Genomic DNA, 72,089 nt, shown 5'->3' on the forward strand with positions numbered 1-72,089 from the left:
ATATTTGACATAAGCTCCAAAAAAGTAGGGATTCTGCTTTTTAAATTCACTGTTTTTGCCCCCTATTTCCTAGAACAGTGCCTGGCAGTACTATGTGCAAAAAGTGTTTATTGAATAAATGTAGGAAACAAAAAGAACAACTCACCTTCCTAAGGGAAGATAGTAATATCATAAACCCAAAATGAGGAAAACAAACATATCTCTTCACCAGAAGAAGAAAAATAGTGTCAATATTTCTGCGGCTTTTACTATCTCTGTCACTTCCACAGGTCAGACTAATGAGGGCTTTAGAGACTACTAATATCTCTGGGTTTGTGAGTGAGTTCATCCTCCTGGGCTTTCCCTGTCGCAGAGACATCCAGATCCTCCTCTTTGTGCTCTTCTCCTTCATTTACCTTCTGATCCTCCTGGGGAACATATCCATCATCTGAGTGGTATGGGCAAGCCAAAACTCCACACGCCCATGTACATCCTCCTGGCCAACTTCTCCTTCCTGGAGATCTGCTATGTCAGTTCTGATGTACCCAAAATGCTGACCAACATGATCTCTCAGAACAAGAGCATCTCCTACACTGGCTGCCTGCTCCAGTTCTACTTCTTCTTCTCCATGTGTGCTGCTGAATGCTTATTTCTGTCAGTGATGTCTTTTGATCGATTTCTTGCCATTTGTAGACCTTTGTACTATTCCACCATCATGACTCATCACCTATGTGCTCAGTTAGTGGTCTTCTGCTGGGCGGGTGGCTTTCTCTTGTTACTGACTCCTTTGATTCTAATATCTCAGGTGCCCTTCTGTGGTCCAAACACCATTGACCATTTTCTCTGTGATCTGGCACCTTTGTTGGCATTGTCCTATGCTCCAGTATCTGGAGTTTCTGATTTGTAGTATCATTAGCTCTCTCATCATCTTTCTCACTTTTCTGTATATCGTTGGCACTTACGTCTATGTGCTAAGTGTGGTGCTACAGGTACCCTCAGGCTCAGGAAGGCAGAAGGCTTTCTCTACTTGTGCCTCCCACCTTGTCGTGGTGTCTCTGTTCTATGGCTCAGTCATGGTGATGTATGTCAACCCAGGTTCTGGAGATTATCCTGGTATGCAGAAATTTGTAACGTTGTTCTATGCTTTGGCAACTCCATTTTAAATCCTCTTATCTACAACTTCTGGAACAAAGATATGAAGGATGCACTAAAAAAAATTCTGAATGTGTTATTGTAAGAAATCTCTAAAAGATTCAAGTCAAATTTAATATAATACATCATTAATATTTAAAAAGAAAAATATGGAAGATCATGAGATAAATAGAATGATGGTATTTTCCCCCTTGCATTTATTTTATTTTCATATATTAGAAAGATGATTTTAAAAATTTATTAGACTCAAGATTTTAGTCTTAGGACGTTATTACTCTTATGTTCTATATATGTCTATACTTAGATAGACTTCTTTAAAACATTTTTTTTTCTTTATTGCTTTTAGAGGGAGAGGAAGGGAGAGGGAGAGAGAGATAGAAACATCGATGAGAGAGAACATTGACTGGTTGCCTTTTGCATGACCCTCACTAGGAATTGGGCCCACAACCTAGGCATGTGCCCTGACCAGAAATCAAACTGGTGACCTCTTGGTGTATGGGTTGATGTTCATACCAGCCGGGCTAGATAGACTTCTTTATTTTGAAATACAACTTAATAAGATTTTCATATATTTCTCTATAATTGAGTTTCTAGTTTTTCTTTTGGTTTCTTTTACATGCTTCTTGATGTACTTCAACATTGTCAAATTCTACCTTTATCAAAGCTAGTTGTTCTTTGTTAGAGCATAGCAAATGTTGAATTATTGCAAACATACAAATGGTTAACTAACAATCCTTTAGATAACCAGATTTTTAAAATATCTTCAATATCAGGGACTATATTAAAACACTACTTTAAAAATATTTTAAAATTCTACATGTAGTTTTGAGAACCAACAAAGATCCTCAGTAGGGTTACTATACATATATTGAACAAGCAAATGCCCAAAATAACAAAAGCTAATATTAATAAAATGTAAATAATTCTTTTAAATCAATAAAAGTGAACACATCAATATAAAAATAAATAATTTTATTATGTAAGCTTATTTCACACTCTTTATCTTCATGTTTTATACTTTGATTTTATATTTAGGCCTCTCTCCACACCTTGAGATTATATATTTATGACATGTAAGATATAGAATTGAAAATATCTCTATTTGTGAATAGAAAATGTATACATTTATTGAAAGGGAAGGACAACCTGTCTTCAGAATAAATGGCAATTTCAGAATGGATAACTTATCACTTCTCCACAGAGGAAGGTGGTTGATGGAATTAACTTGCCACCAGCTGTCTTTCTCAATGAATGGTACCATACTGATGGTTCAGCATCAGTCTCTGCTGCTGACTGGCCTGTCACTTGTTAGTTACAATAACTAGATTAGCCTCTTGCTAAGAGGCCCAAGTTTTGGGTGTCATGCATGGCTCAAGCTACCATAGTGGTTCCTCCATCTGGGAACATATTGTGCAAGCATCTGGATGACATGAGAGAAGCTGCCTGGCATGTAGTATAAACCATTCTATTCACTTGGGGTTCAAGTTTACCCACTGTGGTGGGCATTGATACGAAGCATCAAGATTTGCACATTTTGTGTCCAATCCCACAGTTCCACCCACATGCCTCCTTCCTACCTCTAATTTTTCAATTTTGCTTTTTCCAGATCCCTGACTGACTAGAAAAGCCATTTATTAAAGCCCAAGAGCCAATTTATATCCTTACCTCAGGCCCCTTTTCTCTATGAACAACTGAGTTTACTATTTTCATCTGCATTTCAGAAGAACTTGGCCTCACCATCATCATTTAGAGTCAGCCACTGAGTTCAGCTGAACGCAGCAGCCATCTATTGTTGGCTCACATGAATATTGAGTCAACTCATACATGAACTAGGCCTGGGCCTCTTCCATTATTTACTGGTAGTTGGAAACCCCTGATGAGGCCACAGGTGTAAGCTAAGGAAGATGTGTTGGTACAGCAGAGGCAGGCGAAGTGTCCTCTGAATGTGCCTGGGCACATTCACTAACTGACCATTTCTAATGCATCATGACTTTGGCTATTCTTAACTGAATTTATGTGACAATATCCAGCTCATTCTGGGCAGCTCTGCTTGCATAGCCACTTCATTTCCCAGGGTGAGATGTTCAGTATTTTTCAACCAATGGAAATCAGGATATCCTTTGCAAACAATGAGTAGTTCTATGCAATAAAAAGCATGGCCTTGTTCTAAGACTCTAGGGAAGTACTCTACAAGTCTAATGATGCTTATCACATCCTATTCTTATCTATACAGCCTGAGCAGCAGGGTAACATGAACAGCAGCCTGAACCTATTGCAGAGATTTCTTTTTGCACCGGGTGTATTCAAAAATCAGCGGTCTTCCAAGTCAATCACTTGATTAATGTGTCAGAGCCCTATTAAACAAATTTGGTTTTATCTGCCTCTTAAATATCATGAGTCCCACCAAGTTCTGTGCCTCTTAGTAGCAGAGGTTGCAAAATATAAAAACGTATCTTTTATTTTAGAGGCGACATACTGACTTAATAATGGTTGCCCTGAGTTTGTCATTCTTTCTTAAATATGTCAAGGAAATAAAAATCACCCAATTCTAAGGCTTTTATAATTACCATTATCTCCATCCATTCAAATGCTAGAGCCATTTCATAGATAGTGCTTTCCCTTCTACCTGCGCCTGCTCCCAATTTACCACAGGTCAATGTCTTAGCAAGTACAATGTTCTTCTATGCTAGGGGTGATCTCCACCTGACTTATGCACTGGGGTCTTTGCTGCCATCTTCCCAGTATCTCATACTGAGGGTTCAGTTTCTAGGGCCACTTACATTATTAGTTGTGTTCATATGGGCTCTCTGGAAAGAAGAGCCTGAGACAAGGACTTGGATGCCAATGCTACATATGAGAGGTGACCTTAGAAAAATATAGAAGTAACAGAGAGAGTAAGAGGAGGAGGAAGAAAAGTCATTGTAGAAGGAGACTTGATTCTAAGGTCTCTGAAATGCAGAGGAAATGTCTCTCAGAAAGAAAATGTTCGACGCATTTATCCATCTGTTCTGACCCATACACTTCAGGGCTTCCCCTACATAACAGCTGTGGGGGAATCGGTAGCTTCTGAGAACCTCTGAGACAGAAATTTGAAAGATAAATGCTACTTTTCATGGGGGACACTGTTAGTATGAGTCAAAATTCATATGGTACTGTTCAGTATAGCTGTTGAGAAAAAGAGAAGCTCACTAATTGCACCTGCTACGGTAACCTTCTGGTTTCACAATAACTTACTAGTTGTGCGACATCAGGGAAATTGCTAAATCTCACTAAAACTGTTAGCTTTCTAATTTATTAACATGGCATTGATAATAACCTGCTCCAGAAGTTTGTTGTATATAATAAATACAGTGACTGTCCTCAAAACATATTTAGTAGAATAAGAGTCCCATGAGGTGATTTGGGGGAAAGGAAGTTATCCTGTCAAAACTGGATAAAGGTCCATTCTAATATCTATTTTGGGGAATCATAATGCTTATATTTTTGAAGTCTTCATGAACACAATGTACTTCATTACTTGCTTTATTTAAATATAGGACTTTAGCATGGCCAGTGTGGCTCAGTGGTTGAGCATTGACCCATGTACCAAGAAGTCGCTGGTTTGATTTCTGGTCAGAGCACATGCCCAGGTTGTGGGCCCCATCCCCAGTGGAGGGCATGCAAGAGGTGACCAATTGATGTTCTCTCTCATCGATGTTTCTATCTCTCTCTCTTTCTCCCTTCCTCTCTCTCTAAAATCAACAAAGGGAGAAAAAGAAAAGATTAAAATAAATAAATAAATATAGGACTTAAAAAAAATTGAGCAGACTAATTTTTTTTCTTTCCTGTTAGCTCCATATGGATTATTCCTAGAAAAACATGTTGGAACACTTGGAGATAGTTTATATAAGGGATTTATCTCAGTGACTATCAGGTGATAAATGCTCAAACAGTAGTGCATATATTAAAATAAATTAAGTAAGCTGCAAGGCTGTCTTCTATGTGTGGGGGTAAGAATTTGTTATATGGTTTGGTCCTTACCGGTGTGGCTCAGAGGTTAGAGCATCGGCCTGTGGACCTGAGGGACCCAGGTTCAGCTTCTGCTAAGGGCACGTACCTTGGTTGCAGTTTGTCCCCAGGCCTGGTTGGGGTTGTGTGGGTGGTGACCAGTCGATGTGTCTTTCTCACATTGATGTTTCTCTCTCTCTCTTCCTCCCTCTTTCCCTCCCGCTCTATCTGAAGATAAATGCAAAAATGTCCTCAGGTGAGAATTAGAAAAAAAGAATTTATTATACGATTTGAAAAAATTATAACTTTTTTACTCTATTTTGATTGTTGACACTATTACAGATACCCCCATTTCTCTCACTTTGCCCTTCTCCCACCTGCCTTCACCCCACCTTCCCTCTGGCCGTCACTCCACTGTTGTCTGGTTGAGGGGAGTGTGTGAGAGAAATTATGACGACAACAATCATCTATTGAGTAAGGCAGACTTTTGTTTGTATCCTTAAATAGCTCATCTCCTAAAATGAATTAGACAAATTTGAAGTTCAAATTTTGTTATCACTCTATTCTTCATTTATAAAGTCCTGAATTCACCAACTTAAGTTGGATTTCATTCCATTAAGTGTCAGCAACCTGAAATATGAGGTGGTCCCTCTGGAATATGGAAAGCCTGAGATGTAAGGAGCCTAGTTAATTATTATCTCAGTGCTGGCTACAGGTGCAGAAACCACACTGTCAGAAACAATCAACAGTATATTTTATTAATCATCATACATTTTCATCTCTTTTCCAAATCTGCTCAAAAAAATCAATGACTATTGAATGAATGAATCATAAGCTTCAAGGAACAGCATAATGAAAACAATCAGGAAAAGAGCATCTTATGCTTATATTAAAGATATTTTGGATGAAGTTTTGCTCCTGTAAATAATTTGTCCAAGCAATTGTTTGTCCATTCAGTTTGCTTTACTTCTCTGAAATAGAATATACTTCTCTTTTGTCATGAAATTCCCAGAAATCCGCCTTTTTAAAGTCCAAACAACCTCAAATCCTTGATTCTTCCCTAAAAGACGTTTAATTACATTGCACTTCACTTTGTGGAATTAATGACTTCCTGAAGACAGTAAATGTAGCTCTGTGAACTGCATCTTATTTCCCTATTGCCTTTCATTACATTTTAGAGAGTTATCCCAAACAAACAGATGGCCAATAGTGAAAGTAAAATGTATACTCAAACTAACAATTGTGATTATATATTTTAAAGAATAGAAGATCTTGCCCTGGCCGGTTTGGCTCAGCGGTTGGAGTGTCGGCCTGCGGTACAGAGAGACCCGGGTTCGGTTCCCGCTAAGGGCACGTACCTCGGTTGCAGTTTGTCCCCGGCCCTGGTTGGTCGTGCGGGTGGCAGCCACTCGATGTGTCCCTTCACATCGATGTTTCTCTCTCTCTCTCTCTTCCTCTCTCTCCCTCCCGCTCTATCTGAACAAAAAATAGAAAAATGTCCTCGGGTGAGGATTAAAAAAAAAAAATAATAATAAAGAACAGAAGATCTTTAGAAACATTTTATGAAAAATTTTTTAAATATGTTTTTTAAATTTTTTTATTAATTTATTTTTGTTACATATGTTTCCCTCCCCCCCATTGACATCCTCGTCCCCCCACCCCCCACCTGTCCCAGCTTTGTTGTCTATGTCCATCGGTGAGAAAGACAAATATCACATGATCTCACTTAAAAAATGTATTTATTGATTTTTTTTTAGAAAGAGAGGAAGGGAGAGAGAGAGACAGAGGAACATCGATGTGAGAGAGAAACATTGATCAGCTGCCTCCTGCGTGCCCCCTAGTGGGGATTAAGCTTGAAATCCGGGCATGTGCCTTGACCAGGAATCAAACTGGGATCTCTCAGTCCATGGGACAACACTCAATCAACTGATACACAGTGGCCAGGCTAGAGACATTTTAAATAATAAAATATGTCATACTGCAAAAATACTGAAACAAAGTATGGTCCTAAGACCTTCATTTAACACTGGAGTTGCAGCAATGGAGTTAGGTCCTGACTAATGCCTGACCCTTTACATTTAGCATCTATCTTTATCCTATTTTAGGTAAACAATAGCCATTAAATTCCTAATTTTTATTTTGGGTGCGCTCTAATCTACTGAAGTCAGTCCTCTGTATCCACAGGTTCCACATCTATGGATTCAATCAACTGCAGATTGAAAATAATCAGGAAAAAGTTACATTATTGCTGAGGTGTATTATGTAGTTAGGCCTATGATGGTTGCATCTGTACTGAAGGTGTATAGACTTTTTTTTCTTATTATTTCCTAAACAATACAGTATAACAACTATTTACATAACATTTACATTGTATTAGGTATTTCAGATATGCACTACTGAACGACAGGATACATTCTGAGATATGTCATTAGGCAATTTTGTTGTGCAAACATCATAGAGTGCACTCACATGAACCTACACAGTGTAACCTATTACATACATATACTATATGGTCTAGCCTATTGCTCTAGGCTTCAAGCCTGTACAGCATGTACAAAACAACATGAGAGTAAATCAAGCACAAGAGAAAATGGTTCAATCAAGAGACATGGTAAACAGATGTAGGCTGCTGCTGGCGCAACGCAACTTACTGTTTACAGTGAACTTTTTCTAAGCAGAAATGGTACATCCTAAAGCAATGTTAAGTACAATATAGTAAGTACATAAACCAGTAGCATAGTCATTTAATATCTTTATCAAGTATTATGTACTGTACATAATTGCATGTGCTGTACTTTTATATGACTGGCAGTGCAGTAGGTCTGTTTACACTACATCACCAAAACATGTGAGTAATGCATTTTGCTATGACACTGCATTAGCTATGATGACACTAGGTAATAGGTATTTTTCAGCTCATTATAGTTTTATGGGACCACCATCATATATGCAATCCATTATTGACTAAAATGTTGTTATGTGGCATATGACTATATAGGTAATCTAGAGCTTATTTAAAGTATATGAGAGGATATACATAGGTTATATGAAAATACTACACTGTTTTATATAAGGGACTTGAACGTCCATGGATTTTGGGAGGAGGTGGGAAAGATGGGTCCTAGAACCAATTCTCCTCAGATACTGAAGGACGACTGTACTCAATATCCAGCTAGAGCTATTAATTTGTTTCTTAAAATCCTTAGAGTGAAAATATATATCATTCTTTGCAAGGTTGGACTTATTTCATACAGAAATCCTTTCTTTTAGTCAGTAACTCTCAGTGGAAGAGAATTTGCTTACAGTGTGGATCCCAAAACAAGTTTATAACCTACGCTGCATCCTTATTTGTTGCTCCAATTTTTAAATACAAAGCTTATTTATACTTCCTTTAAAAAACTCAGTTATATATAAAGAATTTAATTTTCCTAAGACAATTTTATTTCTTAAATAAGACTAACCCATTATGTAGTGAGTGATATTTAAAATGACAATGGGCTTTATTGTTCCCTAACCGAAATTATTGAATTCTCTAGGAAATGATCTTGCTTATATCTTATTAAATCAGGTTGTGATATAACTTGCTTTACTATTACTTCTGATTTATGTTTTATGAACAGAAATTTCAGTCCCAAAGACTTTCCTCAGGGCAGCCTTCATCTCCTTGTTCCTGAGGCTATAAATCAGAGGATTGCAGAGAGGTGTTATCACAGAGTAAAATAAGCTCACAATTTTCTGCACTTTCACTGGGTGTCCAGATCCAGGACTAACATACATCACCATAACAGAGCCAAAAAACAGGACCACCACAGCCAGATGAGAAGCACAAGTGGAGAAAGCCTTGTGTTTACTTGCTGCTGAGGGCATTCTTAGCACAGCCAGAATCACCAGAGCATAGGAGCAGAGGATAAAGAGGAATGTACCAATCATGAAAACAGCATTGAAAGTAGAGTAAATGGACTGTGTTGTGGTGTCTTCTGAACAGGACAGCATCATCAATGGGACAGGATCACAGATGAAATGATTGATGGTATTTGGGCCACAATAGGGCAACTGTGAAATGAGAAGAACTGGGGTTAGGAAGAGAACGAACCCACAGGACCATCCAAAGATGATGAGACTGGTGTATAGCTGTTTAGTCATGATGAGTGGGTAATGCAGAGGACGGCAGATGGCTAGGTACCTGTCAAAAGCCATGATGCAGAGGAAGAAGCCCTCATCACACCCTAAAGAGAAGAAGAAGTAGAACTGTGCAAAACAACTCACAAAGGAGATGGACTTGCTTGTGGAGAGGAAGTTGGCCAACATGTTAGGGGTGGTTGTGGTAACGTAACATATTTCCAGGAAAGAAAAATTCCCCAAGAGGATGTACATGGGGGTGTGAAGGTGCTGGTCCCACCACACGGCACCGGCAATGGCAGCATTCCCCATCAGGGTCAAGGTATAGGCTACTGAGAAGAGTCCAAAATAGAGGAGCTGCATTTCTGGGCTCGAGGGAAAGCCCAAGAGGATAAAGTGACTCACAGAGTTGGTGGTTTCTCTGCCGGACACATTCATTAGTCTGGAAGACATGGAGATGACATTGTTATTGTACTTTAATGAAGTATGCTGGTTCTTCCTGAAAACACCAAATTTCTTTTATAAACAATGAGGTTTATGTTAAAACAACAAAACTGTGATCATCACAACTTATTCCCAAGAGTATGAATTCATTTTGATAAGATACCAATAAGTAAAAACATGGCTTGGTGCAATCATTAAACCAGGTCAGGATACTGGATTACACATGAGTACTAAACTTGTAATTTTGAGTATGTCACTTATCTTCTATTTGTCTATTTCCTCATTTCTTTACCATATAGATTATAGTACATTCAAATCTATGTATACTAAATTTCTCTCTAAAACATTATACAAAAGTAATTTATTATAATTAGTAATATTTATAATACTATCAAATAAAATGCTACTTATCTTAAGACATTTCAAAAGGTTCGGTCTCACTGAGATACAGTAAAAGGGCATAGAGAATACTCCTTTTTGTGCTTGTTAATGTTATTGTAAAGTGATAACCCAAAGGCCCTCTCTGGGTCCAGCATAGATGGTATATTATATATTGGGTATACGTGACATGCTTTCTCTGTATTTAGCTGTTGGATTCAGCTCCACATCATGAGGAAGAGCCCTCCACTTTGGCACCTAAATTTGCTGGTTGAAAATTTTGAAGCAGTCTCTTGTGAATGTGAGAACTGGGGCATCTGGTTTAGGGATAGCACTGCTCTGAGTGACTGGAATACTGAATGTGACTTGAGGTAGCCAATGTTTCAAAAAATGTTGTGAAGTTGAGAAAAACTTTTTAATTTGTGTGCATGGCATTTCTGTCTTACTTTCATAGCTGCTTTCAATGTTTGGTCTTTTTTTCTCTTTTTTACATATACCACTGGTACATTTTTACATCCATTCTAGGCATTTTCTTCTGAGACAACCTTGAAACATGAAACGTCTTGCTTCACTCTTTCCTGCTCTGCCCTTGCTCCCAGTTTGTTGTTACTCAATCAAAGCTTTTGTACATCTTGTTTCCTCAGAAGCCTACTCTTGGCTATCATGTTTGGGAGGAACTGCTGTTTATGTATTGTCATTACTCTTGTAACTATGTAGATTGTAGCAAATCTGAATGCAACATAGTAGTCAGTCTATTTGTTTCTCGTAGCAATGACATCATATCAGGTGGCAATATAGAGCAGGCACCAGAATTTCATAGGAGGTGTGTGTGTGTGTGTGTGTGTGTGTATTTTGTCCTGGAAGACATAGATTCCCCCTTGATCTGTTGTGATGGTGGAGTAAGATTTAAAAAATTATTGAGGATTTTTTTTTTTTATCCTCACCCGAGGACATTTTTCCATTTTCTTTTTTGTTCAGACAGAGTGGGAGGGAGATAGAGAAAGAGAGAGAAACATCGACGTGAAAGGGACACATCGAGTGGCTGCCACCCGCACGACCAACCAGGGCCGGGGACAAACTGCAACCGAAGTACGTGCCCTTAGCGGGAACCGAACCCGGGTCTATCAGGACCGCAGGCCGACACTCCAACCGCTGAGCCAAACCGGCCAGGGCGAGGATGTTTTTTATTGTGAATAATTGTATGATTTTTCTCAGCTGAGGTTATTGTAAGTATCTGAAAAAGAATAAACGTCATCTTGTCCAGAGACAGCAAGCTATGGAGCTAGTGAATCTTGGCCATTTGCTAGGTTTGAAAAGTGGAGTGCCTTTAACTTAAGAACATATAAATTGTGTTTAAATACACATAGTGAGTACAAAATATACAGAAGCAAAGAGAAAAAGCATAATATTAATATTAATATAAGAGACAATTGATATGTTTTAAAAATACCTTAACTGATGGGATGCCCACAAATTATTCTGCTGCTTTGATTGAAGAAAAAGCCCACTTAGTTGCCACACAGGTTTTAGTTGTTATCTTCATAACTCATTTGATTGGATTTTTAAACTCATTTAATTTTTGTCTTTCACACTCTGATCCATGTTCTGATACCTTGTTGTACCCTACTCTAAGCATTCTTAGTCATTTTCACTGATAATTGAACCCTATCAGCTGTATATCAAAATAGTGTCAATACTCACCCTGCTTTGGTCTCTTGTTACAGTATTTCTTGGGAGTACAAACTGTATAAAGTCACAATCCAGAGAAGATCCTGTAAATGTAAAAAACAAAAAGCATACAGATACTGAATAGTCTTGCCATTTAAGGAAGAGCTACTTCACATAACACCAAGACACATGAAATTAGTGCTACATTTAATTAAGAGCAATATATGTGTTGGAGAGGTATGATATAAAAGTGGCAGCAAAAATTTGTCATATTTTTTATTTAACAAGTAACAAAATTGATTATAATATTGATAATAAATCCACCTCCAGAAATTTATCAGTTACACATTTCCACACAAAATCCCCAGACCTCTTTGTAAACAATATTCATTAATATGCAATAATCTCAACATTAAAAAGTTTTAATTAAAAAATAAAAAGGATAAGAAAGCTATATAAATGTATTAAACCAAGATTTGGAGAAACAAGAGAAAAACTAATATTTTCAAATTTTTCTGTCTGAATTTGATCTTAACCCAGATATTTACATTTTCAGAGCAAGAAGAAAGCACTTTCCAGTAAATCCATTTATGCAGAAAAGTCAGTTTTTGTAATAGGGTATGCAAAGTTTTAACTTACTCCTTGGATATGTGCTGAGAAGAAAAGTCAGAGACAGGAAATAAAATGTTACCCAACAGAGTGAAAAGCATGTGAGAGACTTCTGGAGAATTGAATGATCTAGTTTGTAACCTTCCATGAGTTGCAAAGAGTAAATGAAAAAAATTTTTCTCCCCATATTGAAAACTCATATTTATGGTAAAGACGAAAGACCAGATGAAGGTATCATCTAAATGTATTTCCTCATTATGGCCTTTTGAGACTCGGGACCCTCTCCACTGATATTTTTAAAGTAATTGTTCAACAGATAAGATAGTTTTAAAATTTTATTTAATTACAATGAAATCTCAGCCCTGCTATTCCTTGAGGAATAATGCATGTACACAACTAGGCTCTTCTCTTCTCTTGTGCTTCTACTAACCAGGCATTGCCAAAGGTTTCTAGGGAATAATTAAATAGGAATAGTTTGTTTTAGTAGTTACAATAAAAAGATGTACAATTAGATTTCCTGTTTTTATTTTGAAGAAAGAGAAACAATTCTTTACCAATTAATATGACCAGATATGTTATTTAGAGACATTTCATTTGCAATTTTATGATAACCGTTAGAAAAATGATATTTTAAGTGCTCAGACTGCTGTAGGTTTTTTCAATGTTTATAGAGTGCTTAACAGACACTAAGGACAGAGCAGAGCAAACAAAATAGAAAAAAAATCCTGTTTACCTAGAACAATTCAATCAGGGGTGAGGAGCAACAGAAAATAAATACAATCAGCAAATGAATACATGAATTATATGTGTTTTTTCTTTGAGGAAAATGAAGCATAGCAGTGGGATGGACTGGAAATGGGCAGGACTTGGACTTTTAAATAACCTAACAGATAGTAACGTTTGAGCAGAGTCTTGAAAAGATAAGGGAACAAACCAAGAGGATTTCAAGAGGGGTCAAAGGCAGAAGGAACAGCTAATGCTAGGAGCAAGAGGTAGGAGGGTGTCTGTCGTGGCAGGAGGAGAAAAGGGAGGCCGTTGTGCTGGGGTAGTGTAAACCAGGAGAATGCCCCCGTCTGGTACTCAGTCCATCATTCACATTTCTTCTTTGTATAACATATGTACTTCATCGTACTCTTTTTTTATTTAAAAGTTTTTTAAAAAAGATTTATTGAGATATAATAGACATATAACAATTTGTACAATGTATTTGATACAAATTAATATGTACAATGTATTTGATACAAATATATATCGCAAAATAATTACCACCATAACATTAGCTAACACCTCCATCACCTCACAGAATTACCATTTCTCTTTTGTGGTGAGATATTTAAGAGGTACTCTTTTAGCAACTTTAAGTATATAATATAGTGTTGATAATAATCACCATGATATAATTATATGCCCCAAACATTCATTTTATAACTGAAAGTTTGTATGTTTTGACAAACATTGCCCCATTTCTCATACCCCACACCTCCTGGCAACCACAAATCTGTTCTCTTTCTATTAATTCTATTTTTTTAGATTCTACAAACAAAAGTAGTATCATTCAATATTTGTCTCTCTCTGACTTATTTTACTTAGCATAATGCCTGCAAGGTTCATCTGTGTTGTCACAAATGGCAGGATTTCCTTCTTATGGCTGAATAATATTCTGTTCTATGTATATAGAACATTTTTATCCACTCATCTGTAGATAGACACAGGTTATTTCCACATCATGGCCATTGTGAATACTGCTGCAATGAAGGGATGCATATATTTTTAGACTCTGTTTTGTTTATTTCTGCTCTTATCTTTATTCTTTCTTTCTTTCTATTCACTTTGGGCTTTGTTTATTGTTTTTGTTTGTTTGTTTGTTTTTGTTTTTTTTTGGTGTAAGGTAAGATTATTTATTTGAGATTTTTCCTGTTTCTTGAGGTAAGCATGTAATGCTATGAATTTCCCTCTAAGGACTGCTTTTGCTGTGTCTATAGAGTTTTGATCATTGTGTTTGCATTTTCAGTCGTCTCAACATGTTATGTAACTTCCATGTGTTGTGAGATTTTCAGTTTTTTTCTTGCGCTTGATTTCTAATTTCTTACCATTGTGGTTGGAGAAGATGCTTGATATGTTTTCCATCTTATTTAATTTTTTGAGACTTGCTTTGTGTTCTAACATGTGGTTTGTCCTGGAAAATACGCCATTTGCACTTTAAAAATGTATATTCTGCTGCTTTGGAGTGAAATGCTCTAAAAATATTAATTAAATCCATCTGATCTGTTGCAGTGAGGGTCTGCGAAATGAACAAAAGACACAAACACACACAAAGACAGACAAGACTGCAGCAGCCCCGAAGTCCTGCAGCTGTTTATTTTTATAGCCAAAGAGGTTGCCATGGTCCCAGTTCCTTTCAAGATAACTAATCTAACTATTTCCCCTGCTAGTTCTTCTTGCACAAACCAACCCCTGCTCAAAGGTCAGTGCTGCCCTTAAGAATATTTCATCCTTCCTGTTTGCAGGCAAGGAGGAGCGTGCCTGTGTGCAGGCAAGGAGGAGCGTGCCTGTGTGCAGGACACGCTCTGAATTGTTCTTAAGGACTGAGCAGCACTCCAAGGCATCTGTGTGCAGAATATCGTTGTTAACCTTTGGGTGAGTCCATCCATGTGCGGAATAAACTCACATACATTCTACACTGGTCCTGTATGTAATTTAAGGCCTCTGTTTTCTTGTCAATTTTCTGACTGGAAGATATGTCTATTGTTGTCAGTGGGGTGTTAAAATCTCCTATTATGGCTGTATTACTGTCGATCTCTCCCTTTATATTCATCAAGATTTGCTTTATATATTTGTGTGCTCCTATATTGGGTGCATAAATGTTTACAAGGGTGATATCCTCACATAGGGTGGATCTTTTATCATTATGTAATGTCCCTTTTTTCTTTTACTATAGCCTTTTTTTTTTTTTTTAACTTATCTTTATTGTTGAATGTACTACAAATGTTCCTCCTTTTTTACCCCCATTTACCCCCTTCTTTCTGCTCCCACCCTCCTCCTGCCTTCCCCACACTATTGTCTGTGTCCACTGGTTATGTATATATACATATAAGTTCTTTGGTTTATCTCTTCTTGCCCTCCTCCCCCCTTCCCTTTGAGGTTCATCAGTCTAACAACAAATTTGTACTTCTTAATTCCTTCATCTTTTTCACCCATCTCCCCAGCCTCCTCCCATCTGGCAAGCAACAAAAAGTTCTCTGTATCTATGAGTCTGTTTCTGTTCTGCTTGCTCATTTAGTTCGTAGATTCAATTGTTGATAGATATATATTAAATGCCATTTTATTGTTCATATTTTTGTTCTTCTCCTTCAAGAAAATCCTTCAACATTTCATATAATACTGGATAGGTGGTGATGAAATCCTTTAGCTTTTTCTCATCTGGGAAACTCTTTATATTACCATTGACTCTAAATGATAGTTTTGTAGGGTAGAGTAATCTTGGTTGTAGGTCCTTGCTTTTCATCACTTCAAATATTTCTTGCCACTCCCTTTTGGCCTGCAAAGTTTCTTTTGATAAATCAGCTGACAGTCTAATGGGAACTCCCTTGTAGGCAACAAACTGCTTTTCTTCTGCTGCTTTTAAGATTCTCTCTTTATCTTTAACCTTTGGTATTTTGATGATGATGTGTCTTAGTGTGGACCTCTTTGGGTTCATCTTGTTCAGAATTTTCTGTGATTCCTGGACTTGTATGTCTGTTTCTGTCACCAAGTTAGAGAAGTTTTGTCATTATTTTTCAAGTAGATTTTCAATTTCTTGCTTTCTCTCTTCTTTTTGTACCCCCATGTTGCGAATGTTGATACGCTTGATGTTGGATCAGAGGCTCTTTACACTATCCTCATTTTTTTGGGATTCTTTTTTTTTTCCTGCTCTTATTGGGTGTTTTTAGCTTCCTTATATTCCAAGTGTTATAACCAGTACTTCTTAATTCCTTATAAGCAGTGTTTTGAACTCTGCATCTGATTGATTGTTTATCTCCATTTTGTTTAGTTCCTTGGCTTTACCTACTCTACTATTGATTACCTGTAAATTATTTGTCATTTCAGTCAGTGCATCTTTCATTTCTGACTGGTTCTCACTAAATTCCTTGGCGTTCTCCTTAACTTCCTTGAAGTTCTCACTAAGTTCCTTGAGCATCCTTATAACCAGTGTTTTGAACTCTGCATCTGATTGATTGTTTATCTCCATTTTGTTTAGTTCCTTTCCTGGAGTTTTGTTCTTTTCTTTCTTTTGGGACATGTTTCTTTTTGTCCTCATTTTGGCTGCTTCCCTGTGTTTGTTTCTATGTATTAGGTAGAGTTGCTATATTACCTAGGCTTCATAGGGTGACCTATTATTGCAGGTATCCTGTAGGATCCAGTGGCACAGCCTCCACGATCACCTCAGCTGGGCCCTCAAAGTGCAACCCTCATTTGGACTGTACACCCTTCTGTTGTAATTGAGTCTTGATTGCTGTTGGCACATCAGTGGGAGGGATTTACTCAGGCTGATCAGTTGCAAGGACTGGCTGTGCCCATTGACCACTGGCCTTTGACTACCTCAGAGGATCAGTGTGTAGGGGCCCAGCACACAGAGCAAGACATATTTCAGCAGGCTCTGGTACCCACTGAGAGCACTCGTTGAATGTGTCACTTATGGAGGTGGTTGCTTGGCAGTGTTTCAGTGTGATCTGAAGCTGTCCACTAGGTGTGCTGGCTCTGAGGCAAGGTCAGTCACTGCCTGTGTTCTGTCTGGGGCCACCTAGCATAAGCTACAAAGTGATCTGCTGGTGGTTGCTTCTTGTGCTGGGCTTGGAGGTGCCCAGGAAAGGCCGAGTTGTGAACCTAGGTTGGCTGCTTCTAGTGCCAGGCCCAGGGCCACTTCATAAAGATATGGGGCTTGCTGAGACCAGATACTTCTTGTTAGAGATTTTAGGAAAATCTGAAGCAGGATCCAAGACAGGCCAATTCTATGGTAAGGCTATTGGAACCAGATTGGGTGGGCCCAAAAATTGGTTGGGGCAGGGCCTCAGGGAATCACCAGGGAAGGGCAAACAGTTTAAGCCAGATTGCTGGAGTCCCAGATATGGGGGCCATCTGCTCCCACAGAGAAGGGCTTACGAAAGGGACAATGGTCTCCACCAGCACATCTCTCCAGGAGAAAGCTGCCCCTCCAGCTCTTGCCCCAATACCAAACAACTCAGTTCTTCCCTGTATGTCTCTGGTGCCTTTCAAGCTGCCTCCCTCATGCTGGAGCCTGGAGGGTGCGAGTCCAAATAAGTCTGTGCACAGGCCCTTTAAGAGAAGCTGCCTGGGCCTCTAGAAGCTTCAGCCTCCCTCAACCTCAGTTCCTGCTGGTTTTTACCTCCAGAAGTTATGGGACTTTTCTTCCTGGCACTGGAACCCTGAGCTGGGCGCCTGGTGGGGGATGGGGACCCCCTCACTTCTCAGGGAGGACCTTCACAGCTGAGTATCCCTCCTCATTTTTATCCACCACACGTAGGTATGGGACCAGCCTATCCACCTCCGCCCCTCATACCTGTCTCCATGTGGCTGCTTCTTTAATTTTGTAGTTGTAGGACTTCCATTCAGCTCGATTTCAAGTGGTTCTGAATAATGGCATGCTGTAGTTTAGTTGTAATTTTGATATGGTTGTGGAAGAAGGTGATACTGCATTTACCTATGCTGCCATCTTGACCAGATGTTATAGTCTTTGTTTTATTTTTTATTATTATTTTTTTTTACCCTCACCTGAGGACATTTTTTCTATTTTTTGTTCAGATAGAGTGGGAGGGAGGGAGGGAGGGAGGGAGGGGGAGAGAGAGAGAGAGAAAGAGAGAGAGAGAGAGAGAGAGAGAGAGATCGACGTGAAAGGGACACGTCGAGTGGTTGCCACCCACATGACCCAAGCAGGGCCGGGGACAAACTGCAACCGAGGTACATGCCCTTAGTGGGAACCGAACCCAGGTCTCTCAGGACCGCAGGTCAACGCTCTAACTGCTGAGCCAAACCGGCCAGGGCATAGCCTTTGTTTTAAAGTCTATTTTGTCTAAGTATTGCTACCCCAGCTTTTTTTTTTTTTCATTTACTTTTTCATAAATATATTTTTCCATCCGTTTACTTTCAGTCTGTGTGTGTCTTTTCTTCTGAGCTGGGTATCTTGTGAACAGCATAGGTATGGATCTTGTTTCCTTATTATTTCAGCAACCCTCTGTTTGTTTTTTCTATTGAATATATTAGGGTGACACTGATTAAGAAAATTATACAGTTCCAGGTGCACAATTTCACATCATCTGCATACTGTATTGTGTGTACACTACACCAAGTCAAGTCTTCTTTCATCACCATTTATTCCCCCATACCCTCCTTCACTTTTCCCCAGCCACCCTCCCCTGGCAATCATCACTCTGCTGTCCATGTCTAAGAGTTTTTCTCTTCCACTGTTTTTTTTTTTTTTTTCTCCCTCCCTCCATTCCCCAACCCAGTTCCCCACACTACCTCTCCAACAGCTGTCAGCCTACTCTTTACCCTATGTCACAGAATTTTATTTTACTTTTTCCATCACCATTTATCCCTTCTATGCCCTCTTCCACCTCCACCAACCTCCCTACCCCTACCACAATCACCACACTATTGTCAATGAGTTCTCATGTCCTCTTTTTTTCCTTTTTGCTCAATCAGTCCCTTCACCCCTCACCCCCACCACCTCCTGAGCTATGTGCCTGCTCTCTATGAATCTGTTTCTATTTTGCTTGGTTGTTCAGTTTGTTTATTAAGTTCCACATATGAGTGAAATCATATGGTATTTGTCTTTCTCTGACTGGCTTATTTCACTTAGCATAATGTTCTCCAGGTCCATCCATACTGTCACATAAGGTAAAATTTTCTTCCTTTTTATAGCTGCATAGTATTCCATTGTGTAAATGTACCACAGCTTTCTTAATCACTCATCTACTGATGGACACTTGGGCTGCTTTCTAATTTTGGCTATTGTAAATAATGCTGCAATGAACATAGGGGTACATATGTTCTTTCAAATTAGTGTTTTGGGGTGATTTTTTCTTTTTTCTTTTGGATAAATTTCCAGATGTGGAATTGCTGGGTCATAAGGCAGTTCCATTTTTTTTTTTTTTTTTTTTTATTTTGAGGTAACTCCATACTGTTTTTCACAGAGGCTGTACTAATCTGCAGTCCCACAAACAGTGCACAAGAATTCTCTTTTCTCCACATTCTTGCCAAGACTTGTTTATTGATTTATTGATGATAGTCATTCTGTCAGGTGTGAGATGATATCTCATTGTGGTTTTAATTTTCATTTCTCTGATGATTAGTGCTGTTGAGCATCTTTTCATATGTCTATTGGCCATCTGTATGTCCTCTTTGGAAAAGTGTTTATTCAGGTCTTTTGCCCATTTTTCAATTGGATTGTTTGTTTTTATTGGTGTTGAGTTTTACAAATTCTTTATAAATTTTGGATATTAATCCCTTATCAGATGCATCATTGGTGAATATGTTCCCCCATTTAGTGAGTTGTCTTTTAATTTTATTGATGGTTTCCTTTGCTGTGCAAAAACTCTTTAGTTTGATATAATCATTATTGTTTATTTTTTCTTTTGTTTTCCTTGCCTGGGGAGATATATCAGAAAAATATTGCTATGAGAAATGTCTGAGATTTTACTGTCTATGTTGTCTTCTAGGATGTTTATGGTTTTGAATCTAACATTTAAGTCATTAATCTATTTTGAGTTTATTCTTGTGTGTGGTGTAAAACAGTGGTCTACTTTCATTTTTTTTTTTTTTGCACATATCTGTCCAATTTTCCCAACATCATTCATTTATTTATTTATTTATTTATTTTTTTATCCTCATCCGAGGATATTTTTCCTTTTTTTTTTTTTTTGTACAGATAGAGTGGGAGGGAGAGAGAGGAAGAGAGAGAGAGAGAGAGAGAGAGAGAGAGAGAGAGAGAGAGAAACATCGATGTGAAGGGACACATCGAGTGGCTGCCACCCGCACGACCAACCAGGGCCGGGGACAAACTGCAACCGAAGTACGTGCCCTTAGGGGGAACTGAACCTGGGTCTCTCTGGACCACAGGCCAACACTCTAACCGCTGAGCCAAACCAGCCAGAGCCCAACATCATTTATTAAATAGACTTTCTTTAGTCCATTGTATGCTTTTGCCTTCTTTGTCAAATATTAATTGACTATAAGGTGTAGATTTATTTATGTGCTCACTATTCTGTTCCATTGATCTATATGTTTGTTTTTATGCCAGTACCACACTGTTTTGATTACTAGGGCCTTGTAGTATAGTTGGATATCAAGTAGGGGAAGTCCTCCAAGTTTGTTTTACTTTCTCAAGATTGTTGTTGCTATTTGGGGTCTTTTGTGGTTTTATACAAATTTTTGAAACATTTGTTCTAGCTCTGTGAAATACTCCATTGGTATCTTGACAGGAATTGCACTGAATGTGTAGATTGCTTTGGGTAGTGTGAACATTGCAATAATATTAATTTTTTTCTATCCATGAACATGGTATATGCTCCCACTTATTTGTATCTTTCTCAATATTTTTCTTCAGTGTCTTGTGTTTTTCTGAGTACAGGTCTTTTACATTCTTGGTTAAATTTATTCCTAGGCATTTTATTCTTTCTGAAGCAACTGCGAATGGGATTATTTTTTTGAGTTTCCCTTTCTGATAGTTCACTATTGGTGTATAAAAATGCAATTGATTTCTGGATATTTATTTTTTATCCCACTACTTTACTGAATTCATTTATCAGTTCTAATAGTTTTTTGGTGGCATCTTTAGGGTTCTCTATAATACCATGGCATCTGCAAATAAGGACAGTTTTACTTCTTTCTTTCTTGTTTGGTGCATTTTATTTATTTTTTGTGTGTGTGATATGGTAGGACTATCAGTAATATGTTGAATAAGAGTGGTGAAAGTGGACATCTTTGTCTTATTCCTGATCTTAAGGGGAACACATAGTTTTTGCCCATTGAATATGATGTTGCTGTAGGTTTGTCATATATGGCCTTTATTATGTTGAGGTATGGTCCTTCTATTTCCACTTTGGTGAGAGTGTTTATTACAAATGAGTGCTGGATTTTATCAAATGCTTTTTTTCTGCATCTGTTAATATGATCATGTAGTTTTTATCCTTCAATTTGTTTATGTGGTGTATCGCATTTATTGTGTTGTGGATATTGATTGTACCAGCCTTGCATCCTAGGAATAAATTCCACTTGATCATGGTGTGTGATCTTCTTAATGTATTGCTGGATTTGGTTTGCTAATATTTTGTTGAGGATTTTAGCATTTATGTTCATCAGGAATATTTGCCTATAATTTTTTTCTTTGTTATGTCTTTTATTTGGTATTGGAATTGGAATAATGCTGGCCTCATAAAATGAGCTTAAGAGTCTTCCATTCTTTAGAATTTTTTGGAATATTTTGAGAAGTATAGGTGTTAGATCTTGTTTGAATGTTTGCTAAAATTCACCTGTAAAGCCATCCAGTCCAGGGCTTCGTTTTGTTGGGTGTTTTTTATATTTTTTATTAATGCTTCAAGTTTACTAATTGTAGTCTTTCTATTCAGATTTTCTCATTTTTTTCTGATTTAGTTTTGGAAGGATTCTATGTTTCTAGAAATTTATTTATATCTTCCAGAGTGATCAGTGGACCCTCGTACGGCTTTGCAGTGGTACTCAGCCAAAGCCACTTTGTAATCACTGGCAGTAAACAGAGATGCAGCATTCTTTGCCGAATATTCTAGGAAATCATGTAAATAGCCCAACAATAATTCAAAGCTCTTCTCATCAAGGAGCAGATACTCCAACTTTGCTCTGATTCTTATGAACAATCTCAGTAGATATGGCACTCCATTAACCTGGAACATGCCCACAAGCTAAGAGGATTTTGGCACACTGGGGCCTCTCAAATTGTAGAGCAACTGAGTGTCCAACATCATGTTAAAGTTTTCTTTTATTTTTGCAATGACTTAATTTGCTGCATATTCCTTATTGTCAACATTTACTTGAGATTTTTTGTAGCGCATACTCTTCTAGAATGGCATCTACATTTTTCTTAGCAAGGAGTTGAAACAGGTGCTTCTGCCTGGCAATTAAATCTCAGTTCTCAACAAGCCATGTTTTTAATTCTTTAGGAATCTTCACTTTAACTTCCATTCTAATCATAAATGCCTCCTCACTTTCAACAGTGGGGTCAACTTGAGCCCTTTTTTTTCCTGAGGTAGCTGAGGGGCTTCACTGGTATTGCCACCATTTCCATTTCCAGCAGCCTTCTGTTTGTTCTTTCTTGTCTTCTTTACAGATCCTGGAGGAGGGTTCTCTGCAGAATGACCTCTCCACCCCATCTGCCTGGAAGGACTGATTCCAGATTCTTTCACTGTGGATCAGCTGTCTTCTTTCCTGATGAGGCTCCTCTCATCATTGCTTTTAGTTGTTTTTGTTGTTGTTTTGTTTTGTTTTTTTATCCTCACCTGAGGACATTTTTGCATTTATCTTCAGACAGAGTGAGAGGGAAAGAGGGAGGGAGGGAGAGAGAGAGAGAGAGAGAGAGAGAGAGAGAGAGAGATCAATGTGAGAAAGACATATCTAGTGGTTGCCACCCACACAACCCCAACCGGGGCTGGGGACAAACTGCAACCGAGGTACATGCCCCTAGTGGGAACCAAACCAGGTTCTCTCTGGTCTGTGAGCTGATGCTTTAACCACTGAAGCAAACCGGCCAGGGCAACTTCTAGTTGTTTTTTGAAGCTGTCTTCTTCTGTGGATTGTTGTCCATGAGTTTGTGAACCCTGCTTTTTGAAACTCATTCAACCCTGTTTTTATTTTGACCAACAATCCTCTTCCTTCTTACTCTTCCAAATACTCCTAGTGTTTTTCCAGATGGAATCTTACAGATTTTCTCAGATGATCTGAAAGGATGAAATGGGAGACACAACTCGAGATTCTGTAATCAGGATCAGAGAATCTGATTTTTACTATACTGCAAACTTAGTTTTTCTGATAATGGCCTGAAATGAGAATCTAGTTCTTCCCAGCAGCCAATTTATGATAACTGCCATTTCTCTAACAGCCATCTATTTAGTTTTTTTTCTGGGGATTTCTCCTGTTCTTTCACTTAGGACGTGTTTCTTTGTTTCCCCATTTTAGCTGCCTGTCTGTATTGGTTTCTGTATGTTAGTTAGATCTGCTATGTTTCCCAGCCTTGGTATGGTAGCTGTATGTAGTAGGTGTCTTGTGAAGTTTGGTGGCACAGTCTCCTTGATCACCTTGAGCTAGATGCTCCAGAAATGTCCCTTGTATGGATTATATGAGCCCCTCTGTTGTTCTAGAGTCTTGATTACTGTTGGTTCATTCTTGTGTGGGGTTGACCCTCAGGCTGACTGACTCTGAAGAATTACCCTGACCACAGTATATTAGCTCCTATGTGAGGCCTGATCCCATGAAGTGGAATTCACCTCAACATGGTCTGGTGCCTGCTGAAATCTCCTTTTTGGTGTGACACTTTTGAAGCTAATTGAGGTATACTCTCATGTGATCTGAAGTCTTGGGAGGGACTTTGGTGCAGACCAATTTCAGACACTGCTTGTGACCATCTCTGGGCTACCTGTTTGGAGCCACAAAGCAATACACAATTTTGGCTGCCTCTGCTGGGCCTGGGTACATATGGGAGGGACCAACCTGTGTATCAATGCTGGTTTCCACCAGTGCTAAGCCGCGGGGCAGGTCAGCAAAAGGCAAAAGGCATCCCAAGATCAGCCTTTACTTGCGAGCTGCCTGTTAGGCTCAGTCACTGATAGAACCTCTGGTTGTAAGTGAGTTGCATGAGGTTGGTTCTCAGTGAGTCGTGAGATAGGGGCAAGTGGTGTTCACAAGGTTAATACAGATTTAAACTTGGTGCCAGTGCTGGGTCTAAGGCCACTCAGCCAAAGTTTCAGGGTGCACCTATTCTAGTCACCACTGCCTGAGGCTCTACAGACCTTGAGTGGGGCAGGGTCTCAAGGAATCTTAGGGTGAGACCAGCAGAGTTCATCAGGCTAGAACAAACCAAAATTTGGCCATGTGGAGGGAGGGTTCTGCACAAAAACATGGCATTGGTTGGGTGTATGAGGGGAAAATGGTCCCTGCCCTAGGGCCACACAACTAAATATTTTCTATTTGCCAGCCCCTGAGTTTGCCTGGACTTCCTTGAGAGCCTTTCAAGAAATTCTGCACCATAGACCCAGGTTGGCTTCAGCCAGCTGGCTTCTCCACAGCCTGCAGGCTCAGCAGGGTGGGGTCACAGGGAGGGGGAAGGATAGGACCAGTGCATTCCCCTAGGCTGATACCATGTGAAAGGGAGTGCTCAATCCAGAAAATGCATCTTTGGGTGGTATGGGGGAGGGATGTAGCACAAGGACCTTGGTGGCTCTTCCTCTAGCTCTCACCCAAGAGCCTCACTACCCAGGCTCTCCCTGTAGGACTCCAGTTGGCCTCTGTGCCTCCCTCCCTCTGCTGGACCCCAGAGTTAGTGGCTGCAAACAAGATTTTGTTTGCTGGCACTTCAAGAGGATGCCTGTATTTCTAGCAGACTCTTGTGGCTCCCTGGTGGACAGAAACCCTGTGCATTTTATAGGCAAATGTTATGTGGGCTCTTCTTCCTGGCTCTGGTACTCTGAGCTGGGGACCCTGGGTGGGGTTGAGATCCTTTACTCCTCAGGGGGAAACTTTGCAGCCTAGACATCTTCCAAATTCTCAACTGCTGCACGTGGGTGCTAGGCCAGAACTTTTGGGTCTCTGCCCTTTCTACCAGTCTCAATGTGGCTTCTTCTGCTAATCCTTATTTATAAGACATCTGTTCTACAAATCTTCAGTTGATTATTCAGGTTGATTGTTTTATAATTAAGTTGTAATTCTAGTTTGGTCCTGGAAGGAAGTGAGTGTAACTTCTACCTACTCTGCCACCAACTTGGATCTTCTAAATCAAATTATTATTAATACCTTGCATATTTCCCCTATTTCCTTTTTACATTCCTAATCTGTTTCTTATTTTATTTTTTTTATTGTTGATACAGATGTCCCCCATTTCCTTTCCTTTGCCCCTCTCTATCTAACCCTCCTCCCTGGCTTTCTTCATACTATAAAAAAATCTTATTTTTTTCACTTAATAGCATATATTAAGTCTTTACCCATATTTGGGAACAATTTTTAAAACTAGTTATTTTCTATCATGTATACATACTACAGTGGTCTTAGTTTATTAATCGGTAGATGTATCATTTATTCACAGTTTCATATGATTCTCCAGGGGTGATTTTCTATGAGGAAGTTTGAAGGATTGTTATAGACAAAAGGAAATGTAAGTGATATAAAAGAGAATGGGTTTGAGGAGAGATCACAAAACCAAGAAGTAGAGCCCTGGCCGGTTTGGCTCAGCGGTTAGAGCGTCGGCCTGCGGTCCGGAGAGACCCGGGTTCGGTTCCCGCTAAGGGCACGTACTTCGGTTGCAGTTTGTCCCCGGCCCTGGTTGGTTGTGCGGGTGACAGCCACTCGATGTGTCCCTTCACATCGATGTTTCTGTCTCTCTCTCCCTTCCTCTCTCTCCCTCCTACTCTATCTGAACAAAAAATGGAAAAATATCCTCGGGTGAGGATAAAAAAAAAAAAGAGATACAAAACCAAGAAGTAGAAACTTCTGTCACACTTGGTCTACTAATGTGATGAGTTTATACCCCTGGTGCTATTAGAAGGACAAACAAGGCCCCCAAATCAGCACATGCTGCACTGACACAGAACCCTGTGCCCCACATGAGCTCTAGGCAGCAAGTGAACTTTCCAAGAATATTTATAGAAAATACAAGATACAACACACTTGTTTGTGTCTATTTTATATATGTGCTATTATGTCCTTAAAGGATTCAATATATTAGTTCTGAACCAATTTTAGTTTTGGGGATAGGTTCTGTGACCCAAATTCTTCAGATTTAGCTGCTGAAGTATCTTAAAAAAAATTTGTTTTTTTTTAAATTTAGCTGCTGATGTATCTTTTTGTTTGTTTGTTTTATTTAGCTGCTGAAGTATCTTTTTTTTTTTTTAATTTGAAGTCATACATTTATCTGAGAAAACATTTATTTTTTAAAAGAGGAATAAATAAATTGAAGAATATACCATACTCATGGATAGGAAAGATTAATATTGTTAAAATGACCACACTTTCTAAAGCAATTTACAGATCCAGTGTAATTCCTATCAAAACACCAATGTGAATCTTCTCAGAACTAGAGCAAATAATCTTAAAATTTTAACAAAACCACAGAAGACCCCGAATAGTCAAAGCAATCTTGAGAAAGAAGAACAAAGTTGAAGGTATCACACTTCCTAATTCAAAGTATACTACAAAGCTATAATAATCAAAACAGTATGGCATAGGCACAAAAATAGATACATTGATCAATGGAACAGAATAGAGAGCCCATAAATAAATCTCTGCATAGTCAATTATTCTATGACAAAGGAGGAAATAATATACACTGGAGTAATGACGGTATTGTCAACAACTGGGGTTGAAAAAACTTTACAGATACATGCAAGAAAATAAACCTAGACTACTCTCTTACACCATCTATAAAAATAAACTCAAAATGGGCTAAAGACTTAAATGTCAGGACTGAAACCATAAAATTTCTAGAAGAAAACATAGGAAATAAACTACCTGACATCAGTCTTAGTAACATCTTTTTAGCTACATCCCCTTGAGCAAAGGAAACAAAAATAAAACTAAACAAAGTGAAAGACGTCAAACTGAAAAGGCTTCTGTACAGCAAAGGAAACCTTCAACAAAACAAAAGGTAACCTACTGACTGAGAGAATATATTTGTAAATGATGTACTCAAAACGTGGTTGATAGCCAAAATATATAAGAAACTTATACAACTCAACAACAAAAACAACAATCTGATTAAAAAGTGGGCACAGGACATGAAAAGACATATCTCCAAAGAAGACATACAGATGGCCAAAAAACATGAAAAAATGCTCAATATCACTAATCATCAGGGAAATGCAAATCAAAACTATAATGAGATACACCAATCCGAATGGCTATTATCAAAAAGTCAACAGATTTAGCTGCTGAAGGTTCTTTCTTTCTTTCTTTCGTTCTTTCTTTATTTTTATTTATTTATTTATTTTTTTTTTATTGATTAATTTTTGTTACAGATGATTCTCCTTCCCCCCCCCACTGACTCCCCCTCCCCCTCCCCTGCTGAAGGTTCTTAAGTGACTGCACATGGACTCCAGATCAAAGTCTCATTATGTTGACTCAGATTCATTTCCTGAAGCAAAATGCACTCCCCAACTCTGAGGGAAGAATTAGAAATAAAGTATAAACCTTATTTAACACTATCAAGTTGAAGTTTTGGGGTCAACATTTTTTTATTTTGATAAGAAAAATAACAAGATTATAATAATAAATTTATAAAACACATCAAGAAGCAGAAAAAAAATCATCCATACTTTTACTAAAAAATTGCACTTGCAAAATGTTTTATATGTTTTGGTCCTGTATTTTCTCAATTGTAAAATAAGTTTAGAAACAATTATGTAAGTTTTTATTTTGTAAAGATAAGAATTAAATGACATTATATTGTTAGCATTTTCCCAACTCATCAAATATATTTCAAAAAATGTTTTGTTTTGTTGTTTTTTTTTATCCTCACCCAAGGACCTTTTTTTCCATTTTTTGTTCAAATAGAGTGGGGGGGAGAGAGCTGAAGAGAGAGAGAGACAGAGAGAGAGAGAAACATCGACACGAAAGGAACACATCGAGTGGCTGCCACCCGCACAACCAACCAGGGCCGGGAACAAACTGCAACCGAGGTATGTGCCCTTAGCGGGAACCGAACCCAGGTCTCTCTAGAGGGCAGGCCGACGCTCTAACCACTGAGCCAAACCGGCCAGGGCTCAAAACATGGTTTTTAATATCTTTATGATATTCTATAATTTGGATATATGATAGTTCACTTAATTACTGAACATTTAGATAGGTATAATTTTGATATTATGATTTTATTTTTATTAAATTTACACATTTATTTGGGATGAAATGACAAATTCACAACATTTACTCATTACATTGAGAAACATGGAAGATAGCTCCATTTATTCATATCTTTCTTTTTACTGTTTCAGGGTATTTGCAGTTTTCTTCTCACACACTTCACTCCTCTTTGGTGAGTTGTTTAGAGGTGCATTTCACTTTCATTGTTATTATAAATGGCCTTTTTCTGATTTTTATCTTTTGTATATTTACTTTGCATCTGGCCACTGTTTTAAAATGTCTAATTGACTTTAATAACTTTTTGAAATTAGTTTTATGAGAATTCACATCCAATATTTACTCGTCTTCGGTTAAAAAAAAAAAAAGGCAGAAAAATAAGTACTGGGGTGAGGGCACATTTCCGAGTTTCAATTCAAGAGATAATTGATGACCATTGGTCATTCATAGATGCATATAAGTTCTATGGTTTATCTCCCCCCCCCCCCGCCCCAATCTTCACTCCTCTGAGGTTTGTCAGTCTGTACTCCACCTCTATATCTCTGGGTCAATTTTGTTCATCAGTTTGTTTAGTTCCTTATATTCCACAAATAAGTGAGATTATGTGATATTTGTCTTTCTGTGCTTGACTTTTTTTGCTTAGCATAATACTCAACAAAGCTGGGGATGGGGCAGGGGGGATGGTGAAGAGGGTGTCAATGGGGAAAAAAGGAGAAACATCAGCAATAAAAACAAATTAATAAAAAAACAAACAAACAAATTAAAGACAGCACATTCTTCATCAAAAAAAAAAAAAAAAGAGAGATAATTGATGAGTATTGGTGTGCTATGCTTAATTTATACCTTCTTTTCCCTCTTTTTTTTTAAGGAGAGTTGAAGGGTTCAATGCTTGCCTTCTCTTTCATTTAATACCGCTGAAGAAGAATGTGGCTCACTTTCTCCCTCCTCAACCAATGGATATTGTATAAGGCTCTGCAAGTTGTTCCTGACATAAGGTAACTGTTCAATAGAAGGGGTTGTATATTAGGACACAAAGCAAGTCTCTACAAATTTAAGAAAATTGAAATCATATCAAGCATCTTCTCAGATCACAGTGGCATGAAACTAGAACTCAATTACAGTAAAAACACACAAAAACATTCAAACACTTGGAGGCTAAATAGCATGTTATTAAACAATGAATGGGTTACTAATGAGATCAAGGAAGAAATTAAAAACTTCCTGGAAACCAATGAAAATGAACATAAAACAACAACTCAAAATCTCTGGGACATAGCAAAAGCAGTCCTGAGAGGGAAGTTCATAACACTATAGGCCTACCTCAAGAAACAAGAAAAATTCCTAATTAACTTTCCAACCATACAACTTAAAAAACAAGAAAGTAAACAAAAGGAAAAAACCCAGAACTAGTAGGAGGAAGGAAATAGTAAAGGTCAGAGCAGAAATAAACAACATAGACACCAAAAAACAATTCAAAAGATCAATGAAACAAAATCTGGTTCTTTGAAAAGATGAACAAGATTCATGGACCTATAGCCAGACTCACCAAGAAACAAAAAGAGAGAAACCAAATCAACAGAATCAGAAATGAAAGAGGAGAAGTAACAACTGACACCACAGAAATACAAAGGCTCATCAAAACATACTATGATCAATTACATGCCAACAAATTGGACAATCTAGGGAAAATGAACAAATTTCTAGAAACACACAGCCTCCCAAAACTAAATTAGGAAGAGATAGAAAACTTGAACATATCAATAACAACAAAGGAAACTGAAGATGTAATCAAGAAACTCCCAGCAAACAAAAGCCCAGGCCCAGATGGCTTCACGGGGGAGTTTTACTGAACATTCAAAGAAGATCTAATACCCATTCTCCTCAAACTATTCTAAAAAATCGAAGAAGACAGAACACTTCCAACTCATTTTATGAGGCCAGCATAATCCTAATTTCAAAACAAGATAAAGACACTACAAAGAAAGAAAACTATAGGCCAATATCCCTGATAAACACAGATGCCATAATCCTTAACAAAATATTAGCAAATCAGATCCAGCAATACATCAAAAAAATTATTCATCATGACCAAGTGGGTATCATCCCAGGCATGCAAGGATGGTACAATATTTACAAATCAATAAATGTGATACACCACATAAACAAAAGGAAAGATAAAAACCATATGATCATATCGATAGATGCTGAAAAAACATTAGACATAATCCAGCATTCATTTTTGATAAAAATGCTCAACAATTTGGGAATAGAGGGATCATATCTCAACATAATAAAGGCCATATATGAAAGACCTACAGCCAACATCATACTCAATGGGTAAAATAAAAGCATTTTTCTTAAGAACAGGAACAAGACAGGGATGCACACTTTTGCCACTCTTATTTAACATAGTACTGGATGTCTTAGCCACAGCAATCAGACATGAAGAAAAAATAAAAAGGGTCCACATTGGAAAGGAGAAAGTAAAACTGTCATTATTTGCAGATGACATGATATCATACATAGAAAACCCCAAAGACTCCATCAAAAATTTACTAGACTTAATAAATGAATTTGGCAAGGTAGCAGGATACAAAATCAATGTCAAGAAATCGACAGCATTCTTATACACTAATGATGACGTCACAGAAAGAGAAACTAAAAAAAAAAAAAAAATCCCATTTACCATTGTGGCAAAAAAATTAAGATACCTAGGAATAAACTTAACCAAAGAAGTAGAGGACCTATTTGCAGAAAACTATAGGACATTGAAAAAGAAATAGAGGAAGATATAAAAAAGTGGAAGCACATACCTTGTTCATGGATTGGAAGAATTAACATCATTAAAATGTCCATATTACCCAAAGCAATCTATAGATTTAATGCAATCCCCATCAAAATACCAATGACATATTTCACAGAACTAGAACAAATGCTTCAAAAGTTCATATGGAACCAAAAAAGACCCCAAATAGCCACGGCAATCTTGAAAAAGAAGGACAAAGTAGGTGGGATCACAATACCAGATATCAGGTTATACTACAAAGCTACTGTAATAAAAACAGCCTGGTACTGGCACAAGAACAATATTATAAACCAGTGGAACAGAACAGAGAACCCAGAAATGGACCCAAGACATTATGCTCAATTAATATTTGACAAAGGAGGCAAGAGCATACAATGGAGTAAAGACAGCCTCTTTAATAAATGGTGTTGAGAAGAAATTTTTTGACAAGTCCATTTGAGGAAGAATTTCAAACCCCAAAGGGTCTGCAAATGAACAAAATTATTCTGAGTTAGAAAGGGCAAGGTATTCTGGCTACTCTTGTGGGTGGTGAGAGGAGGATGAGGAAGGTAGAGGAAAGGCAGCACCAGGTGAAATATGAGAGAGTGATTGGTGTTCAGCTGGTGACCCTTCCTCTGACTTTGCCTAATGCCAGACTGTGGTCAGTTTAATAAACTCACCCAAACCTGGAATGAGTTTGGTTTAGATAAAATGTTGAAGGGGATGAGCTCACATCCAGATTTATGTGATCAAACAAGACAGCAAGTGGATTCAAGAGTGGGAGGAGAAGCACATATAAACATGTTTGTATGGTGTGTTGTATGTGTGTGTAGGTAGATGGTGATGGGGACTCTAGACACTTAATCACTAAGAAATTGAGAGCTGGAGACAATTTTACCTACATCCACAAAAGATAGAAACAGACCATTCGATCTCTGGATTGTGTATGTTTTTATTCTTCAAAAATGCCTGAGATTGTCTGGCAAGTTTCTGTTTCCATGCCATTCACACAGGAATATTAACACAATGAAACCTAGTACAAATAAATAATTTATGCAAGGTCTGGTAAGATCTTTGTTATTTGCTTCATTGAAACACATCCCTAAATACATTCCAGGAAATACAGGAAACATATCTCTTTCTCAAAATTACTCTAGACCATTAACCTCCTATAATTTTATATCACTATATATCCTACATGTATACGAATTCTAGTTCTTGAGAGGCCGTCTTTGACCAAATCTCATGGTCCTCAGCAATTTTCTCAGGGCCTTCTTTATCTCCTTATTCCGGAGGCTGTAGATCAAGGGATTGAAAAATGGAGTTAACACAGAATAAAATAAAGTCACAATCTTCTGAATCCCTGCTGGATTACCTGCTGTTGGGCTCACGTACATCACCATGATAGAGCCGTAGAACAGGGACACCACGGCCAGGTGGGAGCCACAGGTGGAGAAGGCCTTATGCCGGCCTTCTGCTGAGGGGACCTTCAGCACAGCTCTGATCACCAGGGTGTAGGAGCCGGTAATGAAGAGGAAGGTGGAGAAAATGAGGACTGAATTAAAGATGGCACAAGTTATCTCAGTGGCAGGAGCTGGCACACAGGACAACTTTATAAGGGGTCCTGGGTCACATAAAAAATGATCAATAGTATTGGGGCCACAGAAAGGAAGCTGGGAGATGAGGTAAACTGGGAGGAGAAAACAGGAGAAGCCACACACCCAGCAGCAGGCTCCCATCCTGAAGCAGCGTGGAAGTGTCATGACGGTGGGGTAGTGGAGGGGCCTGCAGATAGCAAGGTACCTGTCAAAGGCCATGGCAGTCAAGAAGAAGGTCTCAGTGGTGCCCATGGAGAAGAAGAAGTAGAACTGGAGGAAGCAGCCAGAGAAGGAGATGGTGTTGGTCACAGAGAGAAAGTTGGATAGCATGTTGGGGACAGTAGCAGTGACATACCAGATCTCCAGGAATGAGAAATTGGCCAGCAAGACATACATGGGTGTGTGCAGATGGTGGACCCACCACACTGAACAGATAATGCAAAGGTTTCCAATTAGCGTCAGGACATAGATCACAGAAAAGAGTGCGAAGAGAAGGATCTGAATCTCCCAGGTGCAAGGGAATCCAAGAAGGATGAATACACTCACAGGGTCAGAGTGATTATTCATTCCTGGGTTTTTCATTTCTTTGCCTCCTAAAACCGAAATAACAAGAAATTACTATGATACGAATGACTCGACAGAAGTTTTCTCATTAAGATGTTCTCTGAATGTCTTTACAATTCAGTTAGCACCATAATTTTAGATTACTTAAAGACTTTCAGCATTCTTTGCCCTAACGTGATGGAGAAAATAAAAAATTTGGGGTTGTGGGGGCTTACTATAGCCTTACCGTTTTGATCACCATGCCCATCACGGTTCACTAAACACCTGCCTTTGTTTAGTGTCCTCAACACTACATAAAACCAGATAGATGCTTTCTTGCCATTCAGAGGCTTTTAACCTAATTCAGAAACATCAACCTGGGCCAAACATATGGAGGTTTAAACAACTGTACCGTTCAAGCTCTGTGTAAATGGAAGAAAACATTAAGCAAGAGTTTGTTTACAGTCATAATCTTGAATGCTATCACATGCATATTTTCATATGGGGTTCCTTTCTACGCGGTATTAGGAATGTGGGAAAAGAGGTAAGGAAAATGAATTTTAATCAATGATTGCAAAGTTAATTCTGACATTTATGTGCCCTCTTATTTTGAAAGATCTCTGGGAAAGAAATTCCACAGTTTGCATTGTTAATTTCTCTCAGTGTTTAGTGACTTGCACAACTCTCTAAAGTACTCTTTATGTTTAAATTTGTCTTCTTTGCAGTTAAAAATTTGTTGCTGAAGAGGATAAGCTCTGTGCATTGTCACCTTGAATAACCATTTTACGTAAGATTGGTATGAATGAATGAGGTTCAGACTATAAACTAACATGGTTCTCTTTTAACTGAAATTCACCTCAACTGTAGTACACAGGCTTCAGTCCTCAGTTGAAATGTATCAGATGCTGGTCAAGTACCTCATGATGGTACTCTATACATTTTGCCACATAGGGCAAAAGCAAAACAAAACAAAATTACCGTGCCACATCACTGAAAGCACTCTGATATTTGAATTACATTACTGTCCATGGACTATTCATTCTCATTACTCTTTCTCTGTATATATTATCTGAAGCACCTATGTTAGAATTCCTCCTAGTTGACCTCAGCTATTAGTGTTTCCTTAGGACCTAATCCTTAATAGTTTTCCTTCTCCTACTATACTCTGTCTATAAGTGACCTGTCATCTAGCCCCTTGATATAAAAACCATCCATGCGAGATGACACCAAATTTTGTCTCCCTACCTATGAAGTCTCTTCTGGACATATTCACCCCATTTCTTACTCAACATCTACATTTGATATATAACACAACTAAAACACAATATACCCTTTTCTGAACTTTCGATTCTCCCCCATCAAACTGGCTGGCTCTTACTGCTTTGCTACGTCCCTAAATGGCAACTCTATCTGCTCGGTTGTGCAGACCACACGCGTTGGCTTTGTTCTTATCACACCTCCCAATACTCTACATCCAAACCATCAGCAAACCCACTAGGCTTCATGTCCCAGACATTCAGACTCTGAACGAGTATTCGTAGCCCCATCAGCTTTCACTACCATGAAATCCTCAAACTACTGCCAAAGCCTCTTAACTCACCTGCTTCCATATTTATATACTTGGAGGCTGTTACCTGCATAATATCTAGATGGATAATTTTAAAAATATGATGCCAACTTCTTGCTTTTAATCTTTTAAACACACTTAAAATAAATCCCAAATTTCTTACCACAGTGACAACCGGGCCTTTCTCCACGCCCTCACCCCCTACCACCCTTTCTTCTCCTGAGCACGTGCCAGCCAGCTGATGTCTAACCATGTCAGGTGTGGCCCATATCAATGACTGGAATGTCCCACTCTACCCCTCATTAACATTCATGTGCCTTAATTTACTTTATTTGGATTTCTGGTAAAAATCATGAACTCAGAGAGACCTTCCCCAGGTTAGCCCATCTTTGCTACTCTGTTTGCCAATCCTGCTTCAGTGTCTTCAAAGTACGTAGCACTCCGTGGCTTTGTATCATATACTTAGTGTGTATTTTCTGTCTCAACCACCTGGAAATAAGAGGAGGACATTGTTTTTCTCATCAAATTGTTTCCAGAATCCAGGATAGTGTCCAATATATTATAGATGGTCATTAAATATTTGTTGTCTCAATCAGTGAACATGCCCTATAATGTAACCAATTAGGAAAAAAAATTGCTTACAGTCAGAGAAAAAAGTTGAAAAAAGAATGCAGAGATTATCCATGATAGGAGCCTACTCAAGGCAATGCCATCCAAGCTATCTTTCTCTGAATCACGTCATCTGTCCTTGTGTCCACTTTATCCACTTTGCTTTGTGCTCTGTGCTTTCTTATCTTTGCTAAGTTATAATTGTGCTCTAGGGGTGTATGTGTGTTTGTGTGTGTACACAGTTTTTTGCCATCTTCACAGTCTGTTTCTATCTAATTGTCCATATCTTTAAATATTTTTATTGAATGCTTTTATAATCTTTATCTTATTCTTTTTTAATTAATTAATTTATTTTTGTTACAGATGGTTCTCCTTTTCCCTCCACTGATTCCCCCCTTCTCCTCCCTCCCCGCCCTGTCCCCAGCTTTGTTGTCCATGTCCATTGTTCATGCACACATGCATATAAGTTCTGTGGTTTACCTCTCCCCCCACCCCCTCTTCTGGGGATTGTCAGTCTGTACCCCACTTTCACGTCTCTGGGACTACCCCGTTCCTCAGACTGTTATGTTTATTATATTCCACAAGTAAGTGAGATCATATGATACTTGTCTTTCTCTGTTTGGCTTGTTTCGCTTAGGATAATAGTTTCCAGGTCCCTCCATGTCATCTCAAAGGATAAGAGATCTTTCTTTCTTAACAGCTGCATAGTACTCCATTGTGTTTTCTCTTATTTTTAAATAGGTAACTGAACTGTTTTAGATTGCTCCCTCTTAAAGAAAATGTGCTCATAGTCTGTAACTGATGTTTTCCCCTTGTGGTTAGCCAAAGTGCTTTAATAGAAAAATGTTCTTCTCTTATTGCCTAATATTTTCTTCTGCTCCAAAGTCAGGGTCAGGAAATCTGGTCTATGTGACTTGAATCAGTAATAAGGTTTAGAATAAAGCTATCATTTCACAATTTTTTTCTGGCCCATGTGGTTTTGTGGTTCAGTTAACATTTCAGTTTAAGTAAAATATTGTTCTTTTTATTAAACATATTTACTTCTGTATTTATAAATAAAAACCATATAACTTAACATTTATTGAGACCAGCACTGATTCTAGAGACTGTTATCTAGTTGTGCATCTAACCAACTTCCAATATCAAGAAGTTATTTCAATTTCCCTTTTTTTAACCTTAGACTAACTTTATTTTTAAAATTATAATTGATATACAATGTTATATTAGTTTCAGGTGTAAAGGTTTATGTACCTTATGAAATGAGCACCCTGATAAATCTAGTACCCATCTGACACTATACACAGTTATTTCAATATTATTGTCTATATTCCCTATGCTGTACTTTACATTCCATGACTATTTTATAATAAGCAATTTGTGCTTCTTGATCCCTTTCACCTTAAGTCTAATTTACATTTTATATGGAGAAAATACAACACTTTTAGAGGAAGGTGCAAAAGACATTACAAAAAAAAATCTAAGCTGTTCCTTACCTGAAGCTGATATGTGAGAATTACAGAATCCAGCAGAGGGCAGACGTCCACATGTGGAAGGTGCGGTCAGCTCCGTCTCCTTGTTCTCCCATGTCAGCAGGAGAGAGTGCACAGCAAAACCAACAGAGGTGCTCGCATCCAGGCTTCTTAGAGGCTTTCAAAAGGGAGGAGTGCTGGGCGGTAATAGCAACTATAGCAATTATTTGAAGCCCACACAATGAACATATTGCTTAAACAGATAAAAAGGTAGTTACATGCAGTTGTAATGGGCACTGTGATCTTTCCTAATTTGGGAAGGACCAATTACACCCCTGCCTCTAAAGGAGAGTATGTAGCACACACATTCTGAGCCAAGGCTGTTCTGCCTTCCACAGCCCATCTTGGGGTTGGGGGTGGTGAATACTCTGTATGAACTTGTAAGCCGTACGCTGAGCTCCAGCCCTCACACACTTTTTAATAGATGTGTCAAGATTTGTCTCTGACCCTCCTGGGTTACTCAACTTTTCCCAGTGGCCTCAACTAGGGATAACAATGAGAAAACAAAGTATTTCTTTAACTGAGGTCTAAATTGGTCCAACCTCCAGGGGAAAAAGGAAAGATGATGAGGCCTGGGTCTAAGCTGAAGAATAAGTTGGCCTTAGGCCTTGGAGTAGAATATAAACTATACAAATATAGAGACATGAATCAAAAAGAATATGAACTATAAGCAGAAGTATCAGTATATATTTATAGTAAGGCAGCTGTGTTTTCCCACAGAAGAGATGATACTGGATTTAGAAATGAAAATGTAAAAGCAAAGGGTTCTACAAAGCCAAAGAATAGAAAGACAGAAGTTAGTTATTGCAGAGAACTGATAAAACACTTCAAAGGCTCACTCCATCTGTTTCCTTCTTTCCATAATTCTACACATACATCTATGCCAGGTGTGCTGTGGTAATGTTGGGATTTTTGCATTAAACAACTGTTGCATGAGTTCTTGACTGTCAACCGTTGCCCCACTTGTTTTGTGAATTTGTCCTTTTAATCACTTTTCAGCCAGAAAAAAAACAAATCAAGTATTTAAATCAACATTTTACCACAACTAATAATGTGACTTCAGAATGTATAAATGGAGGGAATGACCTGATCCTGTTTGAGTCTATGGAGATCATCTAGACAGCCCTTCATAAGTTCTGGGTCTCACAGTTTCAGCAGCACATGGGCAAACTACAGTGCATTTCGAAGAAAGCATCTCTGAGGAGCTAAGAAGTACGGAACATGAGCAACAGTGGAAGGAACTGGGATATTTAAATTGCGGAACAAAAAGACTCTATTGGAACAAAGGAAGAGTAATCATTAAAGAGCAATACAGTTTGTCCCATTTAATCCCCAAAGTTCAGAACTAAAAGTCGTCGTTAAAAGTCATAGGGAAACACACTGTAATTCAATATGGAGGCTAACTTTCTTACAGAGAAACCTATGCAGTGATGGACAAGCTGCTTCAGAAGACTCCTTGATAGCATGGATTTTTGTCAGATACAGGCTGGGAAGGAGGTAGAGGGGATTTAAGCATCAGAATCAAATTTCTTTCAATCCTGAAATTCCATGATATACACATCTGCGATGTGTCAAGAAAAGAAGAAAACTGTCCAGGTAACCTCAATGAAATAAAAAAGGTAATGGGAACTAGTAAGGTTAATGAGAACTTGAGGTTCTCATCAACACTGACAAAAATGAATCGTATTTTCCAAGGGTTTCCATTAGTTGACAGCAGACAAAGTTGGGGGCAGGAGGAATTCTGGTTTGGTCAGCAAAGTCCCAGACTTATGCCATGGGACTACAAATAGTCTGACTCTATTAACTGAAGACATTGGTATTTTTTCCTGAAAAGAAAAAATGTGGAATTCTTTTACTCACTCTGTCAAAATGTGAGTGTTTCCCTAGTTTGACCCAAGACTGTGAAGATGGTTTGTATAAGGGTTTTCCGGGAATTTTCCAGCTGAGCAAGAAAAAAATATACGACCACGAGGTGGCAGTAGCACACACAAGTTTTATTTGGTGACTGACATTTGCTTGCAGGGGGAGATGTTTGCCACATGTTTGCCTGTTGTAATTTTGTTAGAAGGTTAGTCGTCATTGGTTAGAAATAACTGAAAGAGTGGAGGACATAGACTACTGGGCTGTGACTCAGAGGAACAGGGGTAGGGGGCCAAATCCAAACTTAATAATATAACAGCTGTATCAGGGTCATCACTTAACCTTTGTGTGCTCAGATTCCCACGGGTAATACAGGGTCAAAACTATTCTTCTCCCTCATGTAATACTGTTGTTGTGAGAGCCTCATGAGTTAGGAAAATTCTTTGAATTTTTGGATCCTTGGTGAATTGTGAACATGGTCTCAATTTAGCTTCAATATAAACATTTCATTGACTCTTGCCTCATTCCATTAGAATAAAAACTTTTTTTTTTTTACCAGACAAGTAAATACATTACTTTTATCCAGAAGAATGAATTTATTATGGAAAATGCAGAAATGATTCTAGAAAAACATTTTTAAGTGTTCTTTTTTAGGGGATGCTTTGTGTTGAGAGGACTAGCAGGTATTAGAACAATTTTTTGAATGAAATCTCTTGTTTCCAAGTGCTCTCTAATGTGATGCCATTGGGATTTTGTTTCTTCATGTATCATTTCTAGTGTGAAAGATGAGCTTGAACTGAGCAGTGCTGCAGAGTCCAGCCTTTTGGACCCCCCCCCCCCCATGTGATAGCATCCAAACCCCTGCCGGGAGTTATTCTGGTTTGACTGAATCTCTTCCACAGTCCCTAATCCTCTCTCTCTTGCCCAGCTTCCCTTAGCCCTTTCCGCAGTTGTTCACAGAAGGCATTCCACTCGACCCTCCCTTGAGATAAGTAGAAGTAGTCTTCCTTCTGCAGCCACCGCCGATCAATACGTTCCAGAAACAGGAGCAGAAGGCAAGCAGTCCCAGGTTTGGCCACCAAGTTGTAGGTGGCAATCCTTAACTCCAGATGGCACCAGGGACTTCCCAGGGCCTGGCAGCTGAGCACACAGAGGTGGCTCTGCTGCTCTCCATGCTGGTCGCAGTAGCATCCATCCTGTCCGGCCCAACCCCAAGGTCCCTCTCAGGCAGGCAGAGCCTCAAACCCTCACCCTCTGGAAGAGGCTTCTCCAGGGCAGGAACAGTTCTCCCAGAACCCAGGCTCGGTCCTGCTCACAATAGGATACAAAGACATCATAGTGGAATTGATTTCTGGGGTGCTTCCCACCCAATTTCCACCACCAGGCATGAAATAGGGTCCGAAGGTGGTGAAGCCAGGGCCATTTAGGACAGGTAGGCAGTGCAAGGAAGGTCAGCAGGAGCACCAGAATGAAGCTGGTTAGAAAGCCCTGAAGCTCAGGATCATGTGAGCAGTGATCAGAAAGGAAGGAGAGCAAAGGCGTCTGGGAGTAGTCAGAGGAATTGGCCTTGCAGATGGATTTCTCCAGCCCATACACAAAGGTGCTCGGGGCCCGTGTTGCCCAAGGCCCCACCCAAGAGTTTTCACACTGGCAGATAAAGGTGATATCTGAGAAATAAACATATTGCGGCATCTGAGGGATTAATTCCTGGAGGCTGCTGTCCAGCCCCAAGGTCCATTCAGAGTTGAGCAGCAGCAGCCGAAGGTGGTCCAAGCCCCTGAAGCTGGAGATGGAGAGGTACCCAAGGTTCAGGTTGCTCAATGCCAGTACCTGTAACTGAGGCAGCTCCTTCAGTAGCATCTCCAGCTGCACTGATATTTTGTTATAGAGGAAATCCAAGTCCCCCGCTCTAGCACTCTCAGCCTGGGCATCCCAAATAGATACAGATTTCTGCACCACTATGATCAGACCAGAAGTGTGAGTGCTCCAGGAGAGGAAGCTGTGGGAAGACTCTCCGCATAGAGAAAATGTAGGGGCTGCAGCCTCGTAGAGTAAGGTGATGCAGGGAAGGGAAATGAAGTGTGGTGTTGTCTGGTCCCAACACTATGTACTTAGTTTGTAAGGTAAGGTTCTCCAGGAACAAGAAGGGTTCTCCACTAGGAACCCTAAACATTATGGAACTCTCTGCCCGTAACTCCAAGCTGAGCAGTGTTGGAGGCCAGGGAGGATAGATGTTCAGCATCTCAGAAGAACCCAGTTGCAGATGGCTCAGCTTCTGGGGCCCCTGAAGATATCTGCCTGAGATATACTGTAAGTGGGTGCCCGGGAGGTTCAGTGAAGTAAGGGCAGGAAGAGAGGAGAAAGAGCCTGGCTTTAGCATCTTAATTTGGTTCCAACTCAGGTCTAGGGTCTTCATCCACCTCAGTCCTTCCAGGCTCTCACTGGATAAGTTGCAGATGTTGTTACTACGCAACCAGAGCTCCTGGAGTTGAGGAAGAGAGGAGAAGGCCCTGTGGGGCAGAACACAGAGCTCAATGTGGGACAGATCAAGCACTCTCAGATTTGAGCTGACCAGCCCTTCTGGGAGCGCCAAGGTTGGGCCCAGCTTATCACTGACAGGTTGAGTCTCTGAGGCTGGGGCAAGGCACTCAGAAAATTGGAGGAATGTAACTGAAGGCCATTGCATGAAGGCTGAGGAGTTCCAGGGAGCGGAAACTTAGGAGATCCCCATCCTCTAGGTTCTGGGTTTGGTTCCTCCCAAGGTCAAGTGCACGAAGCTCAAAGTAACCTGTCACATTCCCAGGCCGTTTTTCTGCACCTGTTCCCACAAGGTAGAGGGAGTCCAAGTGGAGCAGATCTGAGCCTAGGAGGTCTAATGCATTTAGTGGGGTGCCATCCAATCTCAGGGAATGGAGCTGGAGGCCATGCAGAGCTCGGCCACCCAACCTGCTCAGCTGCAGGTTGGCAGACAGATCCAGCACCTCCAGGAAGGAGGTCCGTGGGCTGGGGCTGGTTGCAGGAGAGGAGCCAGAGACAAGGTTTGGGAAGAGCCCTTGCAATTCCTTCAGTTCTGTCAGACAGCTGTGCCTCAGGGTCAGACGACCAAGGCTGATGGGCAACTGGACGTTCTGGCTACAATTCAGGCAGGAGCCATGGAAGGAAAGGGTGTTGAGGGATTTGAGGGGCTCCAGGGCATCTGGAGGGAGAAACAGACTCAAGAAACAGGGAGCATGATGCTCAAAGGAAAGATCCTGCAGTTGGTCCAGTCCTTGAAATGTCTCAGATATAATCCCTCAGAAACTATAGTGTGGGAAAGTGTCCAAAGGCATCAGCTGGCAGGATGGGAACTGTACCCTGGAGGCATAGCACCTCTGTGTCCTGGGGCACTTCTCTTAGGGTTTGAGCCAGGTCATTCACATTGAAGCATGATGCAAAAAGGTGCAGTCCTGGGGCCAAGGGACAGAACGGGATGTAATAGGAGATGTTAGGCCACAGGGAGCTATCTCCTATGGTGCAGCTGGGAGCAGTCCAGGCCCAGCTCATCAAGCCAAGGCTCATCAAGGCCAGCAGTAAGAGAGAGAGGAGAGTGGAGGGGAACAGAGGTCTTTCCATCCTTGGTCCTGCTTCTAAGGAAAGGGGGGAAAGCAGAGGAATGTTAAATCCTGCAAAAGCCAACAATCCCAGGACTGGGCCTTCTGATACTCACGACACACAATGTGTTGTGAAACATACTCAAGAAACTGGAAAGTATCATCCTAAGTGAAACAAGCCAAACAGAGAAAGACAAATTTCATATGATCTCACTGATTTGTGGAATATAATGAACATAACAGTTTGAGGACAATCCCCTAAGGAGTGGGGAGGTGGGAGAGGGATGAACCACAGAACTTATATGCATGTATGCATGAACAGTGGACATGGACAACAATCTGGGGAAGGGGCAGGGAGGGAAGGGGGAGGGGGGAATCAGTGGGGGAAAAAAGGAGAATCATTTGTAACAAAAATTAATCAATTAAAAAAAAAAAAAAAAAAGAAACAGTCCTGTGATTACAATATAAGGGAGACATTTGGCCAGCAGGGGGCTCAAGTTGTGTGCACCCAGATGTGCCTCCCTGCAGACAGAAACAGAGACGGACCAGCAAGAAGAGCCTGCAACGTTCCAGAGATCTCAGCTGAGAAATTAGTGACACCCCCAGTTCTCCTTCTGGGGATGATCAGCTCAGGTTTCTACTCCTTTGGAGGGGAGCTGTGAGCTATGAATGGGCTACTCCCAAGACCAGGCAGCAATTTACTTATCACAAAACAGACTGGAGGAGAAACAAATGGTAATGATACAAACATAATAAGACCTGAACATATGTTCTTATTTGATCCTTAGTCGTGTGATATATGTGGGCCTAACTTGATCCTTATTTTACTCATGAGGCAATTGACTGTCAAAGAAGTTAAATGAATTGCCTGGGGTCACAGAGGTAAAAGCGGCAGAGTTGTGACTGCAGCCCAGGTATTCTGCCTCCAAGGCTGATGGTCTTTGCACCACAAAAGTCCTCAGGTAGGACTAGAGACACTCTAAGTGAATTCTACTGTTGAGATTATGTTCAATTTATAAGGATAGACTTAAAAGTTAGTTCAGGGAACATAGAAAGAAAGTAGAGAAAGTGGATGGGAAGTAGTAAAAGGAAAAAACAAAGCCGTGATACTTTTGTGTTCAGAACACAGTGCAGAGGTAGGAGGTCCCATTGACACTTTCTCACCACTGACTTATTCCTTTCCAATGGTAAGACCTCCCATCTCATCACCCAGTGTGAAATGAGCAGTAATAATATGTCTGTGATCTAGGTCTCTGAAAGATGATAAGGGACAGCAGAGCCCTGGCTGGTGTGGCTCAGTGGCTAGCGTGTCGGCCGGTTTGATTCCCAGTCAAGGGCAGGTACCTGGGTTGCAGGTTCAATCTCAGGCCCTGGTTGGGGCATGTGTGGGAGACAACCAATCCATGTGTCTCTCTCACATCGATGTTTCAATGTCTCTCTCTCTCTCCCTCTGTCCCTTCCTCTCTCTATAAAAAATCAATGAAAAAAAATATCGTCAGGTGAGGATTAACAAAAGAAAAAAAAAACAAAGAAAGAGGTAGGAGAGCAGACTGGTCCTCTGGGGGAGCTAGAGGACAGTTAACCATAATGAAGGGCACTGTCCTCCTGACGGGTTTGGGATTATTCAGCAATTCGTGCCTTTGGGCAAAGGAGGATTTGGTATTAGAAGGCACGTACTTTTCTCTTCCCCTTGAGTTTGCTGTGAGGATAAGCTGCCTGGGTGATCACATAGAGCTGCCTTTCCTCAAGTCCTAGTCCTTCCGCTGCTGGAGCATCATAGCTGGATATGCCTCAGACTTCGGTGAGAAGCCCAGAGGAGGCCCGAGAAGAGCCTGGGAGACGGTGATCTGGGTGACTTGACCTTGCAAAACGATCAGTCTCATTGTGGATGTCACTCAATATATTCAAATGCTGCATCATTCTATGTCCATGGCTATACTGGAATTTAGGAAAGGCTGTTTCTTTCTACTGAGCCCACACTGCAGTCCCCGTCTTGTTTAATAGCATACCCCGTTACTCTTGAACTGGCCTCTCTATTTTAGTATTCAGGGAGACATTAGGGTCTGGAATAGGTGTCAGCAGAAGAAGACACAATGTCCTTGGGACAGAGATCTTAGGAACACAGGACAATTTTGAGCTGTGGAGTGGTCTAGCTTTGGTGGTATTACTCCAGGTGTCACTTAGACTGTGCACCATGACATTTCCTCATTTGGCCAGTTCGACTGTGACAAACTTAATTTTTATTATTATTATTATTTTATTAATTAATTTTTGTTACAGGTGTTTCTCCTCCCCCCACCCTGATTCCCCCCTCCCCCTCCCTGCCTTGTCCCCAGCTTTGTTGTCCATGTCCATTGTTCATGCATACATGCATAGAAGTTCTGTGGTTTATCTCTCCCCCACCACCCCCTCTTCTGGGGATTGTCAGTCTGTACCCCACTTCCACGTCTCTGGAACTACCCCATTCCTCAGACTGTTATGTTCATTATATTCCACCAATAAGTGAGATCATATGATACTTGTCTTTCTCTGTTTGGCTTGTTTTGCTTAGGATAATACTTTCCAGGTCCCTCCATGTCCTCTCAAAGGATAAGAGTTCTTTCTTTCTTTCTTTTTTTTTTTTTATCCTCACCCGAGGACATTTTTCCATTTTTTGTTCAGGTAGAGTGGGAGGGAGAGAGAGGAACAGAGAGAGAGAGAGAAACATCGATGTGAAAGGAACACATCGAGTGGCTGCCACCCGCACAACCGACCAGGGCCGGGGACAAACTGCAACCGAGGTACGCGCCCTTAGCGGGAACCGAACCCGGGTTTCTCAGGACCGCAGGCCGACGCTCTAACCGCTGAGCCAAACCAGCCAGGGCAAGTTCTTTCTTTCTTACAGCTGTGTAATACTCCATACCACTGCTTTTTTATCCATTCGTCTACTGATGGACACTTGGGCTGTTTCCAGATCTTAGCTATTGTAAATAGTGCTGCTACAAACATGGGGGTACATATATTGTTTCTGATTGATGTTTCAGGTTTCTTAGGGTATATTCCTGGAAGTGGGATCACTGGGTCAAATGGAAGTTCAATATTTAATTTATTGAGGTAACACCATATTGTTTTCCATAGTGGCTGCACCAGTCTGCATTCCCACCAGCAGTGTACTAGAGTCCCCTTTTCTCCACACCCTCGCCAACACTTGTTGTTTGACGATTTGTTGATGGCGGCCATTCTGACAGGTGTGAGGTGATACCTCATTGTTGTTTTAATTTGCATCTCTCTGATAATTAGTGATGTTGAGCATTTCTTCATATGTCTCTTAGCCATTTGTATCTCCTATTTGGAGAGGTGTCTATTTAGTTCCTCTGATCATTTTTTAATTGGGTTCTTTGTCTTCCTTTTGTTGAGTTGTATGAGCACTCTATATATATTGGAAATTAACCCCTTATCTGATATATCACTGGCAATTATGCTGTCCCATACAGTGGGTAGCCTTTCCATCTTGATGATTGTATCTTTCACTGTGCAGAAGCTTTTAAGTTTGATGTAGTCCCATGTGTTCATTTTCTCCTTTGTTTCAGTTGCCCTAGGTGATATATCAATGAAAATTCTCCTGCGTATGATGTCTGAAATTTTGTTGCCTACAGTTTCTTCTAGGATTTTTATGGATTCAGGGGTCACATTTAAGTCTTTTATCCATTTTGAGTTTATTTTTGTGTAGGGTGTAAGTTGATGGTCTAGTTTCATTTTTCTGCATGTAGCTGTCCAATTTTCCCAGCAACATTTATTAAAGAGGCTGTCCTTACTCCACTGTATGCTCTTGCCACCTTTGTCAAATATTAATTGAGCACATTGCCTTGGGTCCATTTCTGGGTTCTCTGTTCTGTTCCACTTGTCTATATGCCTGTTCTTGTGCCAGTACCAGGCTGTTTTGATTACAGTGGCTTTGTAGAATAACCTGAAATCTGGTAATGTGATCCCTCCAACTTTGTTCTTCTTTTTCAAGATTGCTGTGGCTATTCGAGGTCATTTTTGGTTCCACATGAAGTTTTGAAGTACTTGTTCTAATTCTGTGAAGTATGCTGTTGGTATTTTGATGGGGATTGCATTGAATCTATAGATTGCTTTGGGTAATATGGACATTTTAATGATGTTAATTCTTCCAATCCATGAACAAGGTATGTGCTTCCACTTTTTTATATCTTCCTCTATTTCTTTTTTCAATGACCTGTAGTTTTCTGCGAGTAGGTCCTTTATTTCTTTGGTTAGGTTTATTCCTAGGTATCTTAATTTTTTTGCTGCAATGGTAAATGGGATTGTTTTCTTAATTTCTCTTTCTGTGAGTTCATCATTGGTGTATAAGAATGCCATCGATTTCTTGATGTTAATTTTGTATCCTGCTACTTTTCCAAGTTCATTTATTAAGTCAAGTAAATTTTTGGTGGAGTCTTTGGGGTTTTCTACGTATAGAATCATGTCATCTGCAAATAATGATAGTTTCACTTCCTCCTTTCCAATTTGGATCCCTTTTATTTTTTCTTCCTGTGTGATTGCTGTGGCTAAGACTTCCAGTATTATGTTAAATAAGAGTGGCGAAAGTGGGCATCCTTGCCTTGTTCCTGTTTGTAAGGAAAATGCTTTTAGTTTTTGCCCATTGAGTATGATGTTGGCTGTAAGTCTTTCATATATGGCCTTTATTATGTCGATATATGATCCCTCTGTTCCCACATTGCTGAGCATTTTTATCAGAAATGGATGCTGGATTTTGTCGAAGGCTTTTTCAGCATCTATTGATATGATCATGTGGTTTTTATTCTTCATTTTATTTATGTAGTGTACTACGTTTATTGATTTGTGAATTTTGTACCAGCCTTGCATCCCTGGGGTGAATCCCACTTGGTCATGGTAGATAAGTTTTTTTGGTGTATTGCTGGATCCGATTTGCTAGTATTTTGTTCAGGATTTTGGCGTCTATGTTCATCAGGGATATTGGCCTGTAGTTTTCTTTCTCTGTATGTTGTTTTCTGGTTTTGGAATTAGAATTATGCTGGCTTCATAAAATGAGTTTGGAAGTCTTCCTTCTTCTTGAATTTTTTGAAATAGTTTGAGGAGAATGGGCATTAGTTCTTCTTTGAATGTTCGGTAAAACTCCCCAGTGAAGCCATCTGGGCCTGGGCTTTTGTTTGCTGGAAGAGTCTTGATTACATCTTCAATTTCTTCTGTTGTTATTGGTCTGTTCAAGTTTTGTATGTCTTCCGGGTCCAGTTTTGGGAGACTATGTGTTTCTAGAAATTTGTCCATTTCGCTTAGATTGTCGAATTTGTTGCCATATAATTGTTCATGGTAGTTTTTAACAATCTTTTGTATTTCTGTGGTGTCAGTTGTTACCTCTTCTCTTTCATTTCTGATTTTGTGTATTTGGGTTCTCTCTCTTTGTTTCTTGGTGAGTCTCGCTAAGGGTCCATCAATCTTGTTTATCTTTTCGAAAAACCAGCTCTTTGTTGCATTGATCCTTTGAATTGTTTTTGGTCTCTATGTCATTTATTTCTGCTCTGATCTTTACTATTTCCTTCTTCTACCTGTTCTGGCATTTTCTTTTTGTTTGCTCTCTAGTTGTTTAAGTTGTGAGGTTAGATAGTCTATTAGAGATTTTTCTTGTTTTTTGAGGTAGGCCTGTAGTGCTATGAACTTCCCTCTCAGAACTGCTTTCGCTGCATCCCATAGATTTTGTGTTGTTGTGTCTTCATTTTCATTGGTTTCCAGGAAGTTTTTAATTTCTTCCTTGATCTCCTCGGTGACCCATTCATTGTTTAATAACATGTTATTTTTCTTCCATGTGTTCAAATGTCTTTGTATGTTCTTGTTGCAATTGATTTCTAGTTTCATGCCATTGTGATCTGAGAAGATGCTTGATATGATTTCAGTCTTCTTGAACTTGTAGAGACTTCGTTTGTGCCCTAACTTGTGGTCTATCTTTGAGAATGTCCCATGTGCACTTGAGAAGAATGTGAATTCTGTAGTTTTGGGGTGTAATTCTCTGTAGATATCTATTAAATCCATTTGGTCTAGTGCTTCATTTAGAGTCTCTGTTTCCTTGCTAATTTTTTGCCTAGAGGATCTATCCAGTGATGTCAGCAGGGTGTTGAAGTCCCCTGCTATGATTGTATTGCTATCAATTTCTCCTTTGAAGTCCTCCAGAAGATTTTTAATATATGTTGGTGCTCCTAAATTAGATGCATATATGTTTACCATATATGCATATATCTTCCTGTTGGATAGATCCTTTCAATATTATGTAGTGACCTTCTTTGTCTCTAGTTATGGCCTTTATTTTGAAATGTATTTTATCAGATATGAGTATTGCTACCCCTGCTTTCTTTTCCTTTCTGTGTGCTTGGAAGATTTTTTTCTATCTTTTCACTTTCAACCTATGTGAGTCTTTTGTTGTGAGGTGGGTCTCTTGTAAACAACATATAGATGAGTCATGCTTACTTATCCAATCAGCTACTCTGTGTCTTTTTATGGGAGCATTCAATCCATTTACATTTAAGGTGATTATTGATATGTACTTATTTACTGCCATTTTTGTTTAGTGTGGTTCTATTTTTCTTCCCATTTCTCCTGGTAATTACAGCAGTCCTTTTAACATTTGTTGCAGTGCTGGTTTGGTGCTAATGTGTTCCCTTACCCTTTTTTTTTTTTTTTTTTTGTCAGGGAAGCTTTTTATTTGACCTTCTATTTTGAATGATAGCCTTGCTGGATAGAGTAGTCTTGGATTCAGATCCTTGTTTTTCATGACCTTGATTACTTCATGCCATTCCCTTCTGGCCTGTAGTGTTTCTGTTGAGAAGTCAGCTGAGAGCCTTATGGTGTTTCTTTTGTAGGTAACCTGTTGCTTCTCTCTTGCTGCTTTTAAGATTCTCTCTTTGTCTTTAATTTTTGGCAGTTTGATTACTATGTGTGTTGGTGTGGGCCTGTTTGGGTTTTTCTTACTTTGTGCTCTCTGTGCTTCTTGAAATTGAATGCCTTCTTCCTTCACCAAATTAGGGAAGTTTTCTGTCCCTATTTCTTTGAATATATTCTCTAACCCTTGCTCATTTTCTTCTTCTTCGGGGACTCCTATGATGCAAATATTTTTATGTTTCCACTTGTCCCACAGTTCTCTTAAGCTGTCTTCCTGTTTTTTAATCGTTTTATCCTTTTGGTTTTCTGATTAGTTCATTTTTTTCTACCCTGTTTTCTAATTCACTGATCCGGTCCTCAGCTTCCTCTACTCTGCTTTTTAGACCTTCCAATGTGTTTTTCTTCTGATATGTCATTCTTCATTTCTTATTGGTGGTTTTTAATTTCCAACTGATTGATTTTCAACATTTCTGTGTCTTTACTCATGGTGCTCATGTCCTTATACATGCTGTTGAGCTTCCTCAAGATCATGGCTCTGAATTCTAGTTCTGTTTACTTGCTTAACTGTACCTCATTTATCTCTTCTTCGGTAGAGGTCTCTTGTTCTTTCATTTGGCTTTTGTTTCTGTTTCTCACCATTTTGGCTATCACAGTGGGCTTTGGAGGCTGCCAAATATTCCCTGTAGGTGTTGGTGTTCTACTGTTTGTGGCTCCCTCTCCTGGGTTTGGATGAGGCAGGGAGGACTCACTTTAAACACCACTGTCAAGTCTTAACTTTCCTGGTTAGATTTGGTAGCCCAGGGAATGGTAGTTATTCTCTAGCTTTTTTTGCCTGGAGGCTATTAGTAGCGGTCACCTGATGAACCTTGGTTTCTGAGTTGCCTGAAAAACTCCCTCAGGTGCTCAGTGTAAGAGGATTTCTGGAGGGTGGAGCAGATGCTGGTTGGTAATGGGCCTCATTTAGCATTTTAATGTCCACTGGGTAGGGTTGAATCTCTGAGGGAGGGGCCGCCGCATCTCCCCAGGGCCCTGGGAAGGAGTAAGATGACCACAGTCCTGTGTGGCTGTACTCAGCAAAAGCTCTGAGCACCCTCCAAATCCCGAGTGTTCCCACACAGTTCCAGTCCAATCTGCCCTCCCTCTGCCGGAGCCCAAGGAGAGTGGCTGCTGCCAATTTAGCCTCTGTCTGGGCTCTGCATCGTGGAGCCGCTTGCTTGGGACTTTAACCTGAGGGCGCTGCTCCCAGCTAAGGGTGGCCGAGGCTGTGGCACCAGCCAAGGGCATAGGACCCAGCTTAGGCGGCCGCAGGACCCAGCCGAGGCAGCTGCTGGTCCCAGCTGAGGTCGCCGGACCCAGCCGAGGCAGCAGCTTCCAGCCGAGTCCGCTGGTCCCAGCCCAGTCCACTGTGGACCGTGGGCTTCCAGCCCCCTTTCGGGTCCTCGCAAGCCTACCAGGATTGAGTCAGTGTCTCTGGTTATGTGGTCCTCCAAGCTGCCTTTTGGTTGGCCCTTCCTGACGATTTGTCTTTATTTTCGTTGTAATTCCAGTTTGGTCCTGGGAGATGGTCTGTGTAGCTTCCATTCACTCCGCTGCCATTTTTTCTCTCCGACTGTGACAAACTTTAATCCAGATGTTCCTCTTAAACTCTGTCTAGCCCCAGCTTAGCTCGAGTCCTCCAGCCTCTCCTGAAAAAGGCTAGGATCTCTACATAGCGGGGTGATGCTCCATGTTTGCTTCTTTCCTGGCTAATGTCACTAGTTGCTTTTGTACTTAATTCACAAAGCTTACCTGGCTCTGGGCAGCAGTGTTTACCACAGAGCAGACGAAATGGAGGTCGGATGTCAGTGGAGAATAGCTGAAGTAGCTCAGGAAGGATTCTTTCTCATCCTCCTGCAGGAAAGGTGTACAAGTCTTTTCTTCTGTGATTCTTTCCTCTGCAATGGCCTGGGCCCTCTCTCACACACAGGTGTGACACCCCTTTAATGGAAGGTGGACCAGCCAGGGCAGAGTGCTTTGCTCAGCCCTTAACTTCTCCCCCAAACTGCACTGTTTTCACTCTCCTTTCCCTCTCAATGACTTTTTCTATTTTATGATTTCCTCTTTTTCAGTCTAGTTTGGGGATTCTGGTTCTCACGATTGTATCATATCCGCTTAACACCTGAAAGAACAAATTTCTTCTCCATTTTCCAAAAACGTTTTCTTTCTTTCTCCTAATAAGAATTACCCACTATTCCACTATTTTTTACTTCTTTTCTCTCACTCTTCCCAGTAGTCTTAAAATTAAGCTCCTTTGTAGCAGGACGATTTAAGAGGTACCTATAATCTTACTGGAGGAAACTGGACCTTCAAACTGAGGTTAAGAGTGCATAGGAGAAGGAATAAGAAGGAGAAAGTTTGATTTCTATAAATGGCTGGATCTTCTTTTCCAGAGGATATGAGCCACTGAGAAATTCCTGGGAGGAAGTCATGAAATTAGAATCAGGACTGGATTTGGTAATTTAGTATCCCCAAAAGAGGAGGGTCTCCCACACTTCAATTCATATCATGCTTGGCTTGACTGAAATTGTTTTTGGCTATATAGTTGTTTTTTTTTTTCCTTTGTTTTTGGAGTAACAATGACATAAGCTGGATTATGGCAATGTTAAAATATTTTTCTTGTCACATGTCCCAAGTATTCATTTTTTAAAAGTATCACATGAGTTGCTTTTGTTTGCTGAGGATTGAGGAAATACATTTATGTTTATTTTTTCACGCACGTGCATGAGTTTTGATTAAAATCTTAGGCTCTATAGGACCTCGTTTTTGTTGTTCTTATTAACATTATTGTCTCTCATAACTTTTCTATCTACTAAATCTGCCTCTCTTTTTGTTTATTTGGATATAAAGTTTTGTTTCAATATCAACATCCCATTGAGAAAAGAGATTATTTCTAAAATGTCATCACTATATTTATTTCCTTATTTTAGGGCCAATACATGTGTGGCAGAAGATGTTAGTGGCACACCTACTATCCACTTTTCTTATTTCCTAACTAATACAACTTTAATTCTATCGGGTGGCGCCGTGCACAGCTTGAAAAAGGAAATGTAGCAGGGGTCATGTGACATACTTCTGTTCAATCAAAAGCTTTTGCTGTCAGAAGCTTCAGCTGCCATCTTCAGATAATAAGGTGACTTTGAGAATGAACATATGTGCTAAAAACGGTTTATCAAAAGGCCAGGAGAGCCTGAGTCCCTGATGTCATCTGAGAACTGCCTATGTCCGGTCTGCCTATCTCTACAAGTTTACCTGGGAGAAAGAAACTCAGTATTTTTTGTTAGCTGGTTACTTGCATTTCTATTATAGGAGCTAAATCTAAGTCTATATGAGAATCATGGGTCCCTTGGTAGATCTTGAGTTTCCTTTTTGTTTTCATCACTCTAGTGGGTGAAATGTAGATTAACTGAATTATTTAATATAAAACATTATTTGTTATTTCAATTCTGGATTCTTTTCTTCTTTTGAGGTTGTTCAGGGATCATTTTTTAGAAAGTGTCTCTGTTTTTATTAAGATGAGTTAGAGTATATATCTTGATAGAGAAATGGCTTATATTCCTTAAACGATATGAACCTTTAAAATAGGTAATGAAAAAGAAATAAAAATATATGAAAGATAGGTGTTCAAAGCATAATAATTCTAACTCTCTTCTGTTCTTACACTAGTTGTAAGCAGGAGGCTCAAGTCAGATGTAGATAGGCGGTCCCTGGGGAAATCTTTCCTGTTTGGGAAATTCATTAGAGATTCATTTTATTGCATGATATGTCTCTTTATTTCCTCCCTTTTTCTGTCCCAAGCATCTACAACAAAAGCTGTAAAGCCAGAGTTTGCTGCCAAGAATTCTTCTTTCCTTTAGGGAAAGAGCTGATTTTGAGCGAAATAAAAGCACCAGGGAGCCGAAATCACTCCTTTCCATAAAGCAACCCCCATGAAAAAGTCTTTCGAGAAGCTTTGGAAAGGCATGTTATATGGCTTACCAAAGACGGTAGCATTATTTTTTCCTAACGTATAAAGTAGAGGAAACACTTAGGTGAGTAATATGTCTAAAAGCATTGCTCTAAATTATGTATCCTTTTCTAAACATTAAGTTTTAAACTTCCCATGCTTTATGCATTAAATAAAGTATACATGTTTATCATGAAAACATGTGGAAATAAACAGATATCGACATAAAAAGGAAAAAAGAATGTAAATTACCCACAATACCACCACTCAATATTTTAGTAAGCTTATATAATAGTGTTTCATGATATGCCTTTTTCATTCAGTGACATATTCTATTACATATTTTTTTTCTGTAAATCTTCATGTAATTTGTACAGTGATTATCTTAAAAAACTTAAATATTACCTGCATATCTCTTCTATAATATTCATTTCTGAGATGAATCCAGCCTTTTGGCTTGCATTGCCGTGTAGTTCTGAAGGTGGCTACGCAGGACATGCCATGGTTTCGGGAAAGACAGTGCGGCACAGCAGAGTTCTTAGTGATACTGAAGTCAGCAGAACTGTTTCTACGTATGTGACATTGGACAACTCAGTTGGTTTCTTTGGGTCTCGTGTATGAAATGAGTGTGAGAAAATCCATCCTAACTATGTCACAGAGTTTGTGAGGATGAACTGAAAGAGTATGTCAAAACCTTTGGTAAATGATAGAGTTTCACAAAAGAGAGATATTTATAATATTAACGGAAATCAATTACATAGACACTCTGTATAAGATCTTATTCTGATGAACCTCATTTATTCCTCACAGTGACAAAAATATTGTCATTAGCTTATTTTATAAATAAAAAAAGAAACAAAAAACAGGACAAGGAATTTGCATAAGCTCACACTTAGTGATAGTGCTTAGGTTTGAAACCAATCTGTCTGACTGCGGAGTTTTGGCCCTTCTTCTCTACGGAACTGGGAAGATGAGGGCCTGTCATTAGTTAGCCTGCCTGGGATCAAATACCGTCTCCAACTAAGTTACTCTTCGTGCCCGTTTCATCCTTAGTAAATGGGAGCTACAACAATTCTGACCTGAAACCTGTGGGTGGTCCTGAGTAGTATGTAAAGTAGCATAAGCAGAGGAATTAGAAGGGTGCCTAGCACAAAACGGGCGGCTCCCAGTGTTACTATTCCCTTCAATGTTGTCTATAAGAGCACACCTGCTGTGGTGAACCTGTATTCTAAGCTTGCTAAACGAATAACTTCACCTTCTTGGTTTTTTTGATACTGTTTCCCCATATGCCCCATGCCCTTGTTTTCCCTGAAATCTTGAGCACAAATAATGTTTATTTTATAGATAAACTTTACTTTGTGAGGGGGTCAGTTGCAATTGAGGAAGATTCGATGTTTGGTCAGCTTAACAAGGGTTTGAAGGCAGGTAATAAACATCATGACTCATATTTGAAAGTAAAAAGTACTTTCTGTTTTCACTTCCTCTGAGGAAACCACGAACCAGTACACTTATTTTAAAACATCACCTCGCTGTGTCCTTCTGAAAGCTTAAATGCTCAGGACCAAAAAAGAACACCATTTTCTTACTGCCATCTCGAATGCTCTTTCTCTCATCCCGTCTGCCTCTTTGGGATGCAGTTGGCTTTGAAAAAATATCATATAGAAGTTGCACTGGTATGTCAAATAATTTAATGTGGAAAGGGTTGTGAACCAATCACAGTGCTTGGGGTTATAAAAAGAGGGCTTTGGAAAGGCAGTTACAAACATACTAACTTTGTAACCCAAGGCAGGGAGTGCTGACATCATGGCGAAAATATTTCCGGCCTTGCCTCTACCTCTTCTTGAGCCCTTTGCTTATCTGATCTTGGGCAACTTAAAAGTCATGTACCCAGGGAACGGGTGTGGAGTTAGAAAACATCCTCAGTGGACTGGATCACAGAGACATATGGCAGAATTCTGATAAGATTGACTAAGGAGCTTGACAGCTTCTCACATCAAAGCCTTTAAAAACTGGATTCTCCCCAGGGGAGTGCACCCTGCCTACACCTTGATTTTTAGCCCAGGGAGACCTTGTCAAACTTCCAACCCACAGAACTGTAAGATGATAAAGTTATTTAAGTCACCAGTGTGGTAAGTTGTTACATTACCATGGCAACAGAGAAGTAATACAGTTATTTTTGGCTTTGTTTGCTCATTGTCCTTGAAAAGTTATTTGTGGGCTTTCTAAGATCTAGGAGGAACATGCCTTCCTCCACAGAGAATTTGGGTTTGCAACTGTCAGGCACTTGAGGACACTATTTGTCAGGGACATCCTTAAGCAAAGGCAGAGTCTGAGATCCCCACTTTGTACACTAAAGCTGCCACGTTTATGAAGGATTCTCTGTGGCCCTAACTTCTCAAGGTTTATTTTCTCTCTCTTTTTTCTCCCCCTGTGCTCTTTGTCAAGGCAACCTTTCCTACAGTTCACTAGAATTGGGGTATAAACACACTTAGTCTGTTTTTCACTTATCCTGAAGATATAGCTCTTTGTAAGATGCGAAGTATCTCCTATAAGGCGCCCCATCTAGGGGATCTTGGAAGCTAATCTGATAGAATTGTGACAGGAGTTACTGATTCCTACAGGGCCTGAATCATCTAAGCCAAGGTGAATCCCACACACTCAGCTGTATATATCTCATCTTTTTTCCTCCTGAGCTGTCACTATGCAGAAAAGGGGACAAGTCTAACAACTAGACTGCCATGACAACTCCTTCGGCAAAAAGAGAAATGTCCAATACTATTCTGCTGGTTTGCTGTACTTCCTGTCTAGGTGAAATCCAAATATAAACGTGACCTTTTAGTATCATGATAAAATATTGATTACCAAGCTCACTCAAGGGTCAACTAATTCTAGGGGATGTAATTTTCTTTAATTTAAGACTTACTTATGGGATCTCAGATGTTATACAATTACCTAGTTAGATATAATAGAAAATTGCCAGATTGTGTTAATTTTCTTTTTAGTATGGCAGAAAAGATAATCCTAAAGGTTAAAGTTGTATTACCCTTTAGGACATTAGCCAATTTACACGTGACTTAGAAATTTTGCTTCAGTGGTTTTTTTTTTTTTTTTATTCTGATCATATAAAGTCACATAAGGTTTTTTGAATTGGCTTTCTCGTTTTACCATCCCTCATTAAAGGGTAAATGCAGTTTTTTTTTAAAAAAAGGTTTTCATTGATTTTGTGTTTACAGAGAGAGGGAGGGAGAGGAAGAGAGGGAAACATTGATGTGTGAGAGAAACATCAAATGGCTGTCTCCTGCATGCACCCTGCCAGCAATCAAATTCTCAACCTGAGCACGTGCCCTGACCAGGAATGGAACTGGTGACCTTTCAGTGTACCGGATGTTGCTCAACCAACTAAACCACACTGGCCAGGGCTTAAATGCAGTTTTTGACATGTGTTTATCATCTATTTGTTTGTGGATTATGTTTCATTACATTTAAAAATTATACTTCCACAGCAGCAATTTATAAAAATATTCAATTACTAATGCCAACACCCGTCTTTCCTAAGATCCATTCACAGGCACCAACTAGGTAAGCTGTTGAGGTGTCGCCAAGAGACTCAGGTATTATGTTAAGGCCCTATATTTCTGCTTCTACAGCTTTCAGTGATAACTTGGTATTTATCATCCAGCTTAGCCCACTCCAAGATGCATGGTTGAGATAGAAACCAGCGAGAATCATTTTTCTCAGGTACAGGCTGACATGTGGAATATTGGTAGCATGTGCAGTGTCAAATTAATCAATCCAAGGTAGGTAAAGGGGGTGGGTTGTGTTATGCAATGAGGTCTGACTGTTTCAGAGGCTGCAGGGCCTACAGTCCACATTCTAGCAAGAACGAAGATTTACACAATTCAAACAGCAGCCTGTGTATCCCAGGGCTCATTAAGCTGAGCAGTGGCATAAAGACTATAAAAGACGCAGACACAGCCAGAGCCCCAGGGATAAGAGATCTCGCCAATCTGTACAGCCAACCCTCAATTAGGGCTTGATTTATAAGAAAGCAGTTTGGCACAGACTGGGCAACTGGGGTGGTCATCTGAGGATTTATCATTTTGCTAGTGTGAAACAATGAGGAAGGGGTTTGGGGATGGATAACAGGGTGACATATCCCTTCCTTAAACCCACATAGCTCCTGACATGCAATGATGTAAGTTTCTTAGATATATTTATTCAAAGATTTACTCACCACCCTTGCTCTTTCTGAAATCATTTTTTATACTTTTGTCTGTATTTTTTTTATACTGTTGCCTGTATTTTTTATACTGTTGTCTGTATCTTTTCCCTGTATACACTCTGACATTCATCATTTTTAAATTTAAGAAATCATTGAAGTTTTCTTGTTCTAGCTTTATGCTCTTAGAAGCATTCACAGAATAATGAAATTCCCATAGCACCAGGGAATTCTAGTACTGGTGGTACCTTTAAAGGTGGTTACAAGGTTTGGATAAGATAGAATCAACTTTATATAACAGAAGGCACTGGGCTCATGCAATATTGTCTTAAAACCACCTAATTCTACAATAGTTCCTCCAAGATCCTACTTTCCATTTCTTAAATTATTTCAGTTGCTTTTTGTTAAATCTTTTTTACTTCCCCCACATGCGCTTCAAAATGCAATAATTCAAACAAAGCCCAAAACATTTGGAGCAGAAAGAATATGCCCTTCTTAGTGGGAAACATCATGATGAGTACTATCTCCAATGATGTCTATTTCTTGGTGTTTCAGAAGAAATTAGAAAGCACATCAGATGTCTTCAAAAGGAGTCCACTTAAACCCAAACTAGATAATTACTTTCCATCATTGTTTTGAAGTTTCTTTTTCTGAGAATGCTTTTAGTTCAAAACTGGCAAAAATAAAGAGACAAACTAGCAAAATATAATATAATCTATTTGAAAAACAAAACAAACCCAACAACTTCCATGAGGAAAACTTCACTCCCACTCTTAGTATTTTCTGCATAGATCTCTCTGGTTTCCTGCTTTAAAAAAACTAGAAAATAGATGCTCAGCTATCCACAAGGAGTCCTTGATTGGGTAAAGAGCTTGGTTTTGTTTTCTCCCCTTGATGCTGCATTTGGGTCTTTCCACAAAGACTTCCATTTTCTCGCTCTATGAGCAGGTGAAGAGGATGGTCACATATGTGGTGTCAAAGAGACACCCAAAAGTTCCTTAGTCCCAAAAGTCTCTCTCCTGCTTGCTTATCTTGAAATAATGTACACAGAGAAATTTCTTGGTATTAAGAATTTTTCTTCTTGAAATTTGATACTTTTCTGCATTGTCTATGTAAATCCTTGACACCTAGTTTGAATAACTATCAGGTAACTTTCCCTGAATGATTTGAGAGAACCAAGTCCAACATTGAATGAGTAACTGGGACTGAGGGCAGAAAAACACAAATTCTGTGTCACTTAATATTTTGCCTAGAGCTAGTTCTAGATTAAAAATATCCTAATCTGGATAGACCACATCTGCTAATTCTTAAGTACTTCAATGGAAAAAGTGTATCAATATTCCCTGATTTTTCATTTGTAATCCAAGATACTCCCACCCCATGTTGGGGGTGAACATAGGTGTAGAGCATCAGCAATGGATAAACAATATAGTGTGTTCTTTATTTCTCTTAAGTAGATTTATGGTTGTTGAAAAGTCCAAAAGCAGCATAATTCTCATTTCCCTTATTACCTTTTCCTACAAAACGGGTCACGGTGAGCCTCTTTTGTACATGCCTCAATGATATGGATCACTGTCCTTGGTTTCTTGTTTTGGGTAATTCATGTGTTCCAGCAACTTTCCTACTGATCTTGAGTCTGATGCTTCCCCAAACTTTAACAGTGAAGATTTTATTTCTTTTTACCCAATCTCTACAAACTTTCCAACTTTTGTCACCTGAGATAATAATTAAGGGCAAAGAACATGAGCCTCTTTTTAATACTTCCTAAATAATTTGTTTTTTAACATGCTCATTTATAATAACTACTAACCTTTGTACAGTATGGTAATTCACAGTACAGCATATTCTTCCTTCAATCTGACAAATCTTTATGCAATAAGTACTACGTATGGTATGAGTACACAGACGAATAAGAAATATTTTCTCGCCCTGGCCGGTTTGGTTCAGCGGTTAGAATGTCGGCCTGCGGTCCTGAGAGACCCGGGTTCGGTTCCCGCTAAGGGCACGTACCTCGGTTGCAGTTTGTCCCCGGCCCTGGTCGGTTGTGCGGGTGGCAGCCACTAGATGTGTTCCTTTCACATCGATGTTTCTCTCTCTCTCTCCCTCCCACTCTACCTGAACAAAAAATGGAAAAATGTCCTCTGGTGAGGAAAAAAAAAAAAAAAAAGAAATATTTTCTCACTTTGAGGGACTTAGTCATTTTTTGGTAAGTGTATGTTGCTCAAAGACAGATTACATTTGATACTCAAAACAACATTGGAAATATTATCATTCCTGTATTAAACTGAATAAACAAAGAATAAAACTCAGGAATAATAACTTGCTGGAGGTCACTCCATTGGTGAATTAGAGCTGGGCATCAGATCCAGCTACTTTATTCCAGAACTCTTGTCCTTAAACAATACAATTCTGTCTATTAAAAAATGAAATGATGTTTATGTGCTCATCACCTCATGCCCAGGTCAATGTCTCCCTTCCTAGTTTGTTGCAAATGCAATTTAAAAGCATTACAGGAATAAAGAGTTGGAAGAGATGCAAAATGTTCCTTATTCTATTTATACAGAAATGTACATTTCCTACCTCACAGAACTTGCTTAAGTGTTTTTAGACTTGGAATATGATTTATAAATACCAGACTCAAACTAATGACTTTTTTTTCCTTTTGTCTAACTTAAATCTCTCTAGTTCCCATTTAATTCTTCTTCTAGGTCGCTTGGTATTCTTGACTTAATGAAAAAAGAAAACGATTCAAAGGTGACAGAATTTGTTCTTCTGGGCCTATCCTCCTCATGGGAGCTGCAGCTATTTCTCTTCATAATATTTTTGTTCTTGTACATGGCTATTATCCTAGGAAACCTCTTGATAGTGGTAACAGTGAGAGCTGATGCTTGCCTACTCCAATCTCCTATGTACTATTTTTTGGGCCATCTGTCCTTCATTGACCTATGCTTGAGCTGCGTTACTGTACCCAAGATGTTGGGGGATTTCCTATGGCAGGGCAAGATGATCTCTTATTCAGGATGCCTGGCTCAGATCTACTTCCTGCACTTTCTAGGAGCCAGTGAGATGTTTCTGCTGACAGTCATGGCCTACGACAGGTATGTTGCCATATGTAATCCTTTGCATTACCTGACAGTCATGAACCGTCAGCTGTGCTTCCTGTTGGTTTTTGCCTGCTGGTGTGGGGGCTGCATCCACTCCATCACACAGGTCGCGTTGGTCATCCAGCTTCCCTTCTGTGGCCCCAATGAACTGGACAACTTCTACTGTGATGTCCCACAGGTCATCAAGCTAGCCTGCATGGACACGTATGTGGTAGAGGTTCTGATGGTTTCGAACAGTGGTCTGCTGTCTCTTGTCTGCTTCTTGGTCTTGCTCTTCTCTTATGCTGTCATTCTCATCACCCTGAGAACTCGCTTCCGCCAGGGCCAGAGCAAGGCACTCTCTACCTGTGCCTCCCACATAACCGTGGTCAGCCTGATTTTTGTGCCGTGTATATTCATCTACCTGAGGCCTTTCTACAGCTTCTCTGTGGATAAAGTATTCTCCATCTTTTACACAGTGATCACACCTATGTTGAACCCCCTCATCTACACACTCAGAAATGCTGATATGAAGACAGCCATGAAGAAGCTGAGCAAAAAGCATGTGGCATCCTGTTGCCATGCTAAAGGATGAGCAGGAAGAGGTGATTTAGAAACTATCCTCTTTCTTGGGACACTCTTACTCACTCTGTACCTGAGTACAGGCATGAAAATCAATTTGGTGACTGGTAGAAAAGAGAAGCCAGCATAAAAATCATTGCTCTTCATTATTGCATCGCTCTTGGTTATGTTGGAAGTATAGGTGACTGTCCCAGGCTTCAAATATTAAGCAGGGAATACAGGAGTGCTTACTGCCCCACAAATAACAACTGTGACTAATCAAATACTAGAGTCAAGAGGATGCCTTGAAAGATCAACTCTTCTATCCTTTGTCTATTAGTAGTCTTCTTTTAATTAATTCATTTTACTTTTAAACTCTATTCAAATGATAGAAGATATCGCATCTCCTTTTGTGTCGTGCTCCTCCGTGGTTTAAGAATTCATGGTGTCAGGAAGTTCCTTCTGACGTCATATCAGAGTCCTTTCAGAGGCAGTGTGACTCCCTTTTGTCTTGTCTGTAATGAAGCCCGAAAACATCACTGTGTAGTAATATTTACTCAGGAATTGTGTTTTGTATTGTGAAAGATTTTAGAAATTCAGTTGAACAACTTACAAAGTTTATGGGGAAGAAAAGGGTGTCTGGGAGTATTGGGTGGTGGCAGCTTTTTGGCATTCTGCTGTAGAGACAGATCCAGAAGAGGCATCCCATTTCACCTCAAGGTTTTCTTTGAGTGGAATTATAGTGAAGGAAAGTTGATAAGTTGGCTCTTCAATTGAATATAATGTTTAAGAGCTACAAACTCTAACAAAAAGAAGGAAAGAGAAGGGAGGAAGGGAGGAAGGGAGGAAGAGAGGAAGAGAGGAAGAAAAAAAGAAAGGAAGAAAGGAAGAAAGGAAGAAGCTGTGTTCTGAAGCATTCCCTCACCTGCTCCCTGCCCTTAGTTCTCAGAATTATTACTTCTGAGTCTCAAAAGTGCTTTTAAGAGTAGATAATATTGCCCTTGCTGTTACGGTGCAGCAGTAGAGTAACAGCCTGTGAAGCAGAGTCCCAGGTTTGATTCTGGCCCAGGGTATGTACCTCGGTTGCAGTTTGTCCCTGGCCCTGGTTGGGGTTGTGTGGGTGGCAACCAATCGATGTGTCTCTCTCACATCAGTGTTTCTCTCTCCCTCCCACTCTCCCTCCTGCACTATCTGAAGGTAAATATAAAAATATTCTCAGGTGAGGATTAAAAAAACAACAACAAAAAGCAAAAATAGATAATATTATTCAACTTTACCTTTATAAATGAATTCAGGTTTGTTAAATGACTTGCCAAAGGTAACTTAGAAAAAGTGTAATCAACCAAGAAAGCTAGTAACTTTATATGATTAAGATTATACTAATAATTTTTCTCCCTAGAAAGAGTATTTATCCCAAGTACACGGACTAATTGCTTCATTTCGACTATATGTGTATAGGATCTCCAGAACTAGGACTTCACTAAAAACGTTCCCCTAGACCAGCGGTTCTCAACCTGTGGGTCGCGACCCCTTTGGGGGTCAAATGACCCTTTCACAGGGGTCACCTAAGACATAACAGTAGCAAAATTACAGTTATGAAGTAGCAACAAAAATAATTTTATGGGGGTTGGGGTCACCACAACATGAGGCACTGTATTAAAGGGTTGCAGCATTAGGAAGGTTGGAACCACTGCCTTAGACAGTTATAGTTAAGGTTATTTATTTCTGATATAAGGCTCTTTGCAATTTTACAGCTATAGGAAGGTATTTATTTATCAAGAAATAATATAATGATGGATTGTTAGGAATATTTTTATATTTGTTTGCTTTATTTTCTAATCAGTTGCTATGGAGAGACTTTTCTGATTGTTAGCTGAAAAGCACACCTCAGGAAAAAAAAATGTCTAAAATTCTACCTAATACTAGGATTTAACTATGTAATTTGCAATTCCCTTTAACACGTAAGAGTTTTCTTTATATTGGAATAAAGAATGGACTTTCATTTTTGTGCTGGGAGTTAGTGACTTTATGTTTAAGAAACCCTATGTATGTATGTATATATGCATGATGCATGTATATATTCACTGCTACAGAAGGACTCTTCATAGACCAGGAACAAGGCTACCGTTGGGTGATTTCCTAGGAGGATGAGAGGGTGAGAGTGGTGTCCCTGGCATGGATCACACGCTCCTCCTCCTTGTTCGCGCCACAGCATTTCAGAGACCCACCGCCTGTGATGAGTATCCAGAAGAGCGGACAGGAGGAGACTGCCAGATGAAAGCAGCATGCGGGTTGACAGGAAGGTTAAAATGATGCTGTGAGTCAGTCAGGCATAGCAGGAACAGGCTTTCTTTTTGTATCAGCCAACCGCACTCTCCCCTTTTCTAATGTCCCTCTTTCACAGCCAAGTTTAAGGCCTTCGGAAGTCATTTTAAATGTCCCGTTGATAGCTAGATTGGTAGCATAATATTAAGAAAAATAAGAACTTTGTATATTCCCTTTTGCATTTTTAATCCTCCAATACTCAATCAATTAAAATATTAAAATGATCTTTATTAATAATCTGATAATATTTATATTTTTAAAAATGTACATGATTGATATTATCTATTGAGATCCCTGCTCAAATGCTCTGAGACTATTTCCAGGTCTGCTTGAGCCTCTTCCTTGGGTCTAGAACTCCTAAGGGTGGGCCACACTGATGTGAATGCACTTTTTGAGTCCATATTCATACATGAGAGACATCCTGTGTTGGGATTTGGAGTCAGGAGAAGAGGTGGGCTGGGACTGAGACAAAGCTTGCTCTTTCCACACTGCCGTGCCTGATGTATATTTCAGAGACTTACAATTTTTAATTTGAAACTGGACTTCCAATAATTATAAGAATATGAGAACATTATTGTCTGAGTATGTTTTCAGGTTTTGTTAGAGACTGGACATTTAAATTTTATTACTTTGATACACACACACACACACACACACACACACACATACATACACACACCTGGGTTTCATGTGTATTCTTGCTTTGAGTTCCACAGATATTTGGGGTGGGTCTTCCTCTTCTTTCTAGCTCTTGTGGTCCTTTGGGTTACTAAAATAACTGAAAGGAGACAAAGACACATCTGATTTATGAAGTCATTGGAGGATTTTTGACTTTATATTTTCAGAACAGATGGGAACTAAGACCGAACATTTATAGCCTAGATCCAAACTATACATTATCAATGAGCCAATAATAGTAAAGAAAACAAGCTCAGCTGGTGTGGCTCAGTGGTTGAGCATCAACCCATGCACCAAGAGGTCACTGGTTCAATTCCCAGTCAGGGCACATGCCCAGGTTGTGTGCCCAATCCCTAGTTTGGGGCATGCAGGAGGTGGCCAATCAATGTTCTCTCTCATTGATGTTTCTATCTCTCTCTAAAAATCAATAAAGAAAAATTTTTAAAAAAAAAATAGTAAAGGAAATAATAACAAGAGGGCCAATAATAATGAGGACAAGTAGTGTTTTATTTGTTATTGTTGTTGTTGGGTTAGTGGTCCAATACAGCAATACTGAGCATCACTATCCCTCTTCCCTTGCCCCAACTTTGAGTAAATTGTGCAAAACTGTGTGACAATGACCTAAATATTTATTAAACAGCTATTTACCAAGTACCCTTAAATATAGTCATTTATAAGGAGTCATTTAATGAAGATTTATAGAAGATGTTTTTCCCATTGACAAATTTTTCTCTCTAAAATTCTGAGAAACTAGGAAGTATTACTGGAGAGAAATCAGCATGCCTTTTCATTTACCCCTAATTTAGAAAAAACATTTCTCGGGAGATGTTCCTCTAATAGATAACTCCTAGTGGTATTTGGATGTTTTAATATTTATTCATTTACTCATTCATTACTTAATCATTAATTTATTATCTTATTAACTTATCTACTGAGTGTTTTTTATGTTCCTGGAAATGTAATAGATATTCTACCATTTGGGTGTTTCCCCATAAATCAATAGATCAGTCAAATATCTAATGAAAAGGTCTCTCACTGTTCACCAGAGGAAGGTAATTCGCACTCTAAGACAATACATGAGCCCAGATGACTGGGGATGGGAAGGTAGAGCAGAGAGGTCCGAAGTGTAGACTCTGGAGTCAGATAGCCTCATCATGGTCCAACTCCACCAAATACCAGAAGGCAAACGATTTAACCTCTCAGTACCCCTTTGACTGTAAAATAGATAATAGTATCTGCTTTATAGGATTTTCAGTAAAAATAAACAAAAATAATACTTGTAAAGCTCTAATGAGCATGTCTGCATATGGTCAGAACTCAATAAATATTGACTGTTTATGTTTCTATTATTACTAACTGTTCTGGTAAATTAAATGGGAAATAGAGGCTGGAAGAAGACTGCACAATTGTTTGATCTTAGAGAACCCCAGGACAAGAAGATGAGCTAGAGATTTTGACTCTAGACCCCTGCCATGAGACAATAAAATTTCTAACTCCCACATCAATATTAAAATCAGCCCCAATATAAGACATTTCATGTTATGTGATAGTATATGCTTCCTCAAAATTATGTAAAAATCACATTTTTAAGTTTTTTAAAAAATGTTCTCTCTTCTTGAGAGACGTACGTATTCAGGTCCTCTACCCATTTTTAACTGGATTATTTGTTTGGTGTTTAGTTGTATGAGTTCTTTATATATTTTGAATATCAATCTCTTGTCAGAGCCATTGTTTGCAAATATCTCTCATTTGGTTGGTTGGCTTTTTGTTTTGTTGTTGGTTTCTTTTGATGTGCAGAAGCTTTTTAGTTTGATATACACATCATATGTCATAGAAATATATACTTGAAACTGATGTGATCCTGTTAACCAATGTCACTTCATAAGTTTAATTTAAAAATGTTGATATAGTCCCATGTGTTCATTTTTTCCTTTGTTTTTCTTGCCTTAGGTGTTATATCAGTGAAAATTCTGCTGTGTGTGATATCTGAAATTTTGTGGAGAGTATTACCCTAAGCTAAACAAGCCAATCAGAGAAAGACATATCACATGATTTCACGTATGTGTGGAATATAATGAACAAAACACACTGATGAACAAAATAGACCCAGAGACATAGAAGTAGGGTACAGATTGACAATCCTCAGAAGAGGGGGTGGCGAGGGGAGGGAAGAGATAAACAACAGAAGTTATATGTATGTATGTGTAACCAATGAACATAGACAACAATGCTTGGGACAGAGCAGTGGGGTGGGGAACAGAATTGGGAGAAGGGTGTCAATGGGGGAAAAAGAAGACACATCTGTAACAAAAATAAATACATTTAAAAAATGTTGAGGTTAACATCATACTTTCAAGGCTTTTACACTATCATTCATGTGTGTGTAAATTTAAAAAATTTATTGCAGTAATATTGGTTAATAGGATTGTATAGGTTCCAAGTGTACATTTCTGTAACTCATGATATATATTTGTGTATTGTGTGCTCAGGACCCAAAGTCAAATCATCTTCTGTCACCATATATTTAGCCCTCTTTACACTTTACTATCCCCCACACACCCTTCCCTCTGGTAACCACCATACTGTTGTCTGTGTCTATGAATTTCAGTTTTATATTTCACATATAATATAAATCATATGGTTTTTAGCTTTTTCTAACTGACTTATTTTGCTTAGCATAATATTCTCAAGGTCCATCCATGTTGTCACAAATGACAGTATTTTATCTTTTCTTATGGCTGAGTAGTATTCCATTGTATATATGTACCACAACTTCTTTATCCTGTTATCTGTCGAAGGACACTTCAGTCACTTCTATATCTTGGCCACTGTGAACAATGCTGCAATAAACATAGAGGTATGTATATATTTGCAAATAGAGAGATTGCTGAATCATATAATAACTTTATTCTTAATTTTTTGAGGAACCACCATACTGTTTTCTATAGTGGCTGTACCAATTTACATTTCCACCAGTAAAACCTCTCCATTACTTCTTATGACTTGTCTTGTTGATAATAGCCATTCTAAAAGGTGTGAGATGGCATCTCATTGTAGTTTTTTTAAACTCATCTTTATTGTTAAATGTATTACAGATGTCCCTCCTTTTTTCCCGATTGACTCCCTCCTCCCTAATCCTGCCCCCTCTTGCCTTCCCCACACTATTGTCAGTGTCCATTGGTTATGCATATATGCATAGAAATTCTTTGGTTTATTTCATCCCACCCTCCCTCCCTGCTTCCCTTTGAGGTTCATCAGTCTAACAACCAATTTGTACTTCTTAATTCCTTCATCTTTTCCACCCATCCCCCCAGCCCTTGCCCATCTGGCAAGCAACAAAAAGTTCTCTGTATTTATGAGTCTGTTTCTGTTCTTCTTGCTCATTTTGTTTGTAGATTCAATTGTTGATAGATATATATTAATTGCTATTTTATTGTTCATATTTTTGTTCTTCTCTTTCAAGAAAACCCTTCAACATTTTATATAATATTGGTTTGGTGGTGATAAATTCCTTTAGCTTTTTCTTGTCTGGGAAACTCTTGATATGACCAACGATTCTAAATGATAGCTTTGCAGGATAGTGTAATCTCAGTTGTAGGACGTTGCTTTTCATCACCTTGAATATCTCTTGTCACCCTTTCTGGCCTGCAAAGTTTTTTTGAGAAGTCAGCTGACAGTCTTATGGGAGCTCCTTTGTAGGTAACAAACTGATTTTCTCTTGCTGCTTTTAAGATTCTCTCTTTGTCTTTAACCTTTGGCATTTTGATGATGATGTGTCTTGGTGTGGACTTCTTTGGGTTCATCTTGTTTGGGAATCTGTTCTTTCTGAACTTGTATGCCTTTTTCCTTCACCAAGCTAGGGAAGTTTTCTATTATTATGTATTCAAATAGGTTTTCAATTCCTTGCTCACTCTCTTCTCCTTCTGGCACCCCTATGATGCGAATGTTGGCAAACTTGAAGTTGTCCCAGAGGCTCCTTACACTATCCTCATTTTTTTGGAATCTTTTTTTTTTTTTTTTTGCTGTTTGGATTGGGTGTTTCTTGCTTCTTTATATTCCAAATCGATGATTTACTTCTTGGCTTTACCTACTCTACTATTGATTCCCCGTAAATTATTCTTTATTTCAGTTAGTGCATCTTTCATTTCTGACTGGTCCTTTTTTATGTTGTTGATGTCCTCTCTAAGTTCCTTGGATGTCTCACTAAATTCCCTGAATTTCTCACTAAGTTCCTTGAGCAATCTTATAATCAGTGTTGTAAACTTTGCATTCGATTGATTGCTTATCTCCACTTTGTTTAGTTCTTTTCCTGGAGTTTTGTTCTATTCTTTCATTTGGGACCTGTTTCTTTGTCTCCTCATTTTGGCTGCCTCTCTGTGTTTGTTTCTATGTATTAGGTAGAGTTGCTATGTCTTCTGGGTTTCCTAGGATGGCCTATTATAAGTGTCCTGTAGGATCCAGTGGCAAAGCTTCCCTGATCACCCTGGCTGGGCCCATGAGGTGCATACCTAGTGTGGACTGTACACCCTTCTGTTGTAATCGAGTCTTTATTGCTGTTGGCATGTCAATGGAAGGGATTTACTCAGGCTGATCAGCTGCAAGAACTGGCTGTGCCCATTGACCACTGGTCTCTGACTACCTTAGACTGTCAGTTGTGTAGGGGCCCAAAATACAAAGCAAGACTTACTTCAGCAGGGCTCTGGTACCCACTGAGTTCACTTCTTGGAGTGTGTCATTTGTGGAGGTGGTTGGGTGGTGGTATTTTGATGTGATCTGAAACTGTCCACTGGGTGTGCTGGCTCTGGGGCAAGGTCAGCCACTGCCTGTATTCTATCCGGGGCCACCAGCATAAGCTGCAAAGTGATCTGCTGATAGTTGCTTCTTGTGCTGGGCTTGGATGTGCCCAGGACATGCCCAAGCTGTGAACCAAGGCTGGCTGCTTCTAGTGCCAGGCCTGGGGCCACTTAACAAGAGATATGGGGGTTGCTGAGACCAGATGCTGTTTGAGAGATGTTAGGAAACTGAAGCAGAATCCAAGACAGGTGAATCCCCTGGTAAAGCCTTTAAAAACAGCTTGGGTGGGCCCAAAAGCTGAGTGGGGTGGGGCCTCAGGGAATCACCAGGGAGGGGCAAACAGTGTGAGCCTGGTTCCTGGAGTCCCAGATATGCCATCTGCCACCCCATGGAAGGGCTCACCAAAGGAACATCAGTCTCTGCCAGCAGGTCTGTCCAGGAGAAAGCCATCTCTCCAGCCCTCCTCCCAAGGCCATACAGCTCAATTCTTCCCTGTATGTCTCTGGTGCCCCTCAAGCTGCCTCTCCTCTGAGCTTAGAGGGAGCAAGTCCAAGTAAGTCTGTGCACGGGCCCTTTAAGAAGACTGCCTGGGGCTCCAGCAGCTGCAGCCTCCCTTAGCCTCAGTTTCCGCTGGTTTTTCCAGCCAGAAATGATGGGGACTTCTCTTCCTGGCACTGCAGCCCTGAGCTGGAAGCCTGATGTGGGATGGAGACCCCCTTACTCCTCAGGGAGGACCTTCCCACCTGAGGTATCCCTCCTGATTTCTATCCACCACACGTGGGTGTAGGACCAGCCTGTCCACACCTCTTTTGCTCCTACCAGTCTCAATGTGGCTCCTTCTTTAATTTTTGTAGTTGTAGGACTTCCATTTAGCTTGATTTCAGGCAGTTCTGAATGATGGTTGTGTTGTAGTTTAGTTTTAATTTTGATGTGATTGTGAAAGGAGGCAATACTGCATTTACCTATGCCGCCATCCTGACCGGAAGTCTCCTTCATTGTAGTTTTGATTTATATTTCCCTAGCAGCTGGTGAAATTGGATATCTTTTCATATATCTGTTGGCCATTTGTATGTTTTCTTAGGAGAAGTGTCTGTTTGGGTTCTCTGCCCATTTTTAATTGGATTGTTTGTTTGGTGTTGAGTTGTATGAGTTCTTTATATATTTTGGATATTAACCCCTTGTTGGAGATTTTGTTTGCAAATATCTTCTCCTAGTTGATTGGTTGCCTTTTTGTTTTATTGTTGGTTTCTTTTGCTGTGCAGAAGCTTTTTAGTTTGATATAGTTCCCATAAATTTCTTTTTTTTTTTTTTTTGCCTTGTTGCAACATAAAAATAGCCTCAACAAATTAATAAGGTTGAAATCATACCAAGCATTTTCTGTGACCACAAGGCTTTGAAATTAGAAACAGCTGCTGAAAGGAGGTAAAAAAAACTTCAGAAATATATGAAGATTAGACAACATGCTACTAAATTATGACTGGGTTAAATTAGAAATAAAAGGTGAGATCAAAAAATATATAGAGACAAAGAAAATGACAATACAATATATCAAAACTTTTGGGATGCAGCTAAAGCAGTAATAAAAGGGGAGTTTATTTAATTACAGGCCTATCTCAAGAAATAAGAAAAACCTCAAGTAAACACTACAACATTATATCTTAAAGAACTAGAAAAAGAACAAAAGCAGCCCAAAGTCAGCAGAAGAAAGAAAATAATAAAAATTAGAACAGAATGAAATGTAATAGAGAACAAAAAGACCATCATTTTAAAATTTAAATAATTAAAACAATTTAGAATAGTTTTAAATTTACAGAAAAGCTGCGAAGATAATAAAGGCAGTTTCTACACACCTCACTCCATTTCCCCTGATTTTGACATCTTATATTGCTCTGGTACATTTGTCTCAATTAATGAACCAATACTAGTACATTATTATCAACTAAATATCCTATTTTGTTTCTATTTCAATAGTTTTTCCTTACTGAATAAGCTTACCACAACCATCTAATTTTATTATCATAGTAGTTATTGATGTATTGCCCTTATACTCTTTATGTTCCTAAGAAGCCTTTTGTTATAATTCTATGAACAAACACATGTACCTAATGAGCTTCATTTACTTAAAGGAAATAGCAAAATATATAATGTAAATACAGTGCAGCCTGATTCCTATCTTTTAAGTGAATAGAGGTTTGACTTCCTATTCCTACCTATCTCTTTCTCTTTTTTCCTCAAGCCTGTAGCTTCTCATCTGCAAGTTCTATCCTATCCCAGACTTGGTACACATATTATCATGGAAATCTCTGGGAATATAGGGTGTGCCTGGAGATAAGAAACTCTAGGATAATACCTATGAGTCTCCATATTATTGACTTTGCTACAATACCACTCTAAACCTTGGGCCCAGCTCTAGTGACTAAGCTTGTTCTAAGACCAAGTCTTAATCCTACGCCCCACTTACTGTCCCAGCCGTGTCCCATAATATGAACCTCTGAACTGTTTTCAGTTTCTCCATGCCTTCACGCCTCTGAGCATGTTGCTTCCTCCATTGGAGTTACTCATTTTTCACCATCAATATCAGATTAAGAGTGTTAACTTCTTATAAGTAATTTCTGATTCTGTCCTTGCAAAGTCTTATTAACTGATCTTTATATGAATTTTCATAGCATACTACACTTAATTTTAGTCAGCATAGCACTTATAATACTTATGGCAATTTTATTCTCACTTATTGGGCTGCCCCATTATTCAATGATCTGGGTATCTAGAGTATCCAGCATAGTGCCCAGCCAAGAATAAATGCTCAATAATTAAAAACAAAAACAAAAACTGAGATATAATTCACATAGAACATTGTATAAGTTTAAGGTATACAATATGTTGATTTGATACATTTATATACTGCAATATAATTACACCTTATCTTTAATTAATACATGTATTATGTCACATTATTATCATTTCATTTTTGTGGTGAGAACATTTAAGATCTATTTTCTTTTTTTTAATCCTCACCCGAGGACATTTTTTTCCATTTTTTGTTCAGATAGAGT

The 72,089-nt window shown here is 39.3% G+C and overlaps 4 protein-coding genes and 2 pseudogenes across 4 annotated transcripts; 2 read left to right on the forward strand and 4 right to left on the reverse strand.

Annotated features, from left to right (window-relative positions):
- Positions 1-278: 278 nt before the first annotated feature.
- On the forward strand, positions 279-1,216 carry LOC118619592 (annotated as a pseudogene).
- Positions 1,217-8,664: 7,448 nt separating this feature from the next.
- On the reverse strand, positions 8,665-9,690 carry LOC118641395 (olfactory receptor 11G2-like). The gene has a single exon (XM_036278564.1). The coding sequence runs from the start codon at positions 9,688-9,690 to the stop codon at positions 8,722-8,724; it is 969 nt and encodes a 322-aa protein (XP_036134457.1). The 3' UTR covers positions 8,665-8,721.
- Positions 9,691-22,013: 12,323 nt separating this feature from the next.
- LOC118619674 lies at positions 22,014-23,198 on the reverse strand (annotated as a pseudogene).
- A 9,220-nt stretch (positions 23,199-32,418) lies between these two features.
- Positions 32,419-33,387, reverse strand: LOC118619762 (olfactory receptor 11H6-like). The gene has a single exon (XM_036246462.1). The coding sequence runs from the start codon at positions 33,385-33,387 to the stop codon at positions 32,419-32,421; it is 969 nt and encodes a 322-aa protein (XP_036102355.1).
- A 6,431-nt stretch (positions 33,388-39,818) lies between these two features.
- LOC118633740 (toll-like receptor 11) lies at positions 39,819-42,525 on the reverse strand. Its single transcript, XM_036267672.1, is given in 8 exon segments — positions 39,819-40,066; positions 40,069-40,197; positions 40,200-40,820; positions 40,823-40,864; positions 40,867-41,523; positions 41,526-41,597; positions 41,600-42,204; positions 42,206-42,525. Coding segments are annotated over 8 exon segments (2,694 nt in total).
- A 17,800-nt stretch (positions 42,526-60,325) lies between these two features.
- LOC118616011 (olfactory receptor 4Q3-like) lies at positions 60,326-61,266 on the forward strand. Its single transcript, XM_036241338.1, is given in 2 exon segments — positions 60,326-61,232; positions 61,235-61,266. Coding segments are annotated over 2 exon segments (939 nt in total).
- Positions 61,267-72,089: the final 10,823 nt, after the last annotated feature.

The sequence above is a fragment of the Molossus molossus genome, unplaced genomic scaffold (assembly GCF_014108415.1).
Source record: "Molossus molossus isolate mMolMol1 unplaced genomic scaffold, mMolMol1.p scaffold_m16_p_1, whole genome shotgun sequence".
Lineage (NCBI taxonomy): Eukaryota > Metazoa > Chordata > Mammalia > Chiroptera > Molossidae > Molossus > Molossus molossus.

Bases quoted from the DNA above. Each gene is read 5' to 3' on its own strand.
- LOC118641395 (XM_036278564.1), bottom strand. From the start codon at position 9,690: ATGTCTTCCAGACTAATGAATGTGTCCGGCAGAGAAACCACCAACTCT.
- LOC118619762 (XM_036246462.1), bottom strand. From the start codon at position 33,387: ATGAAAAACCCAGGAATGAATAATCACTCTGACCCTGTGAGTGTATTC.